We start from the raw sequence: 72089 nt of genomic DNA, 5'->3' as shown, positions 1-72089 counted from the left end.
TGCCCGTGTTAGTCTGATAAATGTGTTTTTTTCTTCTGTGCGCGATGTACTATTGAACAATTTACCTGAAGTTGCTGAGTATAGTAACTCAAGATTGACGTTAAGTATCAATTGCAAGGAGGATGAAGCTACTGTACCGTTGAAAGAACGGTTTTTAACAGCGTCTCACGATGTAAATTAGTAATATATGCATTATGGTAAACATTATTATCCTATTTTGATTGGTTCCAGGGGTCAATTCAGTAGTCAGTTCGAAGTCATACACAGAACATACTGCTTTCAGACAAGAAATGGACGACTTTCACCAATTCAAGGCAATTTCAAGTTTCATTTCGACTTTGAAATGTAATAGTGGGAAAAGAAACTTAGTCCCCAAATTCCTTTCCCCGTAGACAGTTACAGTAACTCATTCAATGGATTATTATTTAACTGTGACACCAAATTTAAATTCAAAATCCAGCCAATTTCATGTGATGCTCTGTGAAATAACCATAACCTGGTGTTAATAAGATTGCAAAGATAATATTGCAATTCCTTTCTGAGGCAACCGAACGATTAAAACTCGATTCACTCAAGTACAACATATCATACTATGACATAATTCATGTAAAAATATCAGGTCATTCAGTTTCCTTCTAACCATCAGCGGTTGGATATCCAAAATATGCATTGTTTATCTGTATGGGGTATGTTTAGTATTGAATCCACCATAGTAGTTTAAAATTTGCTTTGTACCCTTTCAGTTGTAACCATTTACACTTGATAACAAGGATGCCATATAACTATGTTAAATTCGAGAATAGAGCATACCAGTTCTGAATGCAATACTTTGAACAAATGAATGTGTTTTTGTAACTCAAAGCAGACGATTTATAAAACCAAACATACATACGAGCCTTTTGCAAATTACACCAACTTGTATATTTTCATCTGAGGATTTATTAATAAAATTATTAAATATAGCTAAATTAGTAGTAGTAGACATTATTTATCTGAAACCTTGCTGTTCAGTTACTAGTATTTGCATACTTCAACATGGGGATAAAGAATGAAGAACTATCGTCTCATTTAGTCGTCCTTAAATTTCTAAATCATACCAAACAATTTCATTTCCCAATGGTAAATCACATCACATAACTATTTAGTTCATTTCTTATCCGGAAATATGATAATAATAAAGGTGAACACAGCAATCCACATCAGTGAAGCAGACGGCTGTGGCACCCAAATACAGCACGAAAATAGCTTGAAATGGATTATGATTCCATGTATTGAAGCGGCAGACTGTGTATAAAATACTATAAAGTTCTTTTGTGGTGTATTCCATAGAAATGACTAGAAAGTAACGCAATACGAGTCCGATGAACGGAAGTCGAGAATCAAACCTGAGTCGTAATGCTTAGGTACATTATAAACACCTTTAGTTACGTCGACAAGCAGTTTTCTTTAGTTCTAGATCTTCATACGGACGAAAAAAGCCGAGAAATACACCGTATGAAGGTTTTAAAATAATAAATCTATCTTATTAGCTCTTTATATTATGGTTTATGTTCTCTCCGTACCCCAATGCTTTACGATTGTTTTGATTTTACCATCACTCTGGCGGCCATATTGGAAATTGACGTCACTGACAGCAGCGCCGCCATCGGTCATTTGAGTCTCGAATATACAAAATGAAAAGACCCTTACCATTCAACCATGTTTAACGTTATCATAAAGAACTTAATATTTCGCGGAAATAGTTCCATAACTACCTTAGAAAGACCATTCCGATCCCCTAATCTCTAAAGCAGGAAAGAACATTTCATCGAATTGGAGAGCTGTTTCGGAGGGTTTATTTTATGGAGGCTCTTTTCTTCACAAATTTATATTGTTTTCATTAAAGAAATATTTAGTGCTCTTCTTTTACTTTTAGTTTCAAGGAGCAACTTTTACTGGTTAATCATTTGTTTTAGTGCTTTTGTGCTCTAAGCCTGCGTTAGCATCCATGCAGGCGGTGTACTGCCCCGTAAGCCGACCCATTAGGCTGGTGTTCAAGGACCTTTCGCTGATACTGACAATGAGACATTTTTACGATACGATACATCAGGAAGAGAATTAGAAATATCAAAGAGGAAGGAGCTTTTGAAAAGATCGCTATGTGAACGTTTAAAGAAAAGGCGAGTTACGTGAGTGAAATGCGTGTTTTTACAGTTTTCAAACCCATTGCGCTCGATTGATTGTAGCCCGAAGAATCGAACGATTTGTCGTTTTCACCGAAGCACCCATTTTCATTTGACCCGTTTCCTTGACCAAACTCATCGCCAGCTTCTGATTTGATACGAGGTTTTCTGGTGGGTTTACTAGTGAGTAAATGTTGGTCGCTTTCTGGGTAAGTTGTAGATTTTAGACTTGAAAACACCATAAAAGAGATGAAGCCGGTGACAAACAATTAGGGATGTCAATGTTTAAATTTCTTCAGCTTCATTGTTTTCTGAGCTCATGTATAATTCCACTCTAGGTTATTAGCACTCACGAATAATTGATGTATAGCGATTTAGGAACGTAGTATATTAGGTATGATTTACGAATGCTTTAATCTGTGTGTTATAAATAAATAAAAAATTCACCAGTTACTCATGAATTTTGAGACTCTCATTTTATAATTTTGGCGTAATAGAATTCATAGTATCATATCTAATGATACATTTCCATAATATGTTATGGGGGCATAAAATCGTTTGGTCAACCCAATGGATGAATCAAAAGCCATGAAACCTCGTTCATCAAAACTATAAAGCCCCAAAAATAATGAGTTACAGGTGAAATTTCAATTTCATGATTATTTTGAAAGTACCGCTTATTTTATTTTACGAAAGTACCATTTATTTTACGAATCTGTGAATGCAAACCATTAAAAACGTAATATTTTTCAATTTTCAAATGTGTTGTGCTGAATTTTGTGTAATCCGTAAAAAATTTCATGATTCTTCGATTTCACCGAAGCAGCATATTTTCTTGACCAAACACATTGCCAGTTTCTTCCATTTTTTTGCGGTAGATATTTTCAGTAGGTTCTTTGAGTTGGTGTGTGAGAGGAGTTTTGTCTTTTACTGTGGAATTTCAGGGTTTTAGGATTTAGAACACCATAAAAGAGGTTAAGGGGATGACAAAAGCTATGGGATATATATGTTTCAAAATCAAATTTTGGTATATGAAATCATGTGTAATTTCACCCTATGGTATCGCCGCTCACGAATAATCTTTGTTTACACATTAAAGAACGCAATATATTATGAATGAGGAATGTATTTCACGCAGCTCGGCGATGAGTGTTTTTCATTCCACCCAGTTTCATATATTTTGCAGTAAAGTATCTGAAATTGCGCTGAATAGCATTTAGAGTGATAAATTTGATATATAACATCATCACGGCTGTCAATTTCTGTTTACACCACTAAGTGTAACTCATTTCCGCATGAAATTCGAATCGCTTTGCCCGGCAGGGACGCGAGTGGCGACTTTCGCAAAAGCCATTTGAATGTGCGGTCGGTGAAAGGACATCTATAGGCCGGCTTATGATTCCTCTTTTGTTATATTCATGGTCGAAACAATGCTGGACCCGATAGCAGCATGGTAGTCTTATCTTGATATCATATAACAAGTGACTCGGTCGCAGGTTCGTATTCCGCTTGGGTGGGAATTGCACTACCCTGATAATTAATCGAGATAGTCGAAAAGTCGTTAGATAGTAGGAAAGAGACAGTAATTCACATTTTTATAAAAATTCTAGAATCACATGCTTTTATGCGGGCTATTAATAGGTACCTTTCCCTTGGGCTACAACCTTGTCGCGGTGGAAAGGCTTGCGCGTTCCTATGACCCCTAGAGCTGCACTGGCGGGATTAATTCTAAATTATTCCCGGTAGGGCCACCCATGCCAGATAGGTCGAAGGGTAGGAGCCAGACGAAAGGTAGTCCACGTGATGGTGTCACGTAAAAAACACTGTTGGAATGGAAGTGGGAAACCCTACCAACTATCTCTTCCCTGAACACATGGAGTACAACCAAATGAGCCTCGGAATCTCATCGCCCGGGACCCGTCCGCAAAGGGCGGGTGTCGGGCACGGCAGCGAGGTCGGCAAGGTCCTCGGGGTCGCCAACATGCGAAATCCTTGCAGAGACTTATCATCATCATCATCAGCTGCAGCAGCAATGGAGAAGGAAGAAAAGAAGACCAAGAAGATGGAGAAGAAGAAGTCGGCTATAAATGTGGGGACGTGGAATGTGAGGACTATGATGAGGGCGGGAAAGTTAGAAAATATCAAAAGGGAAATGGATAAAGGGAGGATAGATATATTAGGATTATGCGAGGTGAGGTGGAGGGATGGCGGGGACTATTGGAGTGATGGGTATAGGGTTATATATAGTGGAGGGGAAGAGAGCCAGCGAGGGGTAGCTTTAGTATTAAACGGGAAGATGGGTAAGCGTGTGGTAGGTATAGACAAGGTAAGCGATAGGATTCTGGCGGTAGAAATCGAGGCGCGGCCCACCAACCTGGTGGTGGTCCAAGTTTACATGCCCACTAGCAATCATAGGGAAGAAGAAGTAGATGAGGTGTATGAACAGCTCGAGGAAATAATTAGAGACACACCGGGTAAGAAAAATCTGGTAGTGATGGGGGACTGGAATGCCTCAGTGGGGGAAGGGAGGGATGGGCACGAAATAGGAGATTTTGGTCTAGGAATACGAAACGACAGGGGAGAGAAAGCAGCAGAATTTTGTAGGAGAAACAAATTATTCATCACTAACACGTGGTTCAATCATCACAAAGGGCGAAGGTACACGTGGAAAAGTCCAGGGGATGTGGGGAGATATCAAATAGACTACATTATGGTAAGGCAGAGGTTTAGGAATAGTGTGAAAAACTCGCGCAGCTTCCCCGCAGCGGATGCGGATTCGGACCACAATCTAGTACTCATGAAATGCAATGTAAGATTCAAAAGACTTATGAAAGTTAGGAAGGCGAAGAAATGGAACGTAGGAGCCCTGAAGGGGAGTATGAGGAGAGAATATCAGGAACTAGTGGACATTAGTATACGGGAGATTGAAAGTACTAAGACTGTTGAGGAAAGATGGGATAATATTAAAACGGGAATAGTCAAAGCGGCGGAGAAGTCAATTGGTTACGTTGACAGTAGAAGGATAATGAAGCCGTGGGTAACGGAGAACATGATAAGGGAAATGGAGGAGAGGAGGAAGTGGAAGAACGTGGACACGGAACCGGGAAAAAGAATGTATAGGGAACTGAATAATCGATTACGACGTGAAACTAAGAAGGCAAGGGAGGCTTGGTGGAAAAGACAGTGTGAGGAAATGGAAAATTTCCAGAAGGATGGAGAAGTAGGCGCGTTGTACGCCAAAGTTAAGTCGCTATCGGGCGGCAAAAGAGGACAAGCCATGTCTAAAATTAAGGCTAAAGATGGGAGGATGCTAACCGAGCGAGAAGAGGTACAGAGTAGATGGAAGGAATACGTGGAGGACCTGTATGACGGAATGAACAGACCAGAGAGATTGACTCTAGAGGAGGAAAGTGCAGTGGAGGAGGATAATCTTGGGCCGGGGATATTAGATTCGGAAATAGAGAGAGCACTTCGTGATATGAAGGCTAGGAAAGCAGTAGGCGTGGACAATATCCCGTGTGAGCTTCTGAAGAATCTAGGGAAGGAAGGTAAGAATAGGTTTTTCGAACTAGTGCGCAGGATCTATGAGGAGGGATGCTGGCCGGAAGATTACGTGAAGACGGTTTTAATTCCGCTTCCGAAAAAGAAGAAATCTGTGGAATGCGGAGATTATAGGACTATCAGCTTAATATCGCATGCGGCGAAAGTGGTGCTGAGGATATTGAACAGACGAATGGAGGCGAGGGCAAACGAGTATTTGGGCGAAGATCAATTTGGTTTCAGAAAGGGGAAGTCAACTCGTGATGCAATAGCAATAATGAGATCCCTCGTGGAGAGGAACCTAGAATACGACCAGGACGTATATGCGTGTTTCGTGGATTTTGAAAAAGCGTTTGATAGAGTGAACTGGGTAAAGTTAATGGATATTCTGAAGAGAATAGGTGTAGATTGGAGGGATAGACGACTGATTCGTAATCTGTATATGGCCCAGACTGCGCAAGTGAGGGTAGCGGACGGAGAATCCGGGTGGGCAAGCATTGGCCGAGGTGTGAGGCAAGGCTGTCCTCTATCGCCGCTGCTCTTTAACGTGTACGCTGAAGAGATGGTAAGGGAAGCATGGGATGAGTTAGAAGCTGGAATAAAAGTGGGAGGAATGATGTTCAAATCAGTGAGATTCGCGGATGATCAGGCGCTGATTAGCCAGTCAGCAAGGGGGCTTCAGGCTCTAGTGGATGCGTTATACGAGCGTTGCGAGGAATATGGGATGAGGATTAATCACAAGAAAACTAAGGTAATGCGGTTTTGTAAAGCATCACGAGCGAGGAATGTGAGACTTAAGATAAAGATGGGTGGTGAAAAACTTGAGCAGGTTGAGCAATTCAACTATTTAGGCAGTACGTTAGAGGAAAACGGATACAGTAGTAAGGACATTAGGAAGAGAATTGCATTAGCGAAGGAGGCGTTCATGAACCGGAAGGAGCTTCTAAGAGGATCGTTATGTAAGAGTTTAAAGAAAAGGTTAGTGAAGAGTTTGATCTGGAGTGTAGCTCTCTACGGTGCGGAAACGTGGACACTAAGGAAAGAAGACGAGAGAAGATTGGAGGCATTCGAGATGTGGGTATGGAGAAGAATGGAGAGGGTGAAATGGACGGAGAGGAAAAGGAACGACGAAGTGCTGGATATGGTTGGCGAGGAGAGGCAGCTTTTAGATGAGATACGGAGGAGACAGAAGGTATGGATGGAGTTAGTGCTTAGTGGTGAGGGGATGTTGAAAATGGTGCTAGAGGGTAGAATGTTAGGGAAACGAGGGAGGGGAAGGAGAAGAATAGGATTTTTAGACAGATTGAAAGAGAGTAGGCCTTACTGTGAGTTAAAGAAGGCAGTGCTGGAAGGAAAGGGAGGCTCCCAGATCACTTCTTGCGTACTCCATGGAAACCTACCTTAATCGGTAGAATACTATAATAATAATTAATAGGTATTAAAAATCGTAACACACGTAAGACTTAACGCTTTCCTGACTTACGGTCTGGGTGAAGTTTTACACAACCAATTGAGATGGTTTGGCATAACTGGCGTTTGATGGCTAACTAGTCATCGCCTTCAGTGAGTTGAATGGCATATTGTAACGCAAATTGTAAGATTTCATGGATAAATCAAAATTTATCAATGATGTGAAAGGAAAAATTACGTGAATCAAATCTATATCGGCATGTGTTTTGGGATCTGAAGATGACGTAGAATGTGAAAACTATGGTCGCTAAGATTAGCAAAATCCGCATGGAAGGAATAGATCTTTTCTTTCCCTCAATACTTCAAAAAATTGTAATGCGTATTAGGAGAGAGGGTTTAGCTTAGATTTGGGGTAATAATTTATTACTGAAATTTGGTCACTGAACTATTGTTGAATGGTAATATATAATATAATTTATTACTGAAATTTGGTCACTGAAGACAGCATGTTCGGCGCGCAAGCATATCTGAAAATGGTACCGCAACCGGCTTCTCCTATAGGTTTATAAAATTGCCATCCAAGATTCTTCATGATAACGAACCACTCTTGCGCTGCCAGCCGTTTTGCTTTCCGATTGCGTGGGAACGTAAACATAGAATTCTTACTTTTCCAAACCATCTGAAAAAGTTGGCATAATCAATTTGACTTCGTTCCCGCAATGGCCAGGAGACTCTTTTGAGAATCGCTCCAAGAATGAGAGTGTCTCTCTTCACATCTATTTGCGTTCGTGGGTATTTTCAATTCGTTCCCCCCCACTAAGGGGTGGTGAGGGAAAAAAAACGCTCGTTCTTTGCCTTTGCTGAAAATTTCCGCCACAGTCACCTGGTCCACGAGTTCTCTCCACTCTTCAACCGATTTGAATGGAAAGAGTGGGATTAACCCCTTATTTTATTCCCATCTTTATGTGGCTTCTCTTTCTCGCGGCTGACGGAGTTTTCGTCTCCCTTTGTCGACTCCCGCTCGTTGAACTTAACTCCATTCACCGAGCAGCCGACTCTGTTTCGCGACGCAGTAAAAATGTATGACTCGGGGAGATATTTCCAACGACTGCTTTTCGCTGGCTTCTGGAGAAAATGTCCTCTCTACCTCCCGTGCTTGCGGTTTGAATTTTCGCTCCCGCTGGTGGCCGAAGCCAAAAGTGAAATTCCCTCTCCGACAGGGACGACACTTTTTTTCTTTCAGGTGCCCACTCCGCTCTCTGGGCGTGCGATACCTCGCTCTATCTCGCATCGATGTTCGCTGTTCACTTTCATCTTTGTTCCTTACCAGCTGTAAGTAAGGGAGGAACTTCAAAACCTCTATACACTTGCACTTTGCAGAGAAAAATCTTTGGTAAGCCTGCTCCATTGGACCATCTCTTTGTCCGCCTCGGAGTCGTTCGACGCGTCCACACCTCCATTTGATCCCTTACTACCACTCGCTTTTTTTCTCTCTCTTGCCCATGGTTGATTTTTTTTGGCGAGATCCGTAGACCGTCTACTGAAATGGTTGCCATCGAGGACCGACTACAATGGAATTTACTTTCAGGCTTTGTCGCTGCGGCACAAGCTACGTAAGAGGAAAAAATCTAGATAGGATGTCGAAAGGAATGTATGGAGCGGAGTAAATGGATCTAGCTTCATTTTTGAAGGTTTTAATCGCAAAATTAGGGTTCTCAAGCTTGTGCACGAGATAGGTTGGGAAACGGTTTTCCAGCCGAAATCAGGTATTGTGCAGTAATTGGAATATAAGCCGTAGTGTGTTTTATCCCGTATGGGCGGGATAAAACGTACTGCGGTAGAATAAATTCCAGGGATTGGATAAATATGGGACTATACAATTTGTAATAGGCATTCAAGAAGTGTGGGCTTTCACTTGAAAGCATTCGTGTCTGTTCTTGGGCGTTGTGCTTTTATTAGCATATTAAAATCTCCATTCTTCCAGTGCTACCGCGTCTGGTCGTTTGTTAATGACAACAGTTTATCCAGCGCTGCTGCTAGCGTCTTCAGGTCGAAGACTACAATGGAAAACCAGACGCGATAGTACCGGAACAATGGAGATTTTGGAATCTCGACACCGCGGAAACCTACGCAGTAACATAGAATATTAAAAGTCGCATGATTAGACTTACCTGTATTTATCTAGTTTCATATAAATCCGTAATTAGGCTCTTTTTCGACGCGCAAATTGGTGTGAAAATCTTTGGTGTGAGCTCGCGCCAATCACAAGTTCAAGCAAATATTATAGCCCAAAGCTCTATGCGTGTGAGGCGTTCCATGCAGGATACACCTTCACGCTATAGGCGCAATTACTGTGTTGCTAATGTTTATTTCTTGGTATTATAGCCTAAGTAATGCCCGAAGACATAAAGTGTTCATTGAATGCCCTCTTTTGCCGCCATACCTAGACAACAAGGGAGTAAGGGTCCAGGTTTGTAACTATCGTTACGAAAATTAAGAGCGGGTTGCTAAGCCAAAATTGTTTTCCTGTTACGAAAAAAGCAATAATATAAGCCGCCAGACGCCTGCCAGAGAAATACTTTTCTTTGAGGGAACGGAGATAGAAATTACGTTTCAGATTAAATTTCGTTATTTCTGACTCTTGAGTTTACCCCATGAAAGTCAGAAATAGGCATGGAATTGCTCCTGGAATTCATTGAAAGCCAAGAGCTCTACCCTGGAAATCTATTCCGCTTCCATCGACGGGAGTATGCATTTGGCACAGCGCGCAATCCTAAATGCATTTGCCGATATTTGTGTTTTCATTGCACTCGAAATTGGAGAAATTTACTCGTCGAGGCCTCACTTTAAATAAACTATCAAATTTTACTTTTTTTATTCAGGTTGAAATGTTAAAATCTTAATTAGTACTGCTTTTTGATTAGCACAATGGGTCAAAAACGTTTTCCTACAAATTGGAGGTACTGCCATCGCTTTCGTCGAAAATTAGGCTTCTTCTCTAGTCGTGTAATATTTTAGTCTCGTTGTTTAGTATTATTTGTATTATTGTGAAGTTGATTGCGTGAAAATATAACCTTAGGCTCCCAAAATATACGTAATTGACTTACCGACTCACATGTAAGTGTTTGGCAACAAAATAATATCTGCAGCTTTTTAATGGATCCTCCATGGCGAGTTTTCGATAAGGTCAATTTCGTAGGGTAGTATGACGTAGTAAGAAGGGTATCAAGATAGGTGCTTGTGATGTGATTGTGGGGAGTACGCCTTTTTAATCAATCGTGCTTGATTGCAGTCTTAAAAATAATAAATTGGAAAGAGCGTGGAAATTATTTTTTCCCCTCAATCGTACTAAGCATTCTCGAATCTGTAACGAATCTCGGCTAAGATCGAGTGATAATACGGTGACAGAGGTATGATCTTCATGATTGTTGCGTTAGAATGACATAAAAGAGTTTAGAAATTCAAATTTCATGTGAGAGCATTTGGGGCCAACTCCATTTCTTAAGGCCTTTTTAAACGGTACATTAACCCGTACAAGTTAATGTCTAAATGTATGAACGCGAAAACGAACACGAAAATGTCCCGTGTAACATTTAAATTCCACTCAACTTGCGTGAATGTATGAACGGAAAATAGAACCTTTTCTAATTTGATTCATGCATGTTCCGTTCCAGTCCATAAAAATCATTCACGCAACCAAACATTAACATGTACGTGTTAATGTATCGTGTAAATAGGCCAATACACTTTTATAACCTTATGTATACCCTTATTTATACCCTACCCTTTATGTTCCTCTCACTAGTAAGTGTTAAAATTTGAAACTTTATTAACCTATTACTACACAGAATACTTTCTGCTTTCGATTGCGAAGATATTTAGGCACGTTGATCCTGTGGTTGTCTCCAGTAATTCTATGAAATATTTTGGCGATAGTTAAACTTTTCTCTCCAGACTGGCTTGTAGCCATCTAGCTATACTGAGAGGTAACGAGGTCTAATGCTGTTCAATTTCTCATTAGCTCATTTTCTATGAGTGACCTTGATAGAAAGGATGAATCTCCAAAGCAAGCATATTTTTGGATGAAGGAAAGCTAAAATAATCTATACCATGCCATAACCTGTTTACTTTTACAATACTTGCATGTAATTTACAGGCACAATAGGGGTACATATTGAATTTCCATTTTGCACATATCCCACTTTTTCCCTTAGTGGGCTTATTTTGATGGGCCTTAAAAGTAAAATAATAAGTGGATTAAGTTATTCTCTTACAAGCTTTAACAACACAATTGTGATAATTCGAACGAAGGGGTGCGGGCTCTCTTCAAGATCTGCTCAGATTGGTAGCATGTAGCGCCTTATGACAACGGTGGGCGGAATTGGGTGAGAGTAGAAAATTATCGTTTTTTTGTGGAATAAATGCACATTAACATATTTTGATCTAAAACAGGAATACCATGCCCATATGGAATATTATCCAGCTCAACAGTAGGGTAGGTTCCTTCATCAAAGAAAACGAAAGGCATTGATTGCGATTGATTCGTTACCCACCATTAGTGTATTCATAATATACAAATTATTTGGTTTTAGAAATCGCAGTTTAGACGAATGGCAATGGTCAATTTTATCCTCATTTGAAATAGGCCAGATTGGCGCCCATGTGATGCCACTCCACGTGACGTCACAGGGACATAGTTTCTATACGAGTGGATATGAGTTTTACATCGTCTGAGATTACCAATACATGCATGAGGCACAGACTTCAGGGAAACATCTCTTAATAATCACCGCCATAATTATAACTGCCTATGGTCGGAAAGTTTCCTTCGTTTGATAAGGTATTAATAATCCTTATTTAAGCCAAGCACTACCTGCTAGCAGCCTGCATCGCAGCAGTGCAAATACCCTCGCCCCAAGGTCACCTCACTTGCGGCAGCGGGAACCAGAACGACGTCACACGGGGTTTTCCCAGAATTCATACTTAGCCGCTGCGTTGTCGCGCGCTTGAAAATGTTCACTTTTCATTTTATCGTGAAAAATAGATATCGTAATTTAAAATTCTATAAGCGTGAAATGCGTACTCCTGTAGTAATAAACTTTCGATTTAGGCAATAAAAATAATAGGAGACCACCCTATTCTGCCACCGCCAGAACTCCCCATCACTGCCGACTGTTTGTGAGGTGTGGCTCGCATCCCACTAACCTTCGAAAACTCAAATAACTATATTTTCCGGCTTTCCTCTGGAATTTCTCAAGAACCCTTTCATTAACCGGATCCCTTTTCCTTCTGCCCGCCTTTTTGTCTACCTTTTCCTCGGAGTGAAGCCTCTTTTCAATCAACATTGGACAATCACCTTCACTCCTTCTCCCCTCGCTTCATGTTTCATCGCGATAATGCTACTTACCAGCTCCCCTCTTAAGCCCTCATTTTACTTTCGTCGTAATCATCGCTTATGAATATTGGAGAGAGATTTATCGGAACGAACCCGGTTTAATCCGGTGCCCTTTCTAATGCGAAGGATTGGAGACAGAAGTCAAGAAGTCAAGCGTTAAGAAATTGACTATTCTTTTCGAGCATGTTCCGTAGGCGTTTAAGTCAGAAACGACTCTACTATTGAGAAGAGTTTACGTAGGCGTTTAAATTAGAAAAGGCTTCGTTTTCACCTTCCCTCATATTTCTACCTCTCATAAGTCAAAAGTTGAAATAAGGATGAATATACGTGATTTCTAGACTCCGAAACCGTAAGCTGGGCATCATTTTTATTTCTACCTCCATTGTTTGAAGTGATAGGGAGGTTAACGCTGCTATTGACATCTCCACCTGTATCCATAATTAGTAATGTCTGTAATTAATAACCAATACATCATGTTCTTTATTTATAATTTTTTATAAAGGACGAATTGCGGTGGAAACTTACGGTAAAGCTGTCTGCTGCATGATTTATCTTTCTCAAAAGCTATTACTAGAGACCTTATCGTAATATTTTCAGCTTTTTTTAGCCTGATCTTCAAGTTTAAAAAGCTGTAAGGTGATGTGACGATATCAAGTTAACCCTTTCTAACCCAGGGTTGTTTCTGGGAGAAATCAAATTTCAAGATTTTTCATTTTGAAAACTTGAAAATTTTACACTCAATGGTAATTATCCTGGCAGCGAAATATGTCGTCATTAAAATTCACACTACAAAATAATATTTAGTGTAAATATCTCCAAAATAGAGCTGAAATTTAAAGCATTTTTGATGTTGATTGGAAGCAACATTGGGTTATAAAGGGTTTGGAAAGTAAGGGTTTAGAATTGGGCGTAAAAGATTGCGGGGAACGAAGCGTTCATTCTTATGTTTCTTTCATATTTCCGTCCATCGGTTCAAATTTCTGGCGTGACCTCAGTTGTGGCGCTTCTTTCGTTCGTATCGCACTCTCTCCGGTCTTGTTTACCGCCCGAGATATTTTTATTATTATTATATTCGCCCTCCTTCAGATCTCTCATCATGGATGTTGAGGATTCGACCCTTTCACCTCCCTCTCACTCCCCATCGCTTTTTTTCTCGGATTCGACGAAAAAGGGGTCCTCCCAAGAGAAGATGCGATCACCCTCCTCCTCCCCCCCCCCCCCCCCCCCCACCCCCGAAAATTTCGTCCTTTTCATCCCATGGACGGATTTTATATTCGAACGAGAGTGGAAGGTTGGAATGGGTAAACGGGGAAGTGGTAGAAGGTGGGAGGGGATTCCATTGAGGGATGAATGGTATGTGGTATTGGGGGGGTGAGGGTCTGTCGCTCAGTTTCCACCCCCTCCTTCTTTTTTATAGAGAGGGCAGCGCTGTGTCTAGCCCATCCCACCCACAATCTTGAGATGTTCCGCTCAAGGCTTTGGCGTCGCTTTAGTTTTGAACGTATCCAGTGAAAGGCGAAGCCAAGATATTTCTTCCCTGACAGTCTTCATTACTCCTCATTTCCTTTTGCACCCGGATGACTTGCCATCCGTTCCCATTGGCATCAAACCCTTCTTCCCTTTCTTCCTCTTTGGTTAGGCCTCGTTGACCGAATCCCATCGGCTTAGTGTGGAGGTTAAGGTCGGCCCTTATCCATAACTTCAAACCGCGAGTTGATTTAGTCTGTGGCGCATCGTCCGTCACAAGGTAGAGTTGGACCAGTGGATAAGTGTCCGCCTACTAATCGGACGGCGCGCGTTCGAGTCCTGGCGCCGGCCGGTATTTTTTCCTATATCTTTTCAGGAATTCTAGAAGGTTCGAGGAAGATCCGGCGCGGCGTTCCAGAATATTCGCCGCATGTATATAAGCTAGCCATCTGGGCTACCCAGTTCAGTCCTGTATTGTCAAGTCACAATAAACGCCTCTCCGCAGATAACCGAAGTGTGTTATTTAGCGTAGCCATCGCTACAAGTCCTTTCGCGGTGGATGTTTGCGATTGCTGAATTGTTATCCATTATCAGCTGATGTAGTCACCAATTGTGTCCTTCGCTTGGCGATGGATCATGAAGTCAGGAATCCGAGGCAGCATTAATTTATTATTCGACCAATTATAATCACCTCTATCACTTTGTAAGGTGATCACAAAATTAGATAAATTAACGCTAGCATGAGTTGTACGTTGAGATAAATAAATTAAGGACATAAATGAATGTGAGAGTGGTTTGCAATTCATATCAGGGGCCAATGTTGATGGAAAGTGGGAAGTACCTAAACCTTAAGTTTTTAAAGGCTGTATTTATGAATATAATTTGCCTAATTGGGATAAAATATTTTGATAAGTTCCGTGCAAAAACTAATATGTTTTTGGGAAACCTGCATTTATCATTCGCGGATATTCAAGACGAAGGAATGTTAATTTTTTCAATTTTAATTGCAAAATTGTAATCATTTGAATAATGGGTGATGGTGTATAGAAATTTCCATTTTATTAGAGCTGTGACTAATAACTTCTAAGTTAGTTTTTATAAAATTATATTTTTACTTTGGAGATATCGTGTTTTTCTACAGTTAACTGAAAACTAAATTGTGAATAATAAGCTGATTGAATATTAATTTATTATCTGGTAACACCCAATCTTCTGGTGAAAACGTTCAAACGCACAACTCCTAGATTTTTATTGCTTATTGCGTTGAAAACTCTTTGTGATAGAAAAAGGAAGCAGACTGATTTATATTTACTAAAATTTCTACTTCAAAAAGCTATTGAAACAGCTCTTCTTTGGTAGAAATCGTTACGTCTCATTCAGCTGTTTACTCGTAGATGGTTCTCATTGATTTCAAAGCAATAATTTTTCCTTGAGGATGAAATAAACCACCTCTGCCTTGGTCACGAATACAGTATTACACGGGGAAAGTAGTAATAACTATTTATTAAAATTACAGGTAATATATTTGTGTAATTTGATAAAACAGTCTAGCATTTTTCTACATTTCCATCGGAATACATTCTGGTTTGTGTCCCTGAATGGAATATATATGAGAGGTTGGTTTTGCATGTTAAGTGCCAGTGAAGTTGGACCGTGAATAAAACAAAAGAGGCTTATGTAAATGGTCATCAAATGTTGACACAAGTATGGTGTCGCCCAGTAAAAATTGTCATAATGTTTTAGAAAATGGTAAAAACTTTTCTAATGTTTGGTACTTAAATCGCGCATTTTGCTGCTGTAACTATTTGAACGAATGCGGTGACGGTCTCTGTAGTACGTAAACTGCCTTTTAATGATATCCTGGGGTGACATGGAGTGGGGGAATTGTTATCAAATTGAGTGTTTGCTTGAATACGACGGACAGGAAAGTCCGTTGAATCAATGACACACAGCATACCGTATCCCTTGGCACAAATGGAATTAAACCCTCTTTCGAAAGAAAAAGTCTTAAATTTTATGTATACATCTGTCATAGGTTCCAGGGTAACTTATTTTGATGATTATGTAGCGATGGCTGTGCACTTATGTTTGGGTTATTTCACGTCTAAGTTAGGTCTTTGCTTGCTTAGGTAATGCGTCAATGTTTCACAGAATTTGATCAGTAATGCCTATTATCCAGCGTTGCTTCGAAATTGTAGATATCAATTCAAGGGCGTACCCAGGATTAAAAGAAGAGGGGGTCAAGCCTTGGTCGTTCAAGCTGATACTTAGAAAAGGTTAAGGAAACTAACATTTCTAGAAAATTTTAACAGCGCTTTATTAGTTTTCAAAATTGTTTGCCAAAAGAAATAAAATATTTTTATTTTAATTACATGTTTTATACTGATAGTACCTTTATTGGATTTAAATAAAATTTGTTCAAAATTTTCGTTTTCGACCACATTTACTTTTGCTTCTAGGGAAGGGGGGACAGCTGCCCCCTCCTGCCTCACCCTGTGTGCCCCATATGTAGTACCAATTCATACTCATCATCTCTCTTTAGAAAGAGCGTTCTCCGCTTTTAACCCTTTTTCGTTTATTAATTTCTGGAAAACTTATTTTAAAATTTAAATCAAACTATAGAATATATATTTAAACTATTTTTACCACATTCAATCCCTTTTTCTCCAGCTAGCTTTTCTTTAATGTGAGTTATTTGTTATATTTTTGTACCATTAATGTTCGCTGGAATTACAGGGTACCCGAGAGATTTTTGTACACGTATAACCAATGCTGTTTATAGTATATATTTGGAGATAAAATGCATATGAGATATATGTGAGAGATAAGTGCGCCATGCAATGTCACTGGCATGTTGAATCTGTTCTCACGACATAGCGATTACAGAGTGGAAGATGCCCACATTCCTCTTTGAATGGACGATAGGAGAGGCTAGATGAAGTGCAGTTCATACATTTTCCCTTTCACATCCCCTCTCATAGACAGATCTTTTAATTTCAACATCAGCTGCCCTCACTTTGCTCCATTTCACTCGTCACTTTCTTCAGCTTTTCTCGCCTGTTGAAGCTTCTGCAGAGTGCGATAGTGCATTCAAGGGAAGCCAGCAGAAGCCTCTTGATCGAAACGTCTGTCCTAATGATCCATCGATTTTGACGCTTATGTATCAAACGAATTGTCAAGTCCGTTGTAATCCGAAGCTGCCGAATCATACAAAGGGTATGTTAAAGATCTCATCGACATAATGGCTAACGATTGCCTTTGTCAAGCAATAAAAAATACATATTAATAGTATCCAGTTATCTCTGTTCGTATACGTATTGAAGAGGGATTTACTCAGGATAGTTGCAGAATATTTTGAGCGAAAAATAATGAATCCCTTTCATTATTCCAATCTTAGATCCGTCTTCTAAGGCTAATCGTAATGAAAAGTCGACGTCAACCCATTTGCAAATGATTTGATTACGTGACCCACTCTTTCCCAGCGGGTAACCGAGTCTCAGAAACGCCTCGTCCCCGCTCTTGACTTGCTTAAGTTCGTTGTTGCTTACACTCGTTGAGTGAAGTTCTCTCTTAAGGAATTGGTGAGCTGAAACTGAAGTGACATCACCAACTCATGAATAATGGACGGCAAATTTTGCGCTTTCTTGCTAACTAAAGTATGAAAGAATCGGCGGATAAAAGACTTTTTTCCATCAACCGAAATCTTAAAACGATTCCTCATTTGTTATGTTAGTGAACGACTACATTGTAAATGCCACCATTTCTTCAAAACCGGAGGAGGGCAATTAAACCGTTAGGATAATCGGTAAGTGTATGATTCCATGCAAAAGCATGTAATGATGACACGAAGAGAGTTAGTGGGTGGCGATTTATTGGGTGCGCAGACGGCGGTCGTCTCGGCAGGACGGAGGGGAGGGACGTATCTCGTGTGGGGGTGGGGGGAATTCCGATTCGGAGGGAGGGGGCGGTGGAGAGGGGGAGGGAGGGGGCGTGGTAATATCCGCTGCGCATGCCCACCTCCTCGTCCTCCCCGATTTGAATGTGGGAGAGTGGGGCGGGAGGCGTGTGAAAAGAGTGGGCCGAAATAACACCCACCCGCACGCCCAACCGCCCCTATATCTCGATGGAGGGAAAGGGGTGGGAGGCACGCACACACAAGAAGAAGAAGGAGAGGGCGCACGCATTAATCACGCGCCACGCCCCCTGCACACGGCCAACCTCCCCAACAACAACGCTCGAACACCCAAATTGAACTTACATTGACGACAAAGGACATAGTATTTTAGTTTGGTTTCCGGTTGGTACAGCAAATTATTGGTTATAATTTTAAGCATGTTTGTAATAAGTTCAATAATTTGAATCAAAATTATATTTTGCACCTAAATAATCAAAATCATTCATTCCATATGTTTTTGAGTCGTATTGTGGCATTCGAAATTGTGTTTAAGTGTATCTATTGTGCTTATGAACGAAATCAGGTCATTATGTATTGTAATTATTTATCTTTGATAGGTGAAACTTATTATGCAAATCAAGAGTTGTACGAAACCTACTTGATTTTGTAGAGTATTCTCTTGATCAATATGTTGAGTATTTGTGTCAATGTGACCTGCACAAGTTTAAGCGAAAAATCGAATTTCTGTTGTCCTTCATGCATTGATGTTTGGCCTCGTAGTGCGATGTGTTGGAGGGACTGGGTTGTCGAAGGGGGGGGGTGAGAAGTGAAAGGAGGGCCCCCATAAGCCCTCCCCTCAAAGGGGTTTTAACCCCCCACCCCCATTGGGAGGGGTGAAACCCCCCCCTCGAAAATCCTCGCGTCCTCCGCCAAATCCTTGCTCCGCGAGTTTCAATTCACGCTTCACGCTTTTCCAAATCTCCCTCGATGCACACAAGGAAGGAGGGAAGGCTGGAGCGGCTCATTTGAATGCGGGCCGCACTGTCGCGCCGGGTGCCGCCGCCTCACAGGGGAGGATTTGGGGAATACGCTCACCGCTCCCTCGGTCGTCTCTCACCCACTTTCTCCACTGATATTTTGAGAGACTTTTGGGAAACGTGTGCGTGCGAATATAGCCAATGAAAGACAACATCGCCCCAACATGAAGGGAGCAACGGTGACATTGTAATCATACACACTAGGGATTATACAGTGAACCGATTTTGGCACTTGCACCTTTGAATTCGACAGCACGAAGCACATACTCGGCGAAAGAAAACGCTCCTGCAGACGAGTAATCGCTTATACCGCATTTAATTAATTAATTGATCGGAATCAAACTATTGGTTGACTTCAGTCGAAGGATGCTGGCCAACATCAGTTTACTTAGACAATGTGACTCGATATGAGGATGATGACAAATTCTTAAAAACGACGCACGCACTGAGAATCAGGTTAAACTCAGTTACTTGAGGAGCAGAAAAATTAACTACGGAAGGAGCAAGAAAGAAATATTCAGTAGAATAGCACAGACGAAGATGGCATTCCACCAAAATATAAATCTACATGCAGCGGGAGTAGACGTGAGGAAACGTCTACCTTTCGAAACTCACATTTACTTCTTTACGTAGGCGAGGCAAGGATAATGACATCAGTGGAGAGATAGAGGATGGAGGCTTTCGAAATGTGGAGCTGCAGAACAATCATGAAGATGAAACGGATCGATCGAGTGGGTGACTAGAAAGTTCCAAGAACAATTGGAGAGAAGAGAAGCCTAGTTTAAACCCGGATATGAAGACGAAAAAACCCAATTGGCCACGTCTTGAGACATGACGGCCTGATGAAGACAATCGTGGAGGGACAAGGAGATGGCCAGAACGAAAAAGGAATGCAAAACATGAAATATACGGAGCAGGTGAAGAGGGATTTGAAAGAGAAGGAATATGTGGGTGTGAAAAGATTAGATGGTGGGAGGTACAAGTGGAGATGTTGGCTGACGGGAGAATTGAGGGAGATGTGGGTCGGAGCAAGCCAAGGGCCGCAATCCACATCCTGACTCGATGTGAAGTTCTCACTCTGCCTCAGCGGTTCGCATCTCAAACAAACAAAGTTGAGTTTGACCTCTGAAGAGTTCGTATTTTAGAAACTAACCTCTTTCAACACACTTGAGTTACCTTTATTTGTAATAAATTATAAAGTAATGCATTTGCCGCACTTGAAACACTAGCATTATTAGAGTATAATATCACTTGCGGAAGTAGTGTTTGTGGAGATATTGAACATTTTGAAAACGTGAGTATATTACGGTGGATATCTTTGATCTGCGCGACTCAAAACGAGTTTTAGTCGGGATCAAGGCTTGCGTTGCGACCTGAAATACGGCCCTTAGGATAGTCGACTAGAGATGACGATTACAACAGTGGTCCTTTATGGCGCGCATTGCAATGGATCGGATGCACACACCTCCACCCCTACTGCCCCACCCCCCCACCCTCTTCCCCCCCTCCCCTTGGAAGGGGTGCACGGGTGGCGAGAGCCCTCGAGCGGACGTGATTAAAGGCGATGCGAGTGAAGCCAGTGTCCCTTTGGGAGGAGGCGAGCGACACTTGGTCCAATGTGAAGACCGAATAGAGAATCATCTCAAGTCAGGACCACTCATTGGTACGGCTACCTGATTTTCTTCAATGCACATTTTCTTCATGTCATTGTTCGGGAATCTAAAGGTAGTGTCTCGCATTGTGGCTTTGGAAAGATGATCGCAGTAGTAGGTTTAGGGCCACGGGTGCGTCGACAGTTAAAGTCTTTACCACCACGCGCAATCAAAATGCGACATGTGTGTATCATCTTGAATCCTGATGGTTAATAATTCATCATAATATTAATTCAAGATAATCATATCATCTTGAATCCAGTTTTGGTTAATATTCTCAATTAAAATTACTATGGTAAATTTCCCCGTGAAAAGAGTATCACGCCACCGTCAGCGCCACGAGGGAGAATTGGAGTTTAAAGCCCATTTGAATGCGCTGCGGAAGACAGCAAATGTAGAAAGCTGTCACAAGGAGACTGCTACATAGAGGGGCCCAATTCCATCCAGTAAGAAGGCTGATTCCTGTGGCCACTTCGGTCGCATTTTGATCGGTTTTCAAAAATGTCCGCGACGCGGTGATGAGTGCAATGCGATCCACTTTTTTCCAATATTTTACATCATAATGTTCGTCATAGAGAGAGAAAAAAAACCTATGAAAAGTTATAAATTTGATAGATCACACCATTATATAAATTTCAGTTAATACGCCTAATTGTACTTCATTTCCCCGTGAAACTCGTATCAATTTGCTTGTCAGCGACGCGAGTGGCGACTTTCGCAAACCCATGCAAATGCATTGTGGGTGGTGACAGCGTATTCATTCAGAGTCCGACTCGGGGATCCTCTTTTGAAATATTCGTGGGCCGACTGAAGATTCCTCTTTGCCAATATTCATGTTTGCGGGTGTGTGCTGGGCGTCCTCTGCGCACGAGTGTTGGAGGGGGAATGCCTGCTTCCGGTAAGTGAAGAGGCGTGCAGAGCGGCTTTCTGGCGCCCGACCGCACCGAGATGGGATGGACCAAGGGGGGGTAGTAGGGGGGGCACTACACCCTTCGGCGGATATAATAACGGAGGGAAACCGTTACGAAGACGAAGGGATTGGGGGTGGGTAAGGGGGGGAGGGTTTCTTAACCCCCGCGAGACATCACGAGAGGAGCGAATTCTCTAGTGGTGTCGAGGCTAGGGAATGGAAATAAATGTATGTGGCTCTAAAATAAACTCCTCAGGAATCAACGCCACGCGAGAGAATTCAAAAATCCTAACTAGTCATAAAATATTAGCCGATGGGGGATTTTAGAGCGAAACTTCTTGGAAAGAATAAACATTCTGCTGAGGAAGGCCAGGAGGAAAGTGCGAAGGGCAATTAAAGGAAGTAGGTTAGTAGGCTACACTACAAGTCATGCAATCTATTTACGAGTTCTATTTCTGCCGTTACAATCCTTTTTTGATCGTGGAAAAAATGACATTCTGAGTATGTTTGTTCTACAGTCTATCTCTTTTATTTTATGTACATGATCTGATCTTCCGTAGTATGTTGGCGTTCGTCAGATATTGTTAACTTTGTCACAGAAGGCACTGCTCATGAATTTATTTAAAAGGTTAGGTCTATTTTTCAATCTACTGTCTGACAGAGATTCCCATCCGAGTTTATCTAACAGGTATATTACAATAACAAGGCTATCATAACGACCTTTCACGTACCTGGCAGCTCTTCTTTGCACGCGTTCTAATTCTTTTTTAAGCCTATTTAATGACGGTCCCTAACACTGGCAGCGTATTCCAAGTGTGGTCTAACGAGGGAGAAGTACATAATTTCTCTCACTTTGTCGTCGCACTTTCCTAATATTCTTTTAACAAAACCCATTTTACGATTAGCTTGACTTGTAACGCAAATGTAAAATGCATTAAAACCTCGAATTCTGAGATCTATAAAAAAATTAGTAAAATGAGGAAGAATAAATCAGTTGGGCCAGATGGCATATCAATAGATCTACTCAAAATGGGAGGCAGTGAAATTTCAAATATGTGAAACATTCATTCAATGCTAAGATAAATAACAAAGTCCTACCCAAGGATTGGAAAAAACATGACACCCATCTTTAAAGGAGGAGATAAGGGATTGGTCGAAAACTACAGACCGGTTAGTTTGATATTAACAGTGTGCAAATTAATAGAAAAGATAATTGCTGATTATCTTTGGGAACTATGGGAGAGCACAGACTGGTTGTTCAATTTTCAACAAGGGTATAGAAAAGGGCACTCCGGTGAAACGCAACTACTGGGTTTTGCCAAGAACTTGCGGACTCCATGGATGAAGGGATAGAAGTGGATGCAATAATTGTCGACCAGTCAAAAGCATTTGGCAAAGTAGAGCACGATATGCTTTTAGAAAAAATGAGAAAATCATCACCTCAAACAGACAGTAGACTTTATTTTTGGGTTGAAAATTTCCTGAAGGGTCGAACGCAAGAGGTTTAAGTGGGTGAAATGTGCTCCGAAGAAGCACAAGTAACGTCGGGTGTCCCACAAGGCAGCGTCCTTGGACCGTTTTTATTCTTAATTTCTATAAATGACCTCCCAAATAGCATTAACTCCCATATTAGGCTTTTCGCAGATGACTGCATTATGTACAGGAAAATAGAAAGGAAGAGCGATCGAGAAGTGCTTCAAAATGACGTAAATAAAATGACAGTTTGGGTGCCAAAAATGGAATGGATATAAATGTAAAAAAGTGTGAATTTATAACTTTTAGCAGAAACTAAATGAAATAGGAGAGAATATTTATATTCAGGGACGGTTATCCCAAAAAGCGACCGATGTAAATACTTAGGGGCGTATTTAATGAAAGATTTAGGGTGGGAGGCAAATTTTGAACAACTAACAAAAAAGGCGTTTAAAATGTCACATTGAGGAATTCAAATATTGAGAATAAATGGATCGATCAGCATTCATCGCCGCCCTGCGGACATTTTTGAAATACCGATGAAAACGCGCCCTCATTGAGGACATTAATGAAACTTCTCCGTGAAGTAGTGAAGCCTCCCCAGTGATACGAAGTCTTCAAGGATTTAGCACTCAGAATCAAGCAAATTTCAGGCTGTCCATTTAAAATTTCTTCATGCCGATCGAAGGAGATTTGCAAGGTAAATTTACTCTCTTTAGTGATTCGAGCCAAAAGATGGTTTCAATGAGTTGGAGTATCAACCCAGTGTAAGCCACGGTCCAGCGAAGTCCACGAACTAAGGGAGAAGGGGAAGGGGCAGTTTCTATCCCAATGCCACCTCGAATTACAAAGATCTTCCTAGAAATTTTCGATTAGTTTCCGGGTTAATACGGCGTCAAGTAATTTTTGGCGAACAAAATGAGTCGACGCGGTATTAACCCGAAAATTAATCATCAATTTAATCACCGCGAAAGCCTCCATAATAATCTTCCTCGAAACTTCTGGCATGTATGGCAAACATGCGCATATGACATTAGCTGAGTTTTGTTTTTTAAGTAAAAGCTGTCAAAGTTGGCGCTTTGTTGGACCACTCTAATAAAGGTAATTTATTCGTTGAAATAATGAAAAATATTCACGCAATTATTCATTTCATAATAAAATTAATGGATGAAACCAAAATTCCTCATAATGGCAACGAGAGATTCTTCACTCCCAACCCCCAATACTTTTCCCTTTTTTCTAATGGTTTTTCACGACCATTTTACATTTCTGGCTTAAGTTTATTTTCCAATTTCTTCACTTAACTATAATTTTTACAGGTATAATACTCATAAAGTCAACATTTTGTTAATGAACCAAGCATGTCATCCCCACCCTCCCACTCAATTGGCAATAAGGCCTAGTTCCCCTGTTATTCTGAAGGATGCGCGAATTCCGAGCAATAAATGTGACGGCCATGAAGTGGTGTGACATCTCTCCTCCGATGCGGTGATGGAGAGGACAGGGCCGAAATGGAGGGCGCCTGCTGAATACAATATTTTTGCCTCTTTCAAAAAGAGGCATCTCGCCAATTATTAGATATAATTGTGAAAATCACAAATCTCTACTTCAATTCTGTTTGTGGAAATTATGCAAGAGATCGTGATACTAGGTAGTTGAACGAAGATAATTTACTGGCTCTTATTAGTCTCCTTTTTCTCTAAGGTGCGTATAAAATTTCGCATGTTGATATTGGGGAGATTTGGAGCTAAGAAGTCTATCAAATGTTTCCCTTACATTGAGCTGTCGGATTTTTTTCTACGGTGCATTATTTTTATGACCTAAAAAGTCATAGACTAGACTAGAAAGTAAGAAAAGTGACTAGTAAGCCATAGTTACTGAGTTCATTTATAAAATATCCTACAAATTTGAATTTGCAAATACACCATCGGAGAAATAAATTACGATCCTTGAGCAACATATACCATTTCGAGGCCGATGTCCTTAGACGCAGTATCTATCCAAAAGCCAAAGAAATATGGTATTGAAGTCATTGCTGCGGTGGATGCTAGGAAATTTTACCTAAAAATTGAAATTTATCTGGGCACGTAGCCAGATGCCCTTTCAAAGAATCCAATTCACCTCATGAAATTTTCAAACGCTTAGCTGAGCACATTGAATGCAGAAATATTGCCAGAGACAATTGGTGTACCAGCATGCCTTTAACAGTAGCACTTTATCAAAAAAAAAAGATTGGCTATAGTAAGGACGATGAGTAAGAACAAAGCAGACGTTCCTCCTGAATTTCCCCCAAGAAAAATAGAACCTTACAACATGGGCGAGGGGCAGGGGGGGGGCTGCTGCCCCCCCTCTCCAGAAGCAAAAATCTCTAAAGTATTTAAGCAAAATCAATTGAATTGAGTCGAATGTATTCAACAAATTTTCTTTAAATCCACGAAAAATCACATGCATTAGTAGGTATAAGATATGTTACTAAAATAAAAATATTTTTTCTAGCGCTGTTGTAATTTTCTTAAAATATTTATTTCATTCACCTTTTCCATGCTAAAATGTCACAACTTGGCTCGCCCCCCCCCCCCTAGTTATGACCCTGGGTACGCCCTTGTCTTACATCCTTCCCTTTTTGGCTTTACTCCCGACACTTCCGCGTTGTAATACCTACGTTTCAATAAAATCCATGTAGTACTTATTTCTGCCATTATCCATGACGCAAGTATTGCTGCCTCAAGTGGTAACAATATGCTTCCTGACATTATATCATTTTAAAATACTATCAAGGGTGTGTGGATTCAAATAATCAGCTTCCCTCAAATTTAAGTAAATGAAAGGTCGTAGCACTTTTCCACAAGAATTTTTTATTCGTACAACGCGTTTCGGCTCACTGAGCCATCATCTGGTACAAGACGCTTGAACACATGTGAAGATCCCTTTTATACCCTTGAGAGAGGAGAGTATTGGAGAAGGAGAGGATTTGACCTCTTTGAGGATGGGGGGGGGGTGGGAACGGGTGTACAGAGTATAGACAATGGGGAAAGATACAACTACGGGATGTGGAGAACCCACGTTGGAGGGAGGGTTCTGGTCATAACTGTAAAATGACGACACGTGCGGAAGACCATAGCAAAACAGGAGGAGGGGGTGTTGAGAAGAGTGAAAAAAGGGGGGGCTTAGGGTAAAAAGAGGCCGCGTGTCTTTTGAAAGTGGGAGGAGTAAGTAGCGACGCAGGAAAAAAAGGCGGGGTGAGGAGTTCCTTTGGGTTAGCTGAGAAGGAGTGAAAGTTAGCGGGGGTACAAGGGGGTGGAAATTGCCAGCAATAGAAAATGGTCAAATGCGTAGAGAGGATGGGCGGACGGGAAACACCCCGTGGATGTTGGGGCACTTAAGGCGTGGGTGAGGAAAGAATTTCACCATTTGTTTTGGTGAAGGGTATCTTTAGGAGAGGGGAGTGGGTGAAAAACACTTGCTCATTCATAAGCGTATTCAAATCACTTTGTACAATTTCGAATTGCTCAAAAACATCCAGTCTTGTACCCTTACTTTCTAAATGTAGAATTTCAGGTTTAAAATTACAATAATGTAAGGTCTGAAGAAGGTGTTTAGCGAGAAGTGACGTTTCATCTCCATTTTTCCAGCACCTTCTATGTTCTTTCATTCTGGTAATGAAACTTCTGCCTGTTTGACCGATGTAACACATGTTGCATGACTCACAATTAACCTTGTAAATGCCAGATTGATTGATTGAATCTATTTTGTCTTTGCTGCGGCACAAAACTTTACCAAGAGTGTGGGGGTTATAAAAAGAGACATTGAATTTATTTTTGGGGAATTTGCGAGCAAGCCTATTTGAAAGATCCCCTACAAACAATAGCCGGCACCATTTTTTGGATTTCTCAGTGATGAGGGGAAGGGAGCAAAGCTGTGAAATAGCTCGCGTTTTTAACTTTCTTTGAAGCATTTTGGTAATGATGTTTACACTATAGCCGTTTGAAACTGCAATTGACTTGATATTAGAAAGTTCACTATTGAAATTCACAGCACTTGACGGTAAATTCACCAATCTATGCAATCACACCTTACATTATTGTAATTTTAAACCTGAAATTCTACATTTAGAAAGTAAGGGTACAAGACTGGATGTTTTTGAGCAATTCGAAATTGTACAAAGTGATTTGAATACGCTTATGAATGAGCAAGTGTTTTTCACCCACTCCCCTCTCCTAAAGATACCCTTCACCAAAACAAATGGTGAAATTCTTTCCTCACCCACGCCTTAAGTGCCCCAACATCCACGGGGTGTTTCCCGTCCGCCCATCCTCTCTACGCATTTGACCATTTTCTATTGCTGGCAATTTCCACCCCCTTGTACCCCCGCTAACTTTCACTCCTTCTCAGCTAACCCAAAGGAACTCCTCACCCCGCCTTTTTTTCCTGCGTCGCTACTTACTCCTCCCACTTTCAAAAGACACGCGGCCTCTTTTTACCCTAAGCCCCCCCTTTTTTCACTCTTCTCAACACCCCCTCCTCCTGTTTTGCTATGGTCTTCCGCACGTGTCGTCATTTTACAGTTATGACCAGAACCCTCCCTCCAACGTGGGTTCTCCACATCCCGTAGTTGTATCTTTCCCCATTGTCTATACTCTGTACACCCGTTCCCACCCCCCCCCCCCCATCCTCAAAGAGGTCAAATCCTCTCCTTCTCCAATACTCTCCTCTCTCAAGGGTATAAAAGGGATCTTCACATGTGTTCAAGCGTCTTGTACCAGATGATGGCTCAGTGAGCCGAAACGCGTTGTACGAATAAAAAATTCTTGTGGAAAAGTGCTACGACCTTTCATTTACTTAAATATGTCTAACTTCCACCAATTGAAGCCTGAATCTGTTGAACTTATTCCCTCAAATTATTACAGTATCGGCCGAAGAACGAAAATGTGTCCCTTTCCGTGGTATTGTCTCCCTTTTCTGACGCAAAGCGACTGATAACCTTCCCGTATTATGTTTGATTTCTTTGCGATTTCCCTCCATCTCTTGCAGTAGTTGCACAATAAAGGATTAATGCAGTCTAACTACTGGGCAGTTGATACCTTAGGGCAGTACTTCAATCAATTTCTTCGTAACGCTGCTGTCGCCAACACCTACGAATGAAATGACAGTATTATAGTATCTTCCAGAACAATAGCCCTGAATTATTCCGTGCCTTATATTATCATACCAATTATCCAATGATATTTTAATTCGCGCATCTTTATACCTGTTTTGAACCCTTCGACTAATATATCAGCTTCCATTGCTGTCGAGGATTTGCTCCAAGTTTTGTAGCATAGCTCTTTCACCTCCGATTTTGTATCTCTACTTCTCGCACAAATACTGCATTATCTGTTCCTCACTTCAATAAACAAGACCTTTTGAGTTCGAAAGCCGACAATACAGGCCTGTGAAATGAAAGAGAATTTTAATTGTAATTCTACCAAAATGTAGTTTCAATTAAAAAAATTACATCCAATATTATCCTACAGAAGAATCCCTGTCTTACTCAAATAGCAGATATTAATGCCAGTGTGTTGACAAAATTCATCCTGCTACGTTTGGGCAATAGTACACGTTGTTAGACAAGTATGCTTCTGAATATTTCTGCTCTTCTAGCTACCAAGGGGTTGTAGGTATGAAATCATAATAATTAGTCAACAATCCTAAGATTGGTTTGACGCAGCTCTCCATTCTTCTCTCCTATCCGCTAGCCTCTTCATAGCGACATGTTTCTTCCCTTTTGCATCCTTTATAACCAGGCCAATGTAACTCATTCGGGAACGTCCTATTGCCCTTCTTCCCTTCCACCTGTCCTTCTATGATTGTGTTCATCAGGCCATCAGGTCTCATAATGTGTACAAGTATGTTGTCAAGTCTTCTGCTCAAGGTTTTTAGGAGGCTTCTCTTTTCTCCCACTCTCCTTAGCACTTCCTTGTTACTCAAACGGTCAATCCATTTTATCTTCATCATTCTTCGGTAGCGCCACAATTCGAATGCTTCCACTCTTAGACTTCTCTGCTGCTATCAACATCCAAACCTCACTTCCTTAAAGAATCATACTCCATATGTAGCAAATGATGAATTTTTTCCTTACTTCTATGCTCGTATTCTCAGATGTAAGGCGATTCATCTTTCTGTAGTAAGCCCTCTTCGTCAGCGCTATTCTACTGACTATTTCTTTGTTGCTTCGTCCATCGTTGGTAATTCGGCTTCCCAAGTAAGAAAATGCATTCACGTCTTCCAGCTTTTGATTTCTTAGCTTAATGTTTGTATTAGCCTCGTCTCTTTTACAGCATACTAATATCTTAGTCTTCCTTTTGTTGATTTTCATATGATATCTGGCAATATTCCTTTCTATATTTTTCAAATTCTTCTTAAAATTCTTCTCTGTCTCGGCTATGACTGCTATGCCGTCAGCAAATAGTTGAATACTAATTTTTCTCTTTTTATATTGACACCCAAAGCCATCTCCTGGATTCCAATCACCTAAAATTATAAGGCTTTCTTCACCTCTAACATGTTTGATTAGATATGATATCTTCGTAGACGCCGTTTACTTCTTCATCCGAGTAGTCCGTCTTAGGTATGTAAACCTGTACCCCTACGGTATCTACCGGCTTAGTCTCTAGCTTTACCATAATTTTCCTTTTATTAAGGGCGGAACCTTTTCCCTGAATTTCGATCGTATGCTCCTTATCTTTTACATAATTAACTGAAGGAGGAAGATTTCTCGCAGTTGTTCAAGGTAATTTAGTAAGGGTATTAGAAATAATTTATCCCCTACGAAATTAAAGCGGGCCAAATGTTGGCAAAGTTGAATCCATTAGTTCGTAATCAGACATAGCTTAGTCGCAAGAAGATACATTGAATGAATTACACACCATTTGTGCGTTGAAGATGTTGTTATAGCATTGAAATCTAGGTCACTATAACTTTTCTTATAATCGTGGAAATTTGCAAATGTTTCTTTCAATATAGAAAAATTCCGCTCCATCGCGTTTGAATATTCGATTTTATTTGTAAATGGAATAAAGTATATGTTTTTATATGGGGCGTTTGAAAATCAATAATCATTCTACCAAATAATGTTTGTTAAGCATGGAACGGCAACTAATTATTATCTACCGTACATAGGTTAGAGTTATTTGTGAAAGAGGATATTCCAGCGTCGCATGCAAAAGGTTTTGTGCTCTCACTCATACAAAGTACTGCATCGAACAAGCAACTTCATGCCCAGTCACGCGCCCGAGTGCATAATTAAATACACTTGTACATAGTTAAATAAGCATGATAATCGACATGAAAAAATCATTTGACTAACCTGGGATTCGAACCCGCATTTCCCCGATGGCCGGTCAAATATGCTACCACTTATACCACGAAGTAACCTTTTTCCTTGAATATGTTTTTACTTGTGTCTAAGATTCACCTAGAAAAAGAAAATTACTTGGTAATGTAACTGACAGGAAATCGGGAGGATCTGGGTTTGAATCGCGGCTAGCATAAGCGAAATGTTTTTTCTCGTGGCAAATAACGGTCTTGGTATATATAGTATTCTCATTCATGTTAAGGGGATAGGATACTTCGGGAGAACTCCGCTGCAACAGTCGCTGGCATTTAGTTCCGAAAGCGACCGCTGCGTTTGAATTGGAGGGGAAGTTGACTGGGTGGAAGGGGGACTCGAGAGCGAAGAAAAATTCATGGTTGGGGAGAGGGACTGAACTCCCCTTCTGCGGTGTCAGATTTCGGTCCGCTGGCTGTTGGGATCTCGGATAACCTATGCAGACCCCACGGAGTTGTTTGTGCTGCAAAAAAACTCTTGAGGCCCAAAAAACTCTTTTTTTGTTTTTTTGTGTTACTTTTGTTGATCAGCCCATCGGTCGGTCTCTTTTTCTCTGGATAGTTCCCGCATTGAATTCCGCTCGCTTTCTTCACGGTGACCCATTTCTATTCATCCTGTACCTCAATGAATGCATCGTAAATAAGATTGCAGTTTATAATTTATAATATAAAAATAAAATAGACCGTATGACTTGACTTATTCCACGCCGGTAACCAATATTGCACAATATAATTAATCGAAACGAGAACGCGAGAAATCGTGTATCACTTTCGTTAATTGCAGTTTCATTTTTCTCTCTACCGTTTGTTGTTGCAATCCTTCATAAAATCCACGTTTATATTACTTCAATACTCCGTTTTATTGCGCACTTCAATTATAATTTTTTCCTATGATGGCAACGACAGCATAATTTTTAGTACAGCTGGGAGGAATCCTAAATTACCTCTATTTCGAAAGCTTCAACTCCAAGTATGAAAGGTGAAAGTATGTCTGAAAATTCGAAAACTTTTACAGGTGGTCTATTTCATATGATACATATACGTGTTTATGATTACATTTATAAAAATTCATACACAGTTATTAAATCTCAACTCCCCTGGGATCATGCAAAATTAATTTTTTCTTAACTTTGAAGTCTGTAGCGCTGTAATCGGCACTGAAGCTGAGGAGTCATGATATCTTCATTTTTTTATCTTACTCGTTTGAAAATGCCCGGAGAAAATTAATGTCGCGCCGCAGCACGAAAAATTTCGACTCGGTTCACAATTGGTGAAGGGTATTCAGAGGTGGAATTAGTAACTTCATGTATTGCGATCTCATTACCCTGTAAGAATCCCATCTCTAAAGGCCGTTTTACACGGTACACGGAATTGCGCAATCTGACGTACGTGCGAAGGCGCAATCAAAATTGCGTCGTGTAAAGCGGTGAATTGCTAGAACACATGCGAGAATGCGTGGATGCGAGACGGCTAAATAGCCACTGTTTTAATTTCGTTCATGCATTCGCGCAATTCCGCGCCATTTTAGAAATTAATGCAGCTCTAACCTGCGCAATTCCGTACCTCGTGTAAAACGGCCTTAAGGCTGAAGCCGGAAACTTTTGATGCGCGCGTGACTCGATAAACAATGCGGTTCGCGCGGCTGAAAGCTATTAATTATTTCGATGTATGTATAGCATATTGTAAGCACTAATGGAAGTCGCACTTAAATTTGTTACAATATTAATTAATATATAAAATTGGTCGAGAAAAGAAAAATGCGTCTTACTCAGCCATGCCATAATATATATGCGATAATCTAGGAAAAACCAGTGGCCGGGGCAGAAGGCTGCTGTTGGCCGCACCGCGATATACAGGGATAAAATATTACCATATTTAGTCTCCAGGAGGCCGGTGTGCAAAGAGAAATGAAGGGTAAAAAGTTGAGGGAAAGTATTGATTAAAAAGCATCAACTCCGGTACAATTATTTATTGTAACCAGGTGTATTCTGGCATATTTTAGGAAACATAAAGTTCAGGTAAAACTTTTAATTTATCCACCATTGCTGTGGCCCAAAACTGCTTTCCCTTTGAATTCTGTCAATTATAATCCCATGAGGAGACCACACAATAAAATCGCAATATTGTTTATCCCATATTTCCAGCTGTCCCTGTACTTGATAAAAATATCTGTTTCTCCTGCGTAACTTATATTTTCCTTCTTTCACTTCCATGAAGGTAGCTCTTTTATTTTTAACTCCTTCCTCAGAAGTAATATACCTACAATTATAGGGGCACTTGATTTCAACCAAGCCTTCACCATCAGATATTACCCCATCAGGACTAGCAGCCAAATAAGGTAATTTGTCATCAACAAAGAGACCTGCGGGTAAAACTTTATATTTGATTGAAGACTCATATTCCCTGATGGCAGATTTTTCGTTAGCATTTCCCCAATCTGTAGCCTTGTTTCCTCTGAAGGAAGGAAACAAAATATCGTCTGCCACTTTCTCCCTAGATGTTGTGGGCCTTAAATTGCAAATACGGCCAAAGAAAGAGGCCGTCAACCTTTTCCACATTTCCGCCTGCCACGTCGCATTGAGCATTTGCTCTCGTGTTTCCCTCACCAACTTTTCCCTTGAGGTTTTATCCATTTTTAGTGATGATAGGAAATTATTCATGGAATCTTGGCTGGCCAATGCGATGTCACTTTGTACATCAGGAACAAGCCCATAATGTTTGTCTGGTCCCTCAATTCGCAGACGTTTCTTTTTTGAAGTTTCAGAGAATTCCAGTCGTCGCTCTCTTATGTACTCCCTATTCCTTTTGGAGGAAACAGAATTTTTTTGGGCATTCTCTTGGGCTCTTGCTCGTCAGTTCTTTATGAATTATGCCATGTACATCATCTTTCACATTGAAGGCTACCGATGCAATGGCACACCTAGTTTCATAGGCCCCCCTTAAACATAAATTTAACCTTTTCCCTCCTACGTACTTAGCTACATAAGAGTTGTAGGACTCCGCAAGATTGTTTGTCACGTTATATATCAAACTAGCGGAGTGACGAGATAATAGACTGTTGGCATAGGTGATATCCTCCCATATGCCGCAACTAATGAAATGAGGGACCAAGTTTTCCTCTCCTACTTTGGGCCCTTTGCAATAATATTTGTCACATTTATTATGGTCACCAAAAACACGATTCGATCCTAGCTCTATGTCCTTCTGTAGGAGTTTGACCCTTTCCGACCCGGCCATTTTCGCTCTGAAGGAGATTGCCCCACTCACAGCTACCCTCAATCTTTGCACGTTATTGTTTATTGTTCTCCTGTACCCAACGGGCACTGCCCCTTTTGAATTACTTGGCCGTCGTGCAATATCTTGCAGTCTACTGCTGTAATTTCTAAGTAGGTGGTTGACGCATTCTACTTTTTGCACTGGTAACTGCTGCCCATATGGCATTTCCCTAGACAGCCTTTGCATTATGCTACTATCACCATCACCTGTAATAAAGAGGATTTCATTACTTGAGAGCGATGTTGTTTGATCGTGAATGATTTCATGATAAAAATATATTAAATATTCAAGTTTTAATATTAACTTCCAACTAAAGTATTGAAAGAAAATGAATGCATATAGCTTCTAATGAACAAATATTTTATGCACATTAGCTACGTAAGACTTGTATGACTCTACAGGATTGTTGGTGACATTATATATTAAAGTTAGGGGCGTACAAAATAGGAGACGGTGAACTACATTAAAATGCGTTTTTCAATTCTGTGAGTTTGCGTATTCAAAATTATGTTCCAAGTAATTCAACCTAACCGAATCAACAAATCCACCAAAGTCTTATTGCTATTACCTATCCGTTTTTTCCAAATGATCCTCAACTCTGAGAAGGCAATCGTCTACGTCTGATTGCTCAGCTCGTCGATATTCATCCTGTTCCTTAGGGTCCATTTCTCCACCATGCCAATTGCTGCATCCAGGCTGAGGTGATGATGGCCTAAGGGGAAAAAACGAATTTTGAGAAAACGAATTTGCTGACGGTGATGTAATTTACACGTTAATTATAATTAGCAATTAGCGCTCCATTGAATATTTCTGAACTATTATCAACTAAATCGTAGGTATAAGATTCAATGTAATTATTTTGCAGCAATATTTACCTTTCCACTACACCTGTTCCGGAACCCAATGGCGATGATTCTTCGGAATGAACGCTTCCGGTTTCAACTGCTACAAAATAAATGTGTAATAAGGCTTCAGGCAAAGGAGGGAATTTTTATTCTCGTTATTTTTCTTGAAGCTTAAATAATTGGTACACTATTAATACAAGAGAGTCATTTTTTAAACGCAAAATGAATTGAATTTCATTGTGAAATTACCTTCTTCCTTAGGTTTTGGAGGGTGATATTACCTCTTCATAGGCTGATAACACTTACGATATCTCCACTTCAGGTAAGGAGTTGGTTTTTCCATAATCTGCTGTCCACAATCAATCTCGACACTGACCCGTCGAAAAACACAGGCTTGCTCTCGTAGCACGCTTGAACTCTCCAGCCTCCCGAAACAAAATATTTTTTTTCTCCGAATATGACGCCCGACGTAGTGGAGCAGTGTGAGGGGAAGGAAGGCAAGGGATTGGTAGTGGGGGGGGAGAGGGGAAGGAGAGAGACCGCCAAAGAGAGGGGAAGTGGAGGTGGGGGGATCCTTCTCTGGAAGACGACAGCGCCAGGTCCCCGCCAGCGCTGTGATAGACGTTGAGCCGTAGAAAGGCCAAAACACCCATCACGCTCAAGAACATAACGCGAATCTGGTTGCATGCACGCTCTACCGGTATATATATTTGAAATTATGAAAGACGCAGCCTTGACTCAAATGTTTGATCATCTCTGAGTCTCAATTTGGAGCGGAGTAATTCTCACGAGAAAAAGGCGATGTTTTTGGGAAGTTTACAATTTTTTTCTCCTAATAGGTTTTTACGTGTGCAACTGTGAAGACATACAAACCAAGGCTACATATATCCCATGTTTTTTAGTGAAAACAGTTCCTCGTTACATGCAAAAATGCCCCCCTAGAGACCTAAATGGTAGCTTGCTGCAACGGCACTTTTCTGGCGTGGTATCCAGTCCCCTTAAGTGAGAGTGGACTATAAAATATATAATTCCTTTCGAAATTAATAAAAAAAATGGGAAACATACCAAGTACAAGACGTAACTTCAGTGCAGGGTGCCATCACGGGAGGGTCATACAGTGTAGTGAGGGGTAGAGGAAAATTGATCGGGTGATGTTCCTGAGAAATTTTAGTTTCTTCCCAATGACCACAACCGCGCTGCGGTGATGTTAGTATCATTCTAAACTAAAAGAAATTTTCATGAAATTACATTAAGTTGTCATAAATTTCTAGGCGTATTATTATGCCGAAGAATATCAACAGTTAAATATAATGAGTCTACATGATCCTTCGCACTAGTATTTTACATGAAGTCTCGCATAATTCTGTCGATGGATGGGTAAAATAAACTAACTACCTCGTTCAGTCATTCTCACAAAAATTAGAATTGAAAAATCGCGGAAGTTGCCGCCCACTTCCGAGAAAAGTTGCATTCATAATCAGAGTTTCGGTTCATTACGACCTGTAGTGAGAACCATTCATTGAAGAAGAGTGTAAGCAGCGCGTGAAACAGGTTGTTAGTGAGAGATATAACGCTAAGTTAGTTTTCATAACTTCACTCGAGCGAAATAAATATCCCACATTCGAGTTTGATCCGTGTGTATCGTTTGTTTTCTCGTCACTGATGCTACATAAGTAAAATTCTTGTCTTATACTTGTAGAACTGGTTCGCAGGTTTATTCGATCTCGTGTATCTATTTTTTGCGTACAACAAGCATATTTACGCAAATGGGAGATAGTTAAAGATTAAATTTGGTCATCTAGACGTCATCGCTATATTACATCGAATTAACATCAACCCTTGCTTAGTGGTACGGTGGTTCAAATTTAAATTCTTTCTTTAGGGTGACTCACGTAATAATTAATCATAGTAATTTTAATAATAAGAATATTTTAATAAGAAATAACGTATCGTAGTTTTCTCCCTCGGTTGCAAATTATCGAGAAACATATATGTCGTAAATGCGAGACAAATAAACCAACGTGATACTTTTCATGTCGCGTTTTGATGACATAACGGTTACTTTTGAAAATATTTAGACACGAAATGAAGATATATACACATTATATTACTTATTAATATTTATTCTTGGTTAGCGTCAGCAAGAACTTAAAAGGCAATGATGTAACCTATAACCTAACTGATAGTGTGCAGTATATTCTCAATATTAATATTATTTTCAATGCTTGGTTACAAAAACTAAATATATTATAGTCATAGCCAATACATTATCGAGAGGTACTTACTTAAAAGCAGTTTCTCCTTCTACAGTGTACATAATATCTTTTGTTGCAGGTTTGGAATTACTAAATAGTTAAAATAATTTGATAGTCTATTTGTTAGCTGTATCACGTTTTTACAGATTTTACGTGGATGAAAATACGCGTCTGAAGATATGCAAACTTTTAGTAATGTAGCACACTTAAAAAGGATTTATATATTCACCATTATTCCAAGTACTTTTTTTCCGCCTTCCCACAAAAGATATGCTTCCTCTTATATTTCCTTTCACTTTCCATGCGTAAGAACAGAAAACTTGAAAACTCGCACTAGCCCCATTTCAATCATGCCGCTCGCAACAAAAGAACTCAGGGCTTCGGATAATAACGAAAAAAACTGTTGACCTGCTGGGGACCGACCTTTGGTCAGAAGGTCTTCTTATTTCGACGAAAGCATAGTGGGGAAAAAACACGGAGGGGACTCAAGAGACGTTGGAGGGGAGGTAGTGAGGGAAACTGTTGTGGGGTGGGAAGATCTTTCACCGAGAGTGGGGGATCACACAGCAGCGCCATGGAAGAAAAATCGTAAGCGCTTGACGTTGAGAAAACACTCTCGGGAATTTGAGCTAGAGCGTCGTTATTACAAAGATGACATTCATGAAACGTATCTTATTTCCGAGAAGGATGAATGTTCTCATCTACCGAAAAAAAATTCAAATCGCGTTTTCTATATGGTAGAACTACATCGAGAAAACAGGCGTTTAATGTTTTTTTGAGCGCCAATAACTAATTAACAAATGCTTTTCAAATAACTTTTATTCGCTTGCCGAGAACAATAATCTTAGCTTCATAACCATAATCATAGCAGCTAACCATATCCAAAGCATGTTCTCTCCAGAGTTTATAATAAGCGAGCAAATGGCGAGCAAACTGAAGTCTGCAAAGCCGTTTTTCGCGGAGGTATAATACACCCCTAAGCAGATGCAGTTATTATGCGTCAAAACTAGACAATAGTTTTAAATATTTTTTATTTCTCTGAGGCTCCGGGGGGGTCTCTCCCGTTATACCCCCATAGTTACGCCACTGCCTTCAATGTAACTACAAAAAAATAAGTATTTTGAACATAATTGTATCATTGGAAGGTTTATAGCAATAGTCAACCAAAAACCTTAGGTAAACACTGCATTAAAGAAGAAACTTTTAGGTATAATATATAAATACTCTAATGGTTAAAAAATCACTTCCGCAGTCTTTTGCATTAGGTTTTGATTCTTTTTGATCCATCGCTATCACGCGACACGATTTTTTTCGGACGAGCGACCTTTTTCCCCCGTGCGTGCGCGTCTCCGACCGCAACGGCAATCACGCCCGTGCATTCTTCACGCCCCCACGTCCACTGCACTCCCCACCTGTCCGACCCCTCGCGTGACGACAACACACGGCCGTGCTCTCAGCGACTACACGAGCAAACTCCCACCCCCCTCTAATGGCGACCTTTCCAACCACCTCCCTCCGTGACGAATGAGACAGCGGACTCACGGCGGAGACAGCGGCCTTTTCATTGGGCGGCAGAGCTATCCGAATTTAAGCCGAAGAAATAATGCAAGTAGTATTCGGGGCTGCTAGCCGGAATTAGTGTTCGTGATAATGCGATCCGTTGAATTCGTTACTTTTTAACCCAATTCCTCGCGAGGAGAAGTTCAAATATTGAGAATAAATGGATCGATCAGCATTCATCGCCGCCCTGCGGGCATTTTTGAAAAACCGATGAAAACGCGCCCTCATTGAGGACATAACTGAAAATTGTCCGTGAAGAACTGAAGCCTCCCCAATGATAATGAAGTCTTCAAGGATTTAGCACTCAGATTCGAGCAAATTTCAGGCTGTCCATTTAAAAGAGCTTCATTTCAATCGAAGGAGATTTGCAAGGTAAATTTACTCTCTTTAGTGATTCGAGCCAAAAGATGGTTTCAGTGAGTTAGGGTGGAGAATGAACCCAGTGTAAGCCACAGGACAGCGAATTCCACGAACTAAGGGACAAGGGGAAGGGGGAGTTTCTTTCCCAATGCCACCTCGAATTACAAAGATCTTCCTAGAAATTCTTGATTAGTTTCCGGGTTAATGCCGCGTCGAATAATTTTTGGCGATAAAAATGAGTCGACGCGGTATTAACCCGGAAACTAATCATCAATTTAATCACCGCGGAAGCCTCCATAATAATCTTCCTAGACACTTTGGGCATGTATGGCAAACATGCGCATATGACATTAGCTGAGTTTTGTTTTTTTAGAACAAGCTATCAAAGTTGGACCACTCTAATAAAGGTACTTCATTCGTTGAAATAATGAAAAATATTCACGCAATTATTCATTTCATAATAAAATTAATGAATGAAACCAGATTTCCTCATAATGGCACCGAGCGATTCTCCACTCCCAACCCCCAATACTTTTCCTATTTTCTAATGGTTTTTTCACGACCATTTTACATTACAAAAATGATACCTTCATTTATTTGACATTCCTTTAGCAACTGATATCCGCTCCGTCGAATCATCTGCTTTAATGCTATCTAGTGTGATCATGTGTATTTCAGCATCCCTCTAATTTATAACTATTTTTAACGCTAGAATTTATTTCTTTAACATTTGAAACATTTTTTCAGCTTTCTAAAATATTTGCTCTGAGTTGCCATCTCGTATTTTGCATTCCTATTTACTTATTTTCGTGTTAAGGTAAAATTTCGTTTGCGATAATAAACCTGTTTCCTTACAGTATGTGATTATTTTACAATCGCGCCAAGCTTCAAACTACTTCAAGCGCAAAACTATGCTTTCAACTCCCCAGGTTTTCAATTTTTCTGTCAACGACGTAGAGCATTAACCCGTGGTTTGAAGAAATTGATTGCCACTTGATGCTTGTGCATGACTTTTGTTGGTAGCATGGTGTAGGCAAGAAATAAGTAAATTTACTAATAAAGTATTTGATAACATTTGATTGAATTAAAGCATGATGAGCTGAGGGATCTTTTATAGCAAAGTATCACATAGAGAAAATTTTAAAATTGGAAACACTCGTAAGATTAAAGAATTGGGAACGTTTTACAAGGAATTTAATTCACAGGTAGAGTAGTATCCATTTTCAAATGAATCAAAAAGTTTTTTATGGAATAAACGATCAAACTTCAAGATTCAATGAAGAACACGCTGTCTGTTTGAATTAAACAATAAAAGAAACCAGGATCTCGAGATGGCAATTCAGTTGATTTCAGCATATCGTAGGACTACGTCCGCTTAAGAGCTGGACAATCAAGGCATCTCCTTTCTTGATTAAGGGTTCCGTTTCCATTAAATTGTACATCTTGCATTAGCGGAGCACTCGTGCGAAGAGTTTATTCATACTTTCACGCTCCCTACACATTTCTTTGATTTTTTTCTCCAAAATTACTCCCGGGTAATGTGTAACACAAGGCATGAGTTTTTTACGAGACCTAAAATGCATTTAGCCTTACGAAGGGCTTTAATGACGACGCCTCGCCGTAAAAAGAAGTTCTGGCAGACTGATAGCTGCTCTAGTGACAGTAATAATTGCATGGTGTGGAGACATTTGCTAATTTAGCCATGATGGTTTTTAATATCAAGTAAAATATGTTTTGCTCCCACGCATAATCTTGTCATCGTTCAATGCACGCTGAAGCTTTTAGAGGAAATTAATCGGTCTGCTCTTTGTTCCATGCTAACATTTATTTCAAGCGAAGGGCTGGTGAATGCAATCTTTGTTCCATGATCTTGTCTGGTGCTTCCCCACAGATATCACAAGTAACTGCTGTTCGAATTCATTCAACACTTTGAGTGGATAATGCTGAGATATGTTTTAGGCGTTATTATTGATTCAAGGGCTAAGATTATATATAAATAGATCTTTAACAACTCCAGAGTTGATTCCTGCCTTCACGATGAGAAAATATAGCCTTAAAAATTCTTGGATGTTTTGTTGATTAGCTCTGAAAACCAAAAATATTGTGGTCTATCTAATGTCCATTACATTCATTTGTTATGCCTTGCTGAAGATCCTGAGTAAAATTTGAGAGCTCACGACGAGTGGAATTTTTTTTCTTTAAACATCATTCGAATAATGCACTCACAATTTTTTTACGATTATATCATTATGACAATTACGGATTATACCTGACGGTCATAGAATAATTTATGCTATGATATTTCTGATAAATAAGGGGTTTTTCTACTGTTCGTTACTGCCACACCATGCGAAATACGCGTCACATTTCTTTATCTTGCCTTGCAAACTTCCTAAGGTGCGCGAGCATTGGATCAGTTAAAAGCCGATTCCTTTGGGACCGGTCCGTTTCCATCGCGTCATCTTTGTTGCCACAAACATTGAATGACTACATGAGCTATTAATTTGAAGGTCCAAAAGCTCTCTGAATCGGATGTCATTTTCACTTGAAAACGAAGATTTATCCCCAGGCTTTAATTGAGAGTGCAAAAAATACATTGCGCTATTTTACATTAGCTCCTTATATTGCTCTCGTAACAATATGGACAGGTTGCCAACCAAAGGGCATAGCCGGATAAGAAGGTGAAAAGTCCCCCCTCCCGGATTTTTCCCGTACTCGGGGTATGCGATTTGGGATCAAATAGGACAAACCTCCCCATATTTCCAGATCGCTATGTGCCCACCAGGGCCGGCTAGATCGAAAATACGATTTTCACTCTTTTTTTAATATCTCGGTCAAGAATGCATATTTCTTATTGCGGTTTGCGTTATTTGAAACCTTAAGTAATGGCACATATTTCCAATTGTTTTCAAGAACTTCGGGCGGGGCCAGAAGATATGGCGTCGATTTGAAAATTTCTAATGCATGTTTTCATAAAATTTTCTTGAGAGGGCCAAAAAGAAAAAACGTTTTCTGGAAGTGCTTTTTAATACCTTTCGGCTGGCGTATTGAAAATATAACTTTTAGGTGGTGGAACATCGCGAAAAATGCGATTGAAAATATGCGACTTTGGCCATTTGGCTCTATGCTCTGGCCCTCCATAACACCCCTTTTTAGTTATTATAGTATTGTACCGATCAAGGTGCTCACCACAGGGACAGAATTGTGTTGATACTGGTGCCGAAAATGACTTCAGGGCCTCCGAAAACTGCCGGAACGTAAAAATTTAGATTAAGAAAATGAGCTCGATTTGAGTTTTCCCCGCGTTGTATCTACGCGCAATTGTTGTATCATTTGTGGATATACCGCTGCAAATTACCTCCATCGTGTTCCCGTATAAGCTAGATTGAAGGGGGTGGAGGTTGATCATTTCTTTCAAAAATGTGGTCTGTAAAGGTTATTTACATGATAAGCGGTTTTTACCTATTCTACTGCAAAAGTATTTCCTTGCATGTTTCTAAAATTCGTCTATTTGTGGACAAAGTAGCTTATTTATCTAACAGCAGTTTGACGGCGAAACTTAGTGACTTCTTTTTTCTATAGAACTGATTGTCCGCGAGCTTTTACTGGTTTGTCACGGGACCAAGTAACAGAGTTACTTAGTGTGTTAACGTCGACGAGAAATTCGAATATTACGTCAGTCACTGAAGGGCTGATAGTTTTTCTTTTTAAGCTCCAAACCGGAAACATGAACAGTACTAGCTCCTCTTTGGAAACCATTCCCTATTTTTACCCTTGATGGGTTGTGATTGTTATGCCCGGACCTTTTTTGGCCATTCAAAATTATGCCGATTCTCTAAAATCAATCTTGCAATCGGCATATCCAGTGATAATTTCATGAAAAAAGGTGACATTTTGATTCTGGATAGAGGATTTCGGGATGTTGTGTCATATTTAGAAGATAATTTAGAGTTCAGCGTGCTGATGCCGACGCTGAAAGGCATGCAAGCTCAATTAACGACTAAAGAATTGAATAAATTGTGATTTCGTGGCTAAATTAAGACGGGTAGGTATTGATAGCATTAAGGAAAAATATCATTAAAATATAACGAACTATAATTTTTATTTAGAATATACTTACAGCGAATGGCATCGTATGGAGCAGCATATTGAGATATTTCTGTGACTGTGGTAATGGAATAGAAGAATAGGGTGTTGCGCTCATATAGCAGCAACAATTTATTATTTATCCTACGGGCAGTACCAAGATAAAATCGCAAGACCTTGATTTTATTAAGTAACATTAAATAAGATTTTAACTAGCATTTGTTTTGACGGACAACGTAGTAACATGCATCAATGAATATTCAGAGGATGACGAATAACCTTTCAAGAGCGATTTTCATTGACATCCTTGAGTCAATATAAAAGTGTATGGTGAAAATTCATCTGTTCGGCAAGTTACTGTTCACCAGATGTTTTTTATTTGTATGCCAACTGGGAAAAAGCTGAAACCATAATTTTTTTCATTTCAGCAAACAGCTATCATAAACGTATCATGATATGCACATAGTTTAGCATAGGTGAGGTAATTTCAAGGAATTTATATCTTATAAGGACATTGAGGAAATTCTCATTGAAAGGAATGACGGAGGGGGTTGTAAGCCGGGAAATTCTTTTTAGCTTACTCGGGCGTTTTCAAGGGCCCTGAAGGCATTTTCGGCACCAGTATCAATACAATTCTGTCCCTGTGGTGAGCACCTTAATCGGTACAAAACTATAATAACTAAAAAGGGGTGTTATGGAGGGCCAGAGCATAGAGCCAAATGGCCAAAGTCGCATATTTTCAATCGCATTTTTCGCGATGTTCCACCACCTAAAAGTTATATTTTCAATACGCCAGCCGAAAGGTATTAAAAAACACTTCCAGAAAACGTTTTTTCTTTTTGGCCCTCTCAAGAAAATTTTATGAAAACATGCATTAGAAATTTTCAAATCGACGCCATATCTTCTGGCCCCGCCCGAAGTTCTTGAAAACAATTGGAAATATGTGCCATTACATAAGGTTTCAAATGCCGCAAACCGCAATAAGAAATATGCATTCTTGACCGAGATATTAAAAAAAGAGTGAAAATTGTATTTTCGATCTAGCCGGCCCTGGTGGGCACATAGCGATCTGGAAATATGGGGAGGTTTGTCCTATTTGATCCCAAATCGCATACCCCGAGTACGGGAAAAATCCGGGAGGGGGGACTTTTCACCTTCTTATCCGGCTATGCCCTTTGGGACTATTCGATTGAGGAGCGGGCATACTCGACGACGATCTTGAATGAAAGAGGCAAGCGTAACTGTAGGTGATATTGAGAGATAGGGACGTGTTTCAGCTACATTCGGAGATTTAGGCTAAAGCCTTCTTTTGTGGGCAAAATAACGACATGTCGCTCCAAGTTCTTAAGTAGGGATTGCTATTCAATTAATGACACGCTTGAAATCTTGATAGGATTTCATTTTTTTTATTTTTACTACATTTTACTATTGAGTATTTTCTACTGCATCCAGTCTGAGTATGTGGATATCTTTTTATGTTTGCGGTATAATAACGGTAGTTGGAAATTTTGAAACCCTTTCTTTGTACCGTAAATAAGGGTGGAAGACTACAGGGCCTCTTACTTACCTAGAGTAACTCCTACAATGCGACTGCATCAACGCTTGGCTTTATCTTATACGCTCATTTCCTTGGCTCTTTTCTTCACTTGTCGTATCGCTCCCGCTCGCTGCGTGGGTGATGAGAAGGCCTGTTTGGTGAATGACGTAGTACATGCAAGTTCAGCGTTAAATGACTTTCCTAGTGAGGCAAATTCCTTGTAGACCGCTCCTATTCTGTCTAAAAAGACAATGAACACTTATTTTTTTAAGGCCGATTCACACGGGGCACGTACTTGCGCAACTTACATTAACATAGCATTGTCACTCATTGTTTATGAGTTTCGTTTTCGTTTTTCTCCATTTTTGGAATAATAAAATAAATGAAAAAATCTGCAGTTTTCTCCAAAAAATTAAAGTGATTTATTTGAGTCTCGGGAAAATCTTACACTCGACTCTATTTTCTAAATATCTCCATTAAGTTACATTCATAATTACTTAGAATTTTTATCACTATTGCTATTAATAATTCCTGCAGGGATAATTATATTCTCTTTTTTCTCGCATTATTGCGTTCTTACATCCTAGCACTATCTAATTGAAATCACTTATACTAATATCGTATTGTATCGCAATGCTTACAAATGCTACTTTTTTCGCAGTTGGAATAATAAAGGATACGAAATACTGCACGGTTGTTTCTATTTAATGGAAGCGCTCATTGATATTGTGGCTGTTTCTACTGTTGTGATCTAATTAGATCGCACCAGTAGAAGCACCTTCCCATAATATGCTCTGTTTCTCAGCTTCCTTTTTACACCGTCTACATTAATCATTGGGTATGTTTGCTTTCAATATGAACTTCGTCAGTACGGAACGATTCTGAATGGCCGTCATAATTACAACTGTTTCACCATACACATTTCCTCGTTTTAACCACATATTTGAAACCATTTTTTTTTTTTTCAATCTGTAGCATATTTAAGGGTGTTCTATCCTAATTCAAAAATCCAAATTCAACCGTCGCCGGATTTTAGTTGCGAAGTCGGCCGCTACGGCCAGTGGAATGGGAAGCCTCCTTGGGGGGAGGGGAGTAGTCGCTGACCGAAGGAAAAAAAAGGAAAGGACGAGGGGTTGAGCTTCGCTCCGACCGAAAAAAAACACCCGGCGCTGTATCAAATTTCACTGCGGAGGTGCGATATTGAGAGTGGTCGGGATTCGGAGGTTGACTTTTTGCTCTCTAGGTGCATTAGTCCCATCTCAGCCACTCGGTTGACGTTTCTCGGAAGAATCCAAATACGCACGCTCTCGACGAGGCTAGGAAGTACGGCCGGCTTCTATGAAGAAAGGCGATTACTTGCATTGTTCTCTCCTTATTCGACTCTCCTCGAAGGGGAGAGCTAGTCAACGTTCACGTCACAAAATTGTTAAGTGCTATTCAAAGCATGGTAAAAGTCAATTACGCTAACCGAAATGCGCGTGCTTGGTGAAACTTTTTTTTAACGTACAACTTTACATTTTTACGTTATTCCTCAGTAAGAATGAAATAGTAATCACCCACGTCCATTTGAAAACGTGTATTCAATACATTTACTTTCCGAAACATGTTTATTCGGTAATCAAAGCGCTACAGGGAGATCACTAATGAGAAATATGACAAATAATGAATGAGCGAACATTGATTTTCAATCATCTTTAATATTTATTGATTTATATGGTAAGAAAATCATAAATTGCATATTGCATCAGACATCACATACAGCTTTAATAAAGCCAATAACCCTGAATATATCGCATCGGGTCATGTTGACTTTTTCTTCGATGTTTTTTTTAACAAAATGATGCCGTTCGAACTAGAGTTTTTCTGATCTCTAATTTCTTGTAATTCTGACTGAAGTAACGTTTAATATTCAAAGTGTTCCCTAGTTTTGCTGCAACCGACGTTTTGACCCGATGTGACCGAAAGTGTTACAATTTATTCTCTCTTCCGATCCATCGTGAAGACAATTAAAATTCATTCGCTCGCATTTGGCTTGATGAAATCGCCGATGACTCATCTTCCTGGAATACATCCATGTGCAAAGTGTGTGTAATGAATCATCAGCATTTCGCCTCTTTTTGCGCAGAATTATTAGTTATAATTGTGAAAATCACAAATCTCTACTTGAATTCTGTTTCTGGAAATTATGCAAAGGATCGTCATACTAGGCAGTTGAGTGAAGATGAATAACTGGCTCTTATTAGTCTCCTTTTTCTCTCTGGTGCGTATAAAATTTCCCATGTTGATATTAGGGAGATTTGGAGCAAAGAAGTCTATCAATTTTTTCCCGTACACTGAGCTATCATATTTTTTCTACGGTCCATTAGTTTTTATGACCTCAGCACTAGACTAGAAAGTAAGAAAAGTGACTAGTAAGCCGCAGTTACTGAGTTCATTAATAAAATATCCAACAAATTTGAATTTGCAAATACACCATCAGAGTACATCACGATCCTTGAGCAACTTATACCATTTCGAGGCCGATGTCCTTTAACGCAGTATCTATCCAAAAGCCAAAGAAATATGGTATTGAAGTCATTGCTGTAGTGGATGCTAGGAAATTTTACCTAAAAATTGAAATTTATATGGTCACGTAGTCAGATGCCCTTTCAAAGAATCCAATTCACCTAATGAAATTGTCAAACGCTTAGCAGAGCACATTGAATGCAGAGGAAGAAATATTACCATTGACAGTTGGTGTATCAGCATGCCTTTAACAGTAGAACTTCTTCAAAAAAGATTGGCTATAGTAATGACGATGAGTAAGAATAAAGCAGACGTTCCTCCTGAATTTCCCCCAATAAAAAATAGAACCTTACATCATGGACGAGGGGCAGGGGGGACAGCTGCCCCCCCTCCAGAAGCAAAAATCGCAAATGTCTTTAAGAAAAATCAGTACTGAATGAAAACGAAAGTATTCAACTTTTCTTTAAACCCATGGAATGCATTAGCATAAGATATGTAATTAAAATAAAAATATTTTTTCTAGGAAATAATATCATAAACGAAAAAAGCGCTGCTATAATTTTCTTAAAATATTTGTTTCATTCACCTGTTCCATGCTAAAATGTCATAACTTGGCTTGCGCTCCCCTGTAGGAGTCTAGACCATGGCTTGCCCCCCTAGTTATGATCCTGGGTACGCCCTTGTCTTAAATCCTTCCTTCCCTTTTTGGCTCTACTCCCGACACTTCCGCGTTGTAATACCTACGTTTCAATAAAATCCATGAAGTACTTATTTCTACCATTATCCATGACGCAAGTATTACTGCCTCAAGTGGTAACAAAATGCTTCCTGACATTATATCATTTTACAATACTATCAAGGGGGTGTGGATTCAAATGATCAGCTTTGCTCAAATTACAGTGTCGGCCGAAGAACGAAATGGTGTTCCTTTCTGTGGGATATTTTCTCCCTTTTCTGACGCAAAGCGACCCTACGCGTATTATGATTGATTTCTTTGCGATTTCCCTCAGCCTGTTGCAATAGTTGCACAATAAATGATTTATGCACTCTTAACTACTGGGCAGTTGATACCGTAGGGCAGTACTTCAAACAATTTCTTCGTAACGCTGCTGTTCGAACCCTTCGACTAATATATCAGCTTCCATTGCTGTCGAGGATTTGCTCCAATTTTTGTAGCATAGCCTTTTCACCTCTGATTTTGTATCCTTACTTCTCGCTCAAATATAGCAGTAGATATCTGTTCCTCACTTCAATAAACAAGACCTTTTGAGTTCGAAAGGCGACAATACAGGCCTGTGAAATGAGAGAGAATTTTAATTATAATAGTATGAAAATGTAGTTCAAAATAAAAAATAATTACATGCAATATTGTCCTACAGAAGAATCCCTCTCTTACTCCAATAATAGATATTAATGCCAATGTGTTGACAAAATTCATACTGCTACGTTTTGGCAATAGTAAACGTTGTTGGACTAGTATGCTTCTGAATATTTCTGCTCTTCTAGATACCAAGGGATTATAGGTATGAAATCATAATTATTAGTCGACAATCCTAAGACTGATTTGACGCAGCTCTCCAATCTTCTCTCCTATCCGCTAGCCTCTTCATAGCGACATATTTCTTCTCTTTTGCATCCTTTATAACCTGTCCAATGTAACTCATTCGGGACCGTCCCTTGCCATTCTTCCCTTCCACCTGCACTTCTAAGATGGTTTTCATCAGGCCATCATGTCTCATAATGTGGACAAGTAAGTTGTCCCATCTTCTGCTCAAGGTTTTTAAAAGACTTATTTTATCTCCCACTTTCTTAGCACTCCTTCATTACTTACACGTTCGATCAATTTTATCTTCATCATTCTTCGGTAGAACCACATTTCGAATGCTTCCACTCTTTGACTTCTCTGCTGAGCATATGATGAATTGTTTCCTTACTTCTTTTCTTGTAATCTCAGATGTAAGAACAGTCATCTTTTTGTAGTAAACCCTCTTCGCCTGCGCTATTCTATTGATTATTCCTTTCTTCCTTCGTCCATCGTTGGTGATTCGGCTTCCCAGGTAAGAAAACGCTTTCACCTCTTCTAGCATTTGATTTCCTAGCCTAATGTTTGTCCTAGCCTCCTCTCTTTTGCTGCATACTAATATCGTAGTCTTCCTTTTGTTAATTTTCAAACGATATCTGGCCAAATTCCTTTCTATATTCGTCAAAGCTTCTTAGAAGTCTTCTCTCTCTCTCTCGGCTATGACTGCTATGTCGTCAGAGAATAGTAGCATACTAATTTTTCTCCGTTTATATTGACACCCAAAGCCTTCTCCTTGATTCCAATCACCTAAAATTATAAGGTTTTCTTCACCTCTTACCTACTTGATTACTGCTGTGATATCTTCGTAGACGCCTTTGACTTCTTCATCCTAGTAGTCCGTCATAGATATGTAAACTTGTACCACTACGGTATCTACCGGCTTAGTCTCTAGCTTTACCATAATTATCCATTTATTTAGGGCGGAACCTTTTCCACTGAATTTCAATCGTATGCTCCTTATCTTTTATATAATAAACGGAAGGAGGAATATTTCTCGCAGATTTTTCAATGTAAATTAGTATAGGCATTAGAAATAATTTATCCCCTACGAAATTAAAAAGGGCCAAATGTTGGCAAAGTCGAATCAATTAGTTCGTAATAGGACATGGCTTAGTCCCAAGAAGATACATTGAATGAATTACACACCATTTGTACGTTGAAGATGTTGTTATAACATTGAAATCTAGGCCACAATAACTTTTCTTATAATCGTGGAAAATTGTGTTTATTTCAATATTGAAAAATTCCGCTCCATCACGTTCGAATCTTCGGATTTTATTTGTAAATTGAAGTAAGTATATGTTTTAATGTAGAGCGTTTGAAAACCATTAATCATTCTACCAAATAAAGTTGTTAAGCATGGAACGGCAACTAAATATTATCTTCCGTACAGTGGTTAGAGTTATTTATGGAAGAGGATATTCCAGCGTCACATGCAAAAGGTTTTGTGCTCTCACTCATACAAAGTACTGCATCGAACAAGCAGCTTTGTACGCAGTCACGCGCGCGAGTGCATTATAGTTAAATACACCAAGTATGATATTCGACATGAAAAAATCATTTGGCTACCCTGGGATTCGAACTTGGATATCCCCGATGGCCGGTCAAATATGCTACCAATTATACAGCGAAGCAACCTTTTTACTTGAATATGAGATTCTTTTTTCCTTGTGTCTAAGATTCGCCTAGAAAAAAATTACTTGGTAATGTAACTGACCGGAAATCGGGAGGATCTTGCTTCGAATCCCGGCTTAGCGAAATGTTTTTTTCGTGGCAAATAACAGTCATGGTATATATGTATTCTCAATTATGTTTAATAATAGTGGAGTATAAGAACAAAAATTTCCTTCGAAATTAAAAAAATGAGAAACAACGAGTACAAGACCTAACTTCAGTGCAGGGTGTCATCCCGGAAGGGTCATACAGTGTACTGAGGGGTAGAGAAAAATTGATCTGGTAATGCTCGTGAGAAATTTTAGTTTCTTCCCAATGACTACAACCGCTCTGCGGTGATGTTAGTATCATTTTAAACTGAAAAATTTATAATGAAATTACATTTAGTTGCCATAAATTTCTAGACGTATTATTATGCCGAAGAATTTCAGCAGTTAGGTAAATTAAATGAGTCTACCTGATCCTGCGCACTAGTATTTTACATGAAGTCTCGCATATTTATATCGCAATGTGGTCGTTTACTCTGACACGAAATCGTAATTTTAGTTAATAATTCGGTCGATGGATGGGTAAAAAAAACTAACTACCTCGTTCAGTCATTCTCACAAAAATTAAAATTGAAAAATCGCGGAAGTTGCCGCCCACTTCCGAGAAATGTTGCATTCATCATCAGAGTTTCGGTTCATTACGACCTGTAGTGAGAACCATTCATTGAGAGAATCAGTCGCTCAGAAGAGTGTAAGCAGCACGTGAAACAGGTTTTTGGTGAGAAATATAACGCGTTCGAGTTTTATCCGTGTGTATTGTTTGTTTTCTCGTCACTCCCGCTACACAAGTAAAATCATTGTCTTATACTTGTAAAACTGGTTCGCAGGTTTATTGGATCTCATGTATCTATTTCTGCTTACAAAAAGCATATTTACGCAAATAGGAGATAGTTTACGATTAAATTTGGTCATCTAGACGTCATCGCTGTATTACATCGACCAAACATCAACCCTTGCTTAGTGATACGTTGGTTCAAGTTCAAATTCTTTCTTTTCGGCGACTCACCTAATAATTAATAATAGTAATTTTAATAATAAGAATATTTTTATAAGAAAATAACTTATCGAAGTTTTCTCCCCCGGTTGCAAGTTATCGAGAAACATATACGTCGGAAATGCGAGACAAATAAACCAACGTGATACTTTTCATATCATGTTTTGATGACATGACGGTTACTTTTGAAAATATTTAGACACGAAATGAAGGTATGCACAATATATTACCTACTCGGTGAAATATTTATTCTTGGTTAGCGTCGGCAAGAACTTAAAAGGCAATGGTGTAACCTAGAACCTAACTGATAATGTGCAGTATATTCTCTATATTCATCTTATTTTCAATGCTTGGTTACAAAAAATTAATATATTATAGTCATAGCCGATACATTATCGAGAAGTAATTAATTTAAAGCAGTTTCTCCCTCTACAGTGTAAATAGCATCTTTTGTTGTAGGTTTGGAATGCCAAAAATAGTTAAAATAATTTGATAGACTATTTATTAGCTGCATCACGTTTCTACAGATTTTACGTGGATGAAAATACGTGTCTAAAGATATAAAAACTGTTAATAATGTAGCACACTTAAAAAGGATTATTCCTAGTACTCCTTTTCTACCTTCCCACAAAATATATGCTTCCTCTTTCCTCCTCAATTGGTTTTCATATTCTTCTTCCTCTTAGATTTCCTTTCACTTTCCTTGCAAGAGAACAGAAAACTTGAAAAACTCGCGCTCCCCCCGTTTCAAACGCACCGCTCGCAACACAACACAGGGCTTCGGATGATAAAGAAAAAAAACTGTTGGCCTGCTGGGGTCCGAAGATGGGTGAGAGAGGAGGGGACACAAGAGACGTTGGAGGGGAAGTAGTGAGAGAGACTGCTGTGGGGTGGGGAGCTCTTTCCTCGAGAGTGGGGGATCACACAGCAGCGCCATGGAAGAAAAGATCGTAAGCGCTTGACATTGAGAAAACATGCTCTGGAATTTGAGCTACAGCGTAGTTATTACTAATTGTAAGATGAGATTCATGAAACGTATCTTATTTCCAAGAAGAAGGATGAATGTTCTCATCTACCGAAAAAAAAATTCAAATCGCGTTGTCTACGTGGTAGAATTACATCGAGAAAACAGGCGTTTTACGGTGTTTTTGAGCGCCAAAAACTAAATAACAAATGTTGAATTGAAACTTTTGGGCTATGTCGCCGCGTCAGATTTTGGGTGGCCCCAACGTTTCCCGACCGATGCTGGTCGCTTTCTCAAATTTTCTACGGGCAAATGGATTCGACGACAGAGTTATCTCTCGAACATTTAATAAAGTTATCAGAAAGAACAACGAGATCAAAATCAACACCGCAGAAGCAGCGAACTCCTCTGTTAATGACCTCAGCGACCAGAAGAAAGCCTTCCTGCCATACATTAAGGGGACGACTGACAGAATAGGAAATATCCTACGAAAATTCCAGATAAGGACAATATTCTCGCCTCACGTACAGATAAAGCATCTATTGAAAACCGTCAAGGATAGAACTCCATTACAAGTCGAAGGGGTATACCGAATTCCTTGCCAGACCTGTGGGAAGAACTACATCGGCGAAACTGGCAGATCGGTTAAAACACGTCTAGAGGAGCACGAGAGAGCAATTCGACTGGGGCAGTCAACGAAGTCCGCAGTAGCCGAACACGCAGCGCTGGGCCACACAATCGACCTTAAGGAAGCAAAAATTGTGGCGAGAGTGAAAGGCTTTAAACAGAGACTCGTAAGAGAAGCAATAGAAATATCTAAAGAGGAGAAAAACAACTTTAACAGAGACACTGGCCTTAAAATCAGCCGTACTTGGCAACCCGTAATCGGCAAAAACAATCGACAACCTCCTCCTCCAACCTCTCACTCCCCTCCCCCCACCACCTGACACGTATACCTATATATACCAATTTTAAATCCCACCTCTTCAGATTCCCTTGAGAAAGCGACCAGCATCGGTCGGGAAACGTTGGGGCCACCCAAAATCTGACGCGGCGACATAGCCCAAAAGTTTCAATTCAACATGACGAGCACCCGCGAAAGTTTTAACGAAGAAATAACAAATGCTTTTCAAAATTTTCTTTTTCACTAGCCGAGAACAATAATCTTAGCTTAAACCAGATCCAAAACAAGTTCTCTCCCGAGTGTATAATAAGCGAGCAAATGGCGAGCAAACTGAAGTCTGCAGAGCCGTTTTTCGCGGAGGTATAGAACACCCTTAATCATTTTACGTCAGGTGTGCCGTATTCGGCACGTACCTCCTCAATAATTTTGCCTCCGTAGCCAAGTAAGTCATACCATTATTGCCCATTGTTACGTTTTCGGCAAATTTGTATCTGCCGACGGTAACAAGTGTTGACACTAAGCGAGGAGAGGTAAGACTTCGAATTAGACAGGAAAGAGTCGAAGGTACTTTGAAGATTGTTTACTTGCTGTGTTCTTCTTTCATTTTTTGGATTTCAATGGTAAGTTTATCTGGATATTAAGTTTATTTTGTATCGTATTTGGTTTTCTTCAGTTAGGTATATACTTTTGACATAATAATGTTATAAATTGTTTGAAATTAAAGGAAGAAGAGGTATGCGACTACGAATTTGTCTCTCTTGTCCCGTACGGAAATATAGGAAAGTAATACAAAAAATCATTATTAAAACCTCAAATCTAATTTTTCATGAATATAATTAATTATTTCATCGTTTATATGTAATTTCGAGTGAGGAGTAGTTAAGCTAAGTTATGGCTAAGTTTGAACATTCATACATTGCATTATGAAATACCTATTACTCTCTTGATGATTCAAAAATAAATGCCTCAACTATTTATGGGAACAGAAGGAGTAAAGTTTTTCAATGTGTGATTGTACAATAAGAGAATAATGTTGATCCCCATACAGGCGAAACTTAGACAAATGAAGATTTGGAATCAAACTAACGTGATAACTACGAGCTTCAGAAAGTTTTTGTGAAGTGCACAAAATTCAATGTACACTTGCTTCTAAATTGTAATTCCAGCTTTTTTATTAAATTTCAAGAAAGATAACTCAGTTTGTCGTTATGAATACTAAGTTTTTAAAGCAATTCTTAAAATATATCCCCACTAATTTTTATGTTTACCTGTAATTATTACAGCACATAGTGCATACATATTATAATTAGTGTTTATCTACGATATGTAACTCTCCCCAAATTAACTTCACTAAGCAACCAAATATCATCAGACACGTTATAATGGATACATTATTATTTGCTTTTTGGAAAAAAATTTTCTTTCCAAGCATTTTCTATTTAAGCTGCCAACTGATTTTTGAATGTAATAGATTTATTAATGATTTCAGAATCGTGTATTGAAATATATTATGGATAGAAAAATTACAAAAGGCATGTTCCACTGCCTTTCCCTTGGGCTACAACCTTGTCGCGGTGGAAAGGCTTGCGCGTTCCTATGACCCCTAGAGCTGCACTGGCGGGATTAATTCTAAATTATTCCCGGTAGGGCCACCCATGCCAGATAGGTCGAAGGGTAGGAGCCAGACGAAAGGTAGTCCGCGTGATGGTGTCACGTAAAAAACACTGTTGGAATGGAAGTGGGAAACCCTACCAACTATCTCTTCCCTGAAAACATGGAGTTTGATCAAACTAGCCTCGGAATCTCATCGCCCGAGACCCGTCCGCAAAGGGCGGGTGTCGGGCACGGCAGCGAGGTCGGCAAGGTCCTCGGGGTCGCCAACATGCGAAATCCTTGCAGAGACTTATCATCATCATCATCAGCTGCAGCAGCAATGGAGAAGGAAGAAAAGAAGACCAAGAAGATGGAGAAGAAGAAGTCGGCTATAAATGTGGGGACGTGGAATGTGAGGACTATGATGAGGGCGGGAAAGTTAGAAAATATCAAAAGGGAAATGGATAAAGGGAGGATTGATATATTAGGATTATGCGAGGTGAGGTGGAGGGATGGCGGGGACTATTGGAGTGATGGGTATAGGGTTATATATAGTGGAGGGGAAGAGAGCCAGCGAGGGGTAGCTTTAGTATTAAACGGGAAGATAGGTAAGCGTGTGGTAGGTATAGACAAGGTAAGCGATAGGATTCTGGCGGTAGAAATCGAGGCGCGGCCCACCAACCTGGTGGTGGTCCAAGTTTACATGCCCACTAGCAATCATAGGGAAGAAGAAGTAGATGAGGTGTATGAACAGCTCGAGGAAATAATTAGAGACACACCGGGTAAGAAAAATCTGGTAGTGATGGGGGACTGGAATGCCTCAGTGGGGGAAGGGAGGGATGGGCACGAAATAGGAGATTTTGGTCTAGGAATACGAAACGACAGGGGAGAGAAAGCAGCAGAATTTTGTAGGAGAAACAAATTATTCATCACTAACACGTGGTTCAATCATCACAAAGGGCGAAGGTACACGTGGAAAAGTCCAGGGGATGTGGGGAGATATCAAATAGACTACATTATGGTAAGGCAGAGGTTTAGGAATAGTGTGAAAAACTCGCGCAGCTTCCCCGCAGCGGATGCGGATTCGGACCACAATCTAGTACTCATGAAATGCAATGTAAGATTCAAAAGACTTATGAAAGTTAGGAAGGCGAAGAAATGGAACGTAGAAGCCCTGAAGGGGAGTATGAGGAGAGAATATCAGGAACTAGTGGACATTAGTATACGGGAGATTGAAAGTACTAAGACTGTTGAGGAAAGATGGGATAATATTAAAACGGGAATAGTCAAAGCGGCGGAGAAGTCAATTGGTTACGTTGACAGTAGAAGGATAACGAAGCCGTGGATAACGGAGGCAATGGTAAATGAAATGGAGGAGAGGAGGAAGTGGAAGAACGTGGACACGGAACAGGGAAAAAGAATGTATAGGGAACTGAATAATCGATTACGACGTGAAACTAAGAGGGCAAGGGAGGCTTGGTGGAAAAGACAGTGTGAGGAAATGGAAAAGTTCCAGAAGGATGGAGAAATAGGCGCATTGTACGCCAAAGTTAAGTCACTATCGGGCGGCAAAAGAGGACAAGCCATGTCTAAAATTAAGGTTAAAGATGGGAGGATGCTAACCGAGCGAGAAGAGGTACAGAGTAGATGGAAGGAATACGTGGAGGACCTGTAAGACGGAATGAACAGACCAGAGAGATTGACTCTAGAGGAGGAAAGTGCAGTGGAGGAGGATAATCTTGGGCCGGGGATATTAGATTCGGAAATAGAGAGAGCACTTCGTGATATGAAGGCTAGGAAAGCAGTAGGCGTGGACAATATCCCGTGTGAGCTTCTGAAGAATCTAGGGAAGGAAGGTAAGAAAAGGTTTTTCGAATTAGTGCGCAGGATCTATGAGGAGGGATGCTGGCCGGAAGATTTCGTGAAGACGGTTTTAATTCCGCTTCCGAAAAAGAAGAAATCTGTGGAATGCGGAGATTATAGGACTATCAGCTTAATATCGCATGCGGCGAAAGTGGTGCTGAGGATATTGAACAGACGAATGGAGGCGAGGGCAAACGAGTATTTGGGCGAAGATCAATTTGGTTTCAGAAAGGGGAAGTCAACTCGTGATGCAATAGCAATAATGAGGTCCCTCGTGGAGAGGAACCTAGAATACGACCAGGACGTATATGCGTGTTTCGTGGATTTTGAAAAAGCGTTTGATAGAGTGAACTGGGTAAAGTTAATGGATATTCTGAAGAGAATAGGTGTAGATTGGAGGGATAGACGACTGATTCGTAATCTGTATATGGCCCAGACTGCGCAAGTGAGAGTAGCGGACGGAGAATCCGGGTGGGCAAGCATTGGCCGAGGTGTGAGGCAAGGCTGTCCTCTATCGCCGCTGCTCTTTAACGTGTACGCTGAAGAGATGGTAAGGGAAGCATGGGATGAGTTAGACGCTGGAATAAAAGTGGGAGGAATGATGTTCAAATCAGTGAGATTCGCGGATGATCAAGCGCTGATTAGCCAGTCAGCAAGGGGGCTTCAGGCTCTAGTGGATGCGTTATACGAGCGTTGCGAGGAATATGGGATGAGGATTAATCACAAGAAAACTAAGGTAATGCGGTTTTGTAAAGCATCACGAGCGAGGAATGTGAGACTTAAGATAAAGATGGGTGGTGAAAAACTTGAGCAGGTTGAGCAATTCAACTATTTAGGCAGTACGTTAGAGGAAAACGGATACAGTAGTAAGGACATTAGGAAGAGAATTGCATTAGCGAAGGAGGCGTTCATGAACCGGAAGGAGCTTCTAAGAGGATCGTTATGTAAGAGTTTAAAGAAAAGGTTAGTGAAGAGTTTGATCTGGAGTGTAGCTCTCTACGGTGCGGAAACGTGGACACTAAGGAAAGAAGACGAGAGAAGATTGGAGGCATTCGAGATGTGGGTATGGAGAAGAATGGAGAGGGTGAAATGGACGGAGAGGAAAAGGAACGACGAAGTGCTGGATATGGTTGGCGAGGAGAGGCAGCTTTTAGATGAGATACGGAGGAGACAGAAGGTATGGATGGAGTTAGTGCTTAGTGGTGAGGGGATGTTGAAAATGGTGCTAGAGGGTAGAATGTTAGGGAAACGAGGGAGGGGAAGGAGAAGAATAGGATTTTTAGATAGATTGAAAGAGAGTAGGCCTTACTGTGAGTTAAAGAAGGCAGTGCTGGAAGGAAAGGGAGGCTCCCAGATCACTTCTTGCGTACTCCATGGAAACCTACCTTAATCGGTAGAATACTATAATAATAATAATAATGTTCCATTGTTTAATTATTATTGCATAGTAACACTGAATATTGTATTTAGGCAGTTTATAAGGATTTTTTACTTATAAATTTAACCAATTTGCGGCGAGTTATCGACCTTCTGGTAGAGCATAACTGTGATAGGAATGCCTAGTGTAACGAATTCGGCACATACGTTAATTTTAATCCTTTTTTCAGAAAAAAAATTTCAGAAAAATGGTGAGTTCCCTTTCTATGAACTCATTTAATTGAGATTTCAAAGGGAGCATTTGAAATTAACATCAATCATAATGACGAATAACGTACCTGTGGAGCTATTTTCAACAAGAAAACAGCCAAGGCTGAGAAAAAACAGAACCTGAACACCAAGCATTTCACTAAGTATTTCTCTGCTAGTTTCGTAAAGAAACTACCCAGAACTCACCACGAGGAAGAGGCTACCATCGGGTTCCACCCGTGTCCCCCCAACCAACCTTCCAAAGGGTTACGGAAGGATTGACGCAATGGTTAAAATAGAGGAAAAGCGTACCAGGTGTGGGGTGGAGTGTGTGATATTTGTTGCACCCTAAAATTTCATGGGTAATGATTTGCCCACTTATGAAGAGATGATGAAAATGTTTTTGTACTCTCGGTATATTGAAGAAGAAGAATAAAGTTAAAATACCATCATTTCTCTGCCGGGAATCGCGGAGACAGTGGCTTATGCCATTGAAGGCATTTGGCATAGATCCTCTATCCCAGTTGTTGGATATAGGCCAATTGTTTGACCAATTATTCAATATCATGGAAATAATCGCAATATTCTTCGATCTGTCAACAAGAATGCTTTCATTGATCTGAAGCAAGACTTCCTTTGTAACGCACGTCAGCTTTTTGATGTTGCGGCATGTAAATTGCTTTAGTGAGACTGATTTTGTTTGTGATATTCTATCGAAAATGCTTTGTTTAAAATGGGAATTCCCTAAGGACAGAGAAGTGGCAGGAAAATGAAGATAGGCGCCATCAATGTGCAGGAGACCAAAAATAGGAAGACGAGGCTTTGCAGGTTGGAAAGAAAAAAGGAACACCCGAATGTTCCACCCTATTTTGTCATAACACTTCAGTTCGGAAGACTCAGGTGATGAAATGACATTGAACGGAGAGTTATGTAATGCAAGTGAAGGAGATGATTTCATGGAAAAAGGTTAGTGTAAGTAATTTGAAATTGCCAAGATTTGCATCAACCTGTGAATGATTCTGCATATAAAACCATACCTCTGCAGCACTTGCATCTGCGCACCTAATAGATATCGGGTTGGTTACTCAAGGAGTCAATGTACTTTTTGTTGACAAGAACAAAGTTAGAAGGGAAAGAAAAAGATTGCGCACGTGTCTTCGGAGGAATGTGGGAACTGTTAAACTGCAAGCGCTTTACTTCGACGAGAGGAAAGACTCTGCTTTCGTTTATAGCCAATCAAAGTGAAAAACAATAGGTGAGGAGCGTGTTACTCTCGTTCAAGAGCCCGGTTCACGCTACTTATGGCATGTCACCCCATGTGTCGGCAAAGCTATTGGCCTCTAAGATTCCATCATGAATTTTCTAGGGGAGGAAATTATCATTACCGATGGACTCCAAAAAATTGTGTGCGATGGAACTGAGGTTAACACCGGAAGCCATGCCGGAGTAATCAGGAGAATGGAAATGGCCCTAAGAAGACCTTTGCATTGGTTTGTTTGCCTGCTTCATTGCTATGAACTATCGTTCAGCACCGTCAGAAGAACTGATGACCATGGCAAAATTTGTTACCGAAGTTTCCGCTCCAATGCGGTTTTCAATAAAATTGAGACAATATTGAACAGAAGGCCCGAAGCATAATATGAACATGATTCTTCTTATGAAATATATAGATAGAGACATCAAATTACGCCGCTACTCTATGATTCAGGGAAATGTAATTCTGCTTGCAATGTTAGCCGATGAACGCAGACAAATTCGTGCAATGGCCATCACAAATAATTGAAATCGAAAGAAACTCAGCAGGAGGAATCGAGGAAATTCGAATTTTTCAAAGCTAACCTTCGATGGAGTGAAGAGTTCTCGGGATCGCCACCGGGTCAGGAACTCCATATCTGCCTACGTTTCGATGTCCGACTCGGTCATCGTCCTCAATGCTGTGAATGAACACTTCACAGCCCTTCACTCAATCCATTCGCCGGGAAAGCACAAAATCTTTCTAAACTTCGATGCTCAAAATTATATTGAATTGGTTGACTCGGAATCAAATTAGGTAAATCAACCACCAATAGTAGCAAGGATGACAAACAAAAACTTGGAAGACCTTGTTACGGAAAGATCTGTATTAGAAGTACCTTTTCCCTGCCATACACAAGCAGTTGGAAAGATAATACAAATGATAATGTTAGCATCAAAATCCGTGTACAGTATAGAACGCAGCCATGGATGGGCATTATCGTGCATAAGAGACGGAGAAATTCAGCCGAAATTCGAAAAAAATCACAAAATAATTTTGTCAGAGTAATTGATTTGCTTTCACAATCGTGTCCTTCGGAAGGTTGGCTGGGGGACACGGGTGGAACTCGATGGTAGCCTCTTCCTCGTGGTGAGTTCTGGGTAGTTTCTTTACGAAACTAGCAGAGAACTTCTTAGTGAAATGATTGGTGTTCAGGTTATGTTTTTTCTCAGCCTTGGCTGTTTTCTTGTTGAAAATAGCTCCACAGGTACGTTATTCGTCATTATGATTGATGTTAATTTCAAATAATTTCCCTTATTAAAACTTATTGTGGGATTATTTACTACCATATGATGACTTATTTGATAAGAAATGAAATTCAATCGAAATAAATATTAATTTACCTGCAAATTAGCCCCCAAAATGGAGTTTTAGAAATGTAGGCAAAAATGAGTTGTGTTGCGCGGGTGGTCTACACTCTAATTTTGTTGTTAATTCATAGACATTTTTTTAACCATAGATTTTGTCAAAAAAACTTTAAATTTCATTTTTATAAACTATAAACATGTATCCACTCTTTGATAATATCCATTATCCCATATTTTCATAAAATTCGTCTTAATAGCCGTTTGATTCTGAAATCAGCCTGAATTTTCGCAAAATTTTAAACTTTAGAGCTCGGGCGGCAGTGGTTAATATTATCCGATTTGAAAAAAAATTTGTGTGCGAGATCCTTATATCATTTCGCAACTTTCCCGCACAGGGCAAATTTGATCAGGAAAAAAAACCTTTTTTCGGCCCACCCTAATGTCCACCCATTCCTGCTGCTCCAACAGCATCTCGTTGAGTGCCAAATGGACCACCTGAAGGAACAAGAACACAGTTTCAACTGAGGTACACTGGAGGTGGTAACACGATGCAGTTAAGCACAGACGCCATGTCAAAAATGAGTTGATATTTTAACGAATGCAAATGACCTTGGTTGTCGAGGCACCCTAAAAACAAAATATTTTAACGACAACTTATCATTGAAAGTAAGCACTAAAATATTTAAAATGCCGTTGACACCACGAGAACAACACTGGGAAGAATGTATGCATACGTTCAAATGCACGCTAGATGGCTGTTCCTTTTCTGACTTCCTGTAGCATGTTGAAATTTATGTTTTACACATTCTAATTTCAAAGTAATTGTCCATCCTTTATTTCATGTATGTTTCGCAATTGACACAATAAAGCATTGCTAATATTAAAACCTTCAATATGCATATAATAAATAAAAAACAAATGAATCATGGTGCTCCACACAAGTTTTATGTAACCGTAGGTGACAGTTGCGTCAGGATTTCTGAGTCGTATCGAAGTAGATTGACTTGAAAAATGTTCAACATTTTTTAAAATTCCAATTTCCATTTGTAGTTAAAATTGGTGAAAAAATTCATGTTTAGAATTCAGTAATGAAATAATTGACATTCGAGTTAGCTATTTAGAACAAAATTAAGTACAATGCAACCTCGATATAACGACACCCCACGGTGCACTAATAAACACTCGCTATAGCGAATTGTCGCTTTACCGGAGGTGGAGCAAATAATAGCCAATATACCTGTTGCGAACAGATATACAGGAACAGGAGTGGTGCGGCGACAGATAAACATCTATCCGATAAACGTAAGCATAAATCCAGACGAAAGGCGATGTTTTTTGCATCACTAAATTTCCTTACTCAAATAACGACTAACTATTCAAACAATTTATAAGCGCCGCACTGAATAAAAATCATGCAAAGCATTGTTTCGTCAATCATTATATTTATCGAATGAGAGTTTACCACATAAATTTGAGACTGAGCACTCCATTAACTTCATTTCTAACAGATCGCTAGCAATTACAGAGGTTAAGGAGTCTTGATGAAAGTCTTCCGGCGGTGAAACCCTCGCTATGGCGAGAGCCAAAACCGAAAGGGTCTCGTAAAAACGAATTTTTGAGTACGCTTATTAAAGGGTCAATTGACGGTGCATCGACTATCTCTTGTAATAGCGGGGGTGTCGCTATAGCCCTAACTCGCTTTAACGAGGTTCCACTGTAATAGTCCATCCTTTATTTCATGTATGTTTCGCAATTGACACAATAAAGCATTACTAATATTAAAACCTTCAATATGCATATTATAATTTTAAAAAAATGAATCATGGTGCTCCATACATGCAAGTTTTATATAACCGTAGGTGAAAGTTGCGTCAGGATTTAGGAGTCGTACCGAAGTAGATTGACTTGAAACATGTTCAGCATTTTTTAAAATTCCAATTTCCACTTGTAGTTAAAATTGGTGAAAAAATTCATGTTTAGAATTCAGTAATGAAGTATTTGACATTCGAGTTAGCTATTTAGAACAAAATTAAGTATTCGTATTTGATACTCTAATTCGAGAAGAATGCTATTCGAACCATCTCTAATTTTAACATATTGAAAAGAATTTTTATAAGCCTCCAAGATATTTGACAGTAGGTATTCAAATTTTCCTCATGCACGTTTCCCCCAAATTATTTCACTCTCCCATCGCAAACTGACATGCGTTTCACCCGCAAATACTTCAGTTGCGGAGTGGTGGATTTTGGACTCCCTCGTGATAGTTTCACGCCACAGTGCACGCACAAGGTATACGTTGAGCTCAGGGTAGTTTCCTTCACCAAAGAAAACGAAAGGCATTGATTGCGATTCGTTACCCCACCATTAGTGTATTCATAATATACAAATTATTTGGTTTTAGAAATTCCAGTTTAGGCGAATGTTAATGGTTAATTTTAACCTCATTTGAAAAAGGCCAGATTGGCGCCCATGCGATGCCACTCCGCGTGACGTCACAGGGACCTAGTTTCTATATGAGTAGATAGGAGTTTTACATCATCTGAGATTACCAATGCACGCATGAGGCACAGAGCTCAGGGAAACGTCTCTTAATAATCACCTATTAAAACAGCTTAAGGTTGGAAAGTTTCCTTCGTTTGATAGGGTATTAATATCCCTTATTTAAGCCAAGAGCTACCTGCTAGCACCCTGCATTGTAGCAGTGTTCATAGCCTCGCACCAAGGTGGCCTCACACGCTGGTGGCAGCTGGAACCAGAATTATGCCACATGGGCTTTTCCCAGCATTCATACTTAGCCGTCGCGTTTTTGCACCCTTCAAAATTTTCACTTTTCATCTAATCACGAAAAAAATAGATATCGTCATTTAAAAATCTAAAAGCGTGAAATGCGTACTCCATGAGTAATAATGTTTCAATTTAGGCAATAAGAAAATATAAGGAAACCACCCTGTTGGGTGAGCTGGAGAATAGGAAGATAAGGATTAGAGAGCGCTATAGGAATCATTGCAGATCGTAAATGACGCAACACTGTTTTTTATGGAGAGAAGTTCTGTGAACCTGGATTGACTTTCATCACACCTTAACTCCCTTTATATCCCGCACGTAATCGCGCAAGAATGGTCCGTAGACATCCTCGTTGTGGGCAAACACCTCCACGGAGACACTGCTCATCCTGCTGAGGGTGGTCGATGCCTGGGAGCCAACTTCGCTGTTCCCTCTCCTTAGGTGGACTGGGTTCGAACGCCGTCCCTGAGCGTAGTACTCCAGACTGGGCCTCAGGACGACCCTCTGCTCAAGCGAGGACGACAGCATGGCATTGTTCAGCTGCATCAGGTCCAAAGAAAGTCGATCGAGGGAAACGCGCAAATCCGAGTCCACAGGCGTCCTGGAATAGCCGTAACTTCTTTTAAATTATGTGCACGTACAAAAACAGTTTAAAAAAAACTGTTGAAATTTTCAACAGTTAATTGGGACCACTGTTGAAACTCAACAGTAACCCTAGAAAATCCAACAGTGTCTCATGAAATACAACAGTAACTGCTGAAGTCCTACTGCAATTTTTGGTATCCAACAGTAACTGTAGAAAATCCAACAGTAATTGTTGAAATCCAACAGTAACTGTAGAAAATCCAACAGTAACAGTTAAAATACAACAGTAAAATTAAAATCCAACAGTAACTGTTCCAACAGTAGCCAAACAATAGGGTAGTTTCCTTCATCAAATAAAACGAAAGGCATTGATTGCGATTCGTTACCCACCATTACAGTATTCATAATATGCTAATTATTTCCTTTTAGAAATACCGGTTTAGATGAATGGCAATGGTCCATTTTTATTCTCATTTGAAAAGGGCCAGGTTGGCACCCATGCGATGCCACTCCACGTGACGTCACAGGGACCTAGTTTCTATATGAGAAGATAGGAGATATACATCGTCTGAGGTTACCAATGCATGCATGAGGCACAGAGCTCAGGGAAACATGTCTTAATAATCGCTTACTAAAACTGGCTAAGGTCGGAAAGTTTTTTTCATTTGATAAGGTATTAATAATCCTTATTTAAGCCAAGCGCTACCAGCCAGCAGGGTACTCAGCTACCCGCTAGCAGCCTGTCGTATCAGCGCTCAACTCGCCTCAAGGTCACCTCACAAGGCGGCAGCGGGAACCAGAACGACGTCACATGGAGATATTTCCCGACATTCATACTTAAGCGTCGCGTTTTCGCGCGCTAGAAAATTTTCACTTTTCATTTAATCGCGAAAAATAGATATCGTCCTTTAAAAATCTAAAAGCGTGAAATACGTGCTCCTGGAGTAATAATCTTTTGATTTAGGCAATAAAAAAATAATAGGAAACCACCCTATTCTCCAGTCTGTATTGCAAAATGTCTCACATCCTTAAAAATTTTATTTTCCCCCGAATTTTCTTGCGGCGTTGGCCACAGCGGTACATTTTGAATAATTATATTTTCATGCAAGACTCGTTGCGTCTTAAGAGTATGAGGAAAGCCTGAATCACACGATCATTTTTTTTCGTCGCGAAAGTAATCACTATCGCAATCACTTTTCCCGTCCCGAAACCCGTCCCGAAAAGCGATCGCTCTAGTGATCATTTTTCTGAATCACACGGTCACTCCCGCCGTCGCTTTTCGCATAATTTCCGATATCACAGCTCGTTGTCATAGGACCCTTAGCGAAAAAACTGTTCGATTTTAACAGTTACTATTGGGTTTTATCAGTTACTGTTGGATTTTAACAGTTACTGTTGGATTTTAACTGTTACTGCTGGATCTTCTACAGTTACTGTTGGATTTCAACAATTACTGTTGGGTTTCATCAGTTACTGTTGAATTTTCTACAGTTACTGTTGGATTTTCTACAGTTACTGTTGGATCTTCTACAGTTACTGTTGGATTTCAACAATTACTGTTGGGTTTCATCAGTTACTGTTGAATTTTCTACAGTTACTGTTGGATTTTCTACAGTTACTGTTGGATTTCAACAGATACTGTTGGGTTTCATCAGTTACTGTTGGATTTTCTACAGTTACTGTTGGATTTCAACAGACACTGTTGGGTTTCATCAGTTACTGTTGAATTTTCTACAGTTACTGTTGGATTTCAACAGATACTGTTGGGTTTCATCAGTTACTGTTGAATTTCAACAATTACTGTTAGGTTTCATCAGTTACTGTTACATTTTAACAGTTACTGTTGAATTCAACAGTTGTCCCAATTAACAGTTGAAATTTTCAACAGTTATTTTTAACAGTTTTTAACAGTTTTTTCGCTAAGGGAACCCGCATCACGAAAATACGTAGCATGTTTGTTTATCTATGTCGTTCCCACGATTGTCAAACGCTGCGCTGTAATCACACCATACAGTCATTCTGCGTTCTGATTGGCTGATATGAGGTTTTAGGGCTAGTTTCACCAACAAGGTTAATTAAAATAGCTCTGATAATATTCTCCAAAAACCGAGATATCACAACAATCGCGTTTCACCAGATGTGTTAACTCAGTTTTGGGCTGTTATCTCGGTTTATACTTTTACTGACAATATTCCTCCGTTCGAAGCTCATTGTCCGAGTTAATCTGAGGGCAGATGTAGCGTGACATGGCGTGCATGCAGCTTCATCAGCTCTCGGAATATACGAATGACAGCGATGAAGAATATCGACATTCTATTCGGAGACCACGTTCATTATGGATAAATGAGCGTGCTGATTATTTTAATATACATGGTGAAGTACATTTATTTACTCATCCCAAAATGGCAAATGAAAATGCAAAGGCAGTTCTCGCTCTCATAGAAGAAGACGAATTTTACTCACAAGGGGAGGTGGAGGTTTTTAATACCACCATATCCGGTAGGGTCCACAAATTTCCACAGGGAAGAATGACGCCTCGGTAGCTTAACTGGCTAACGCACTCGGCCGAAAATCGAGGGATCCGGGTTCAAATCCCGGTCAAGGCGAATGATTTTTTCTCTGTGGAATTTTTGCACCGTATAGGTATTTTATAGCATTCGGAATGGCAAACACATATCTAAACTGGTAGTGATTCTAATGAATGGGCCTTAGTTAATGGTCTCTAATTAATTAATTTTCATGCCGTACTTTTAACAAGCATTATACAATAATAAGGTATAATACAATGTAACCTCGATAAAACGACACCCCACGGTGCACCAATAAACACTCGCTATAGCGATTTGTCGCTTTACCGGAGGTGGTGCAAATAATCGCCAATATATACCTCATATTACTCCTTTATTTTTATTTTCTCGCTTAGGCGTGTTTGGTGTTTTTTTGGCCATGGTGTGTTCCATCAAATGCTTTCTATTCATGCAACTCATGGACGTGCGGGTATGCTGACGACTGCTTTCTGCCGCCCGAGGAACAAAAGAAGATCAAGCAAGATCAAGCACAATGCTAATGCCACAATATTTTCACCAAAATTAACTACTTATTTATCGAACGATAGTTTACCACATAAATTTGAGACTGAGCACTCCATTAACTTCATTTATAACAGATCGCTAGCAATTACAGAGATTAAGGAGTCTTGGTGTAAGTTTTTCCGGCGGTGAAACCCTCGCTATGGCGAGAGTCAACACCAAAAGGGCCTCGTAAAAACGAAATTTTTAACATGCTTATTATAGGATCAATTGACGGTGCATAGGCTATCTCTCGTAATAGCGGGGGTCTCGCTATAGCCCGTACTCGCTTTAACGAGGTTCCACTGTACACTATTTGTGAGTTGTCAAAAATATAAATGACTATATGTGAAAATTTTATGTAAAAAAGATATATGTTTGTGGGAAAAAACATGAGGGTAAGGGTGTAGTATCCTTCAGCGAGAAAAGCCAGTGCAGGAAAATGCCCACACAAGGAGGGGGGCGTGAAAAATCTGTGAAAACCTATTGAGTGAAAGCTAAAGTCATGTTATTTGTAAAATACAACATAGTTAATGAGGTGCAAGGTATACACAAATATTACACATGCAATTAAGATGTAAAATATAACATGCATACATAGCATATATAAATAATTCATATTTGTGAAACATGATGCATTGGAAGGATTAAAATGATTTTATTCGAGCAGCAATAGCTGTGATCTCCATGTTTAATAGTAATCACATTCTATTTCACGGTATTTCAAAAGCAAATAAGATGCAACATCAGACGAAGACAAAGAGCATGACGAATAAAAGTACGAGGGTTGTACCAAAAGTAAGGTTCTCATATTTTTTACAAATAAACTTTTTTATTGATATCAGTTTTCACATCGTTGAAAAGTTTACACTCTTGCCTATTTTTCAACGTAGTCTCCATTTTTTTTCGACACACTTTTAAAGTTAGTACTCCAGCTTTTTTATCCCTAAGTTGAAGAAGTCTCCCGCCAACCCGTTGAGGAAGTGTGTGACCTCTGCTCGGACTTCATCGTCGCTCTTGAAGCATTTGCCATCCAAGGGTTTTGTTTCGGGGATATAATGTGCAATACCCACGCTTCATCTCCAGTGAGCAAGGCCGTAGCCAGAAAATATTTTCGGGGGGGGGTTTATGGAATAGTAGACAAAAATGACATTATTTTTATAAGATAAATAAAATAGCGAATACGGTTAAATATACATAGTTATTATAAACCTTCAAGGAAAATATAAAAATATTATTATAAAATTGAATTTAGCCTTCTAGCTTTCTTTAGAGCGAACAAATGAATTAACTTCTCGGTGTCGATGTCAATTCTGCGGTCCCTCCAGGAGGCTCATAAGTCACTCACCTCTCTACTAATTCACAGCACTATTATTTCACACACTGCACTACAACTACACACACTGCACATACAAATTCGCTTAGATAATTACTGACTTAAGTCGCATTGGACTACTAGTGTCCCTGCACCGCATATAATATCATCGTATGAGCACCAAGCTAACATAAAGTATCTATTTTTTTTTTTTCATTTCGGGGGGGGGGGATGAATCCCCCTTGATCTCCCCCCCTTGCTACGGCCTTACCAGTGACGGTAGAGACCAACAACTTCCCCTTGTTGTCCCCCACCATAAAATTGTTGAAGAAAGGGCATAGCCGAGTAAGAGATTGAAAAGACCCCCTCACGGATTTTTCCCAGACTTGGGGCATAGGATTTGGGATCAAATAGGACTAACCTCCCAGCACTTCCAGACCGCTAGAGGCCCACCAGGGCCGGCTAGCTCGAAATTTCGATTTCCACTCTTTTTTAAATATCTCGAGATAGGAAGCGTATTTTTCAATGCAGTTTGCACCGTTTGATGGCTTTCTTAATGGAGCGCACCTTTCTCACAACTTTTCAGGCGCATAATGAGAAATGGCGTCGATTTGAAAATTTCAAACGTTAGTTTTAATAAAATACTTTTGAGAGGGCCACAATTAAAAAATGTGTTTTGAAGGAGTATTTAAATACCTTTCGGCTAATGCAATGAAAAAAGAACATTTAGGTGATGGAACACCCCGGAAAAAAATAAAATATGCCATTTTGGCCATTTTTTGCCGTTTTTTTCGCGACCTTTGTCCCCATAACACCCGTTTCATACCATCTTGTTCAATTTTGCAACTTATTTACTGTTAGGCATACAAATAACAAAAAAACTTATGAAAAATAAACCTGGTGGGCCTCTAGCGGGCTGGAAGTGTTGGGAGGTTAGTCCTATTTGATCCCAAATCCTATGCCCCAAGTCTGGGAAAAATCCGTGAGGGGGTCTTTTCAATCTCTTACTCGGCTATGCCCTTTGCGAGCAGTGTCAAGGTGTTGCTCCATGAGTCCGTCAGTCAGCATGCGGGAGACCCAGCAAGCACACATCTTGCGAAATCCCAACGTTTGTGTAAAAGTTCTTTCTTCAAAAGCTTCCGAAAAAAAAGAAGCTTCCGAAATGCGTTCAACAAATTCACGGACAGTGACCCTCCGATCTATGAGCAGCTCACTGTTGATCTTCTGGGCAATCCAAAACCGTCGGTCTTCCACTCTGCTCTTCATCGCGAACTTCCGTGTGGCCCTCAGCAAAAGCCCTGCAATATTTTCGGACGTGCTCAATAGACATGGACTCTTCACCATAAACGTCAGTCAGTTGCTGATGAATCTCCAATGGCGGTAACTTCCTTGTTAGGAGAAATCGGATTACTGCTCGATCCTCACACTTGGCGGGAACGGGGATCATCACTTTCATTGTTGACGGTTGCTAAGCCAATAATGAGCGACAAAGTGAATCCCAGACTGGCGGACTCGGGGAGTAGGGGAACCACTGCACGCGGCAATGTTGTGGGATTTAGCCTAGCACCTTCGCTCAACATTGTAGCTCATTGGGAACCTTACTTTTGGTGCGACCCTCGTATATCATATGAACAGGCATGCAACTTCCGAGTTGCTTCCGTATTCATTTTCTAAGCACACAAATTCTATCAGTAAATCTACTAGCGCAATGAAGTCCTCCTCGCCATTTGTCGCACTATTGTACTAATAATCAGAATATAGGGCAATCAATCATTGATTCATTCTCCATGTTTAATGATCACATTGATACATTGACACAATGATAATGGTCCGTATGTCATGATGGTACAGACCTTAAGGCTGTGATTGGACGACCGTTAACCAAAGTGATTATTAACCCTGGCGAGAAATCAGACACCTCTTCACTTCCCTGTCACCCTCCATTTTCTCACCCACAACCTTTAGCCGGCCCTAAATTTTGCTAACGATAGGCGACGTCATAAGTGCACTTTCATTGCTGCGTTTTACATTCCCGGCATTTATCGCTTTTGCTATATTTTAAGTTAACGTGCGGCCAGTGATTTATATGAGATCAATATTTCTGCCTGAAATGGCTTATCAAACAGACTGTGAATTTCACGGAATTTGGACCGTGAAAACCTGGAAAAAACCGTGAATTTTATAATTTAGTCAGAGTGGGAACCCTGTAATATGAATGCCTTTCGTTTTCTTTGATGAAGGAAATAACTAGTGATGGGTCGATTCCAAAATTTTATCGATTCCGATCCCGATTCCGATTCTGACATTTCGATTCCAGTTCTACTGATACCGATTCCATCGATTCTGATGCCATAGGCTCCAAGAAAAATAGTCAACTAGACAACCACTTAAAAAAATGTTACTCTGTGAAAGAATCAGTTGACAAAAGCATCTTTCATATCATCACTATGTAATTAAAATATAATAGCTATATTTCAAAACAGAACATACCTGAAAAGTGGTGTTACATGATAGGTATTACTTTAGAATATTGGCACTCATAATATGTCGACCATATATATGTATCCAAACTACAAGGGAGAGCCATGAGTACAGAAATTCTCATAGCTGTAATAAAGATTGTATACTACGTATATAAATCATGTAATATTTGGCCCTTTCAAATTCTCAAGCAGAAAAACCAATTATTCTACATGCTCAGCCAGCAGGTTTTGACGTCTCCATGTTACAGTATTGCTGCTGCATAAAATTGCCTTTTGCTACACACTTTTGTGACTGAGCAAGTACTTTCCTACCAAAATTGCAAGATTTCGGAGACTTTGGAATTTTTATTAAAAATTATATCAACGATTTTTTAGGATCTTGAATCTTCATGGAATTCAAGTGGACGAAGCGAACGAACTAAAGAACTAAACTTTATTTTGTAGAGCCAAAAAAATTCTATACTTCTCACGTCATTTAATAAACCTTAAAATCTCTTCCTTTTTTCCCTTCAAGAAAGAAACTAAACGCTACAAATTAATATCACATCGGTCGGACACAGTAATAAAAAAGGTTAAAAGAGCCTTGTGGTGTGAAAACTCCCCCTTCCGCGCGACTCACCTCGGCGAATGTGGAAAGGGAAAAAGGGTATCGGTTGTTGCCTTTCACGGAAACAGTTCATTTTTCTCTCTCTTAAGCATGCTGACTTAATCTCTTCACTTTACTTCAATACCCGAGCCACATTTCTTATGCGTGGGATAGTTCCGAAAAATATCCAAACCTTTGTATTTTCACTCGAGTAATGCGCTAAATGTTCTAGTCGATCTATGCATAATCCTTTTTAACATCCTCACTTTAGTGTTTGAAGTCAATTAAGACGATTATCCATGCTTTAAATGATGATTTTCAAGACTAATGTTTTAAAAAACTTGAAAACTCGGCCTCAGTTACCGAGCCTTAGAGTTCCGCGGCATGTAGCTCAGCCTTGACGCGCGATTGAAAAATCGCTCTTATTTCCTTCGTAACAAACTTTTTTTTTTTTTCAAGATTTCTAATTACTAATCTTTATAAATCTCTACTTTATATTGTGGACCAAATTTTCCGAGTTATATTTTACGTAAACGAAAGATAATGTCTACTTTATGTCAAATTTCACGTGAAAAACGGGTTGGCCATTTTGCGTTGTAAAACCAGACAGATGAGAGCCAAAATCTTCAAAAGTCATTGGAAGTATAGGCAAAAGCACCAGATCAAAGGAATATTGCGTTTTTATTCCAT

General features: G+C 39.9%; 1 protein-coding gene across 1 annotated transcript; it reads right to left on the bottom strand.

Moving 5' to 3' along the window:
* Nucleotides 1–16976: 16976 nt before the first annotated feature.
* On the bottom strand, nt 16977–63959 carry LOC124169489. Its single transcript, XM_046548116.1, has 3 exons — nt 63657–63959; nt 60970–61073; nt 16977–17043 (listed from the first exon to the last, which is right to left on the bottom strand). The coding sequence occupies exons 1-3, from the start codon at nt 63906–63908 to the stop codon at nt 16977–16979; spliced, it is 423 nt and encodes a 140-aa protein (XP_046404072.1). The 5' UTR covers nt 63909–63959.
* Nucleotides 63960–72089: the final 8130 nt, after the last annotated feature.

This window comes from Ischnura elegans, chromosome 12 (assembly GCF_921293095.1).
Source record: "Ischnura elegans chromosome 12, ioIscEleg1.1, whole genome shotgun sequence".
In the NCBI taxonomy this organism is placed as follows: domain Eukaryota; kingdom Metazoa; phylum Arthropoda; class Insecta; order Odonata; family Coenagrionidae; genus Ischnura; species Ischnura elegans.
The sequence above is the reverse complement of the archived record's forward strand: the minus strand, read 5'-3'. Positions and strand labels throughout refer to the sequence as shown.

Excerpts from the sequence above, each read along its gene's own strand:
- LOC124169489 (XM_046548116.1), bottom strand. The coding sequence starts at position 63,908 with ATGCAGCTGAACAATGCCATGCTGTCGTCCTCGCTTGAGCAGAGGGTC. Across the intron at positions 61,074-63,656 it reads GGGATATAAAGGGAGTTAAG|GTGGTCCATTTGGCACTCAA; the intron begins GTGTGATGAAAG and ends TTGTTCCTTCAG. Across the intron at positions 17,044-60,969 it reads CCTGATCAAATTTGCCCTGT|AAGCTTCAACAGGCGAGAAA; the intron begins GCGGGAAAGTTG and ends CGCACTCTGCAG.